The following is a 71,667-nucleotide window of genomic DNA, read 5'->3' as shown; positions in this document are numbered from 1 at the left end:
TTAGCTATCAATCAGGGTTTAAAAGTTAAAGTCGCGGTGGGGAATGGGGGGAAAACTCGCTGCTCCGACAATCATTTACCGAGCAGCTTTTGGCTTTCACTTTTCACACATCCCGCAATTAATTTCCGTTTGATTGTTTGTCTCTGTCCGGACTCCCCATTCAAAGCCCCAACCAGAATCCTATTTGCTTTCCACACTGCGAATGCGATTTAATTGCTTTGGGACCCCCGTTGCCGCGACTTGAACTCAGCACTGGCGCTTTTCCTCCGCTTTTCCTTCGCTCCTCCATCGCTTTCTCACACTTTTCCTGCACTTTTCCCGCATCGCACCTGCAATCGTAAATAAGAGCTAAGCGTGAACATGAAGGTGAGGAATTGCAGCTGGAAATTGGATAGAGAGGAGGCTGTCGTGTCAACAACTTTGCCGTGCAAGTTGTATTTGTTCAGTTCATTTGCTGCTGGCAGAAGCAAAACATAATGTGGCACATTCATAAGCACCACTGCCGCCAGGATATGTTATAAAAAAGGTGAATGGCATTGGGCTTTTATGAGGAATTTAGGAAAAAACCATAAAAACTTTGCTTGCCTCATTGTTCTGCCTTTGTTAGTTGCTTACTGCACAAACTTTAAAGTTTCACATCGAATGTGCGATGTCATACATCAATGAACTTGCCATAAGAATTAAGCCCGAAACTCAATAAAACTCTAAAATTCGTCAAAAGATTTATATTTATTTATATTTTACATTATTACAATGGGTGCACCAAATATAGAAAGTCCTACCTTATTGAACTCAGCATAAACTTTCCAATAAAGTTTCGTTTACAGATGAAAATTTTATATATTCTCGATTTTAAATCGTCACTTTTTTGATATCGAAAAGAAAGTGTGCCAGCTGGCTTTGGGCAAACTGCCATGTAAAAGTCAGGGCTCATTAGATATATTTAAATCATCTAGGTAGTCAACACACACAACCGACACATAATACACACACACCGTTTAAACAAAGAAAAAAAAAATAGAGGAAAATCGAAAAAAAAAGAAAAATAATAATCAAACGGCGAATAAAATCATAACCTGTTATTGTATCTAGCTAGACAGAATTGCACTAGAATCGCCTGCGACCTGTGCGCCCAGAAGTGTAGAATCTTAAGATATCTTTAGCGGCACACTGAAGCAGCTGCTCCAGAGACTCATTGGAACGCACCGAATAAGTACAAAATTCGTAGGATCAAAGTTCAAGGTGCTCACGGTAGCCGCTCTCTGTCCCCGAAGGACTGACCCAGAATCCAGCCCAGCCACGGACCATCCGGGCCAGCAGGCCAAAGGCCAAAGGCGGCAAACTGCAAGGAATCCCGTGTATTGAGCCACTTTGACAACTGGTTCCAATCCGATTTCTTTTCCACTTTTGATAGTTTTATATTCAGGTGAGTCTCACTTACTTATGGTTAGCACTTACAGGTTACTGAATGTGTATCGCAGACTTTCCTAAGCGCTGCCCCTCCAGGATGGTCATCAATCTGAATCCGGCCACCTCTTCGAACGCCAATGCCAGCGGTAGCAGCGTGGGCGGTGGCAGCGGTGGCAGCGGTGGCAGCATCATTGGCGGAAACGGAAACGGAGGCGGAAACGGTAACGGTAACGGCAGTGGCAACATTGCTGGTGGTGCAAGTGGTGGTACAAGTGGTGGTGCAAGTGGTGGTGGTGCAAGTGGTGGCGCCACCAGCAACCTGATGGGCATCATCAGCCATGGAGTATTCGAGGGCACCATCCATCTGCATGTGGTATGTGCGGGCGACTCGAACGCCAAGTGGATCACCCTGGAGGAGGCGATGGCCTTCTGTCCCAGCGGCGTTGTTGCCTACACCAAACTGCAGCTGGCCGAGATTTATGGCGTGCCAATGGACCTTCTGTTCGACTGATGACAAGGCACACAAAACCCGATTCCTTGGTGGGACTGCTGATTGGAGTGTACACTCCACCTGGACGATGGTTTGATGGATTCTTGATGAGCTCCGATTGGCTTGTACTTATATTATAAGCAGGACCGTGGCAGCTGGCATTTGAACTTTGGCACTGTTGTTGGCAAAATCTAGGAATTCAGTATTCGGCAAATACTGTCGATCGTTATTTCTTGATAGATTTCCTGCTCTACAAATGAGACAAAATTTTTAGTTCCTGGCGTTAAGCGATTTTTCCGTAGGCAGCAATTAAGCAATTATTAAAGATAGCATAGCGAATACCAACCAGGTGGACATTTCCGAAAGACATATATTTATGTTCGGTTCGATAAAAAAAAAACTGCTTGAGCTTTTTGACTAGAGGACGACATCTACTTTCTCATGGATTGAGAAAAACGTGTGGGTTTTGCTCATCCGAAATGTAAAAAAAAGAATACCTCGAAATATACCATTAAAATCTCAAATAATCACTATAATCATGCAAACGAAATAAGAACTGAGCTTTAACGAACGATTAGTGCTATTGAGAATTTATGAAGGTTATCTCCTAATTCTTCTTCATATGCCTAGTCAAATGACAAAAATGTGCGAAAAATGGCAAAATATTATGATTTCCTTTTTTAAACACATTTGGATAGGGAATTTTGTTACGAATTCAACGAGGTATGGCAATCCACTTTTGGACAACTATTTTTACTGCTATCGAAAAAAAACGGATTATTTTTTATCAAAAAAAAACGAAAAAAAAAAATGTTGTAAAAAAATCTGATATTTTTAATCGGCGTTTTCGCCATAACTTGGCCAAAAATATCCACACAGCTAAAACAAATACTGTTTTGTGCAGCTATTAAACATAGCTAACTATGTGTATCACTACTTTTTTGATTTTCGCAAAAAGAAAATTTAACAAATTTTTGCATTTTCGATAAGGGGTACCATCATCAAAATTTGCGAAAAATGGCAAAAAATTAGCATATCAATGTATGTACATGGATCGATAGGGAATTTTGTAACGAATTCAACGAGATATGGCATTCCACTTTTGGACAACTATTTTTGTTGCTATCGAAAAAAAACGTATTATTTTTTATCAAAAAATCGAAAACAAAATTTTGTAAAAAAATCTAATATTTTCAATCGGCGTTTTCGCCATAACTTGACCAAAAATGGGCGCACAGCTAAAATAAAGACTGTTTTGTGCAGCTATTAAACATAGCTAACTATGTGTATCACTACTTTTTTGATTTTCGCAAAAAGAAAATTTAACAAATTTTTGCATTTTCGATAAGGGGTACCATCATCAAAATTTGCGAAAAATGGCAAAAAATTAGCATATCAATGTATGTACATGGATCGATAGGGAATTTTGTAACGAATTCAACGAGATATGGCATTCCACTTTTGGACAACTATTTTTGTTGCTATCAAAAAAAAACGTATTATTTTTTGTCAAAAAATCGAAAACAAAATTTTGTAAAAAAATCTAATATTTTCAATCGGCGTTTTCGCCATAACTTGACCAAAAATGGGCGCACAGCTTAAATAAAGACAGTTTTGTGCAGCTATTAAACATAGCTAACTATGTGTATCACTACTTTTTTGATTTTCGCAAAAAGAAAATTTAACAAATTTTCGCATTTTCGATAAGGGGTACCATCATCAAAATTTGCGAAAAATGACAAAAAATTAGCATTTCAAAGTATGTACATGGATCGATAGGGAATTTTGTTACGAATTCAACGAGGTATGGCAATCCACTTTTGGACAACTATTTTTACTGCTATCGAAAAAAAACGGATTATTTTTTATCAAAAAAAAACGAAAAAAAAAAATGTTGTAAAAAAATCTGATATTTTTAATCGGCGTTTTCGCCATAACTTGGCCAAAAATATCCACACAGCTAAAACAAATACTGTTTTGTGCAGCTATTAAACATAGCTAACTATGTGTATCACTACTTTTTTGATTTTCGCAAAAAGAAAATTTAACAAATTTTTGCATTTTCGATAAGGGGTACCATCATCAAAATTTGCGAAAAATGGCAAAAAATTAGCATATCAATGTATGTACATGGATCGATAGGGAATTTTGTAACGAATTCAACGAGATATGGCATTCCACTTTTGGACAACTATTTTTGTTGCTATCGAAAAAAAACGTATTATTTTTTATCAAAAAATCGAAAACAAAATTTTGTAAAAAAATCTAATATTTTCAATCGGCGTTTTCGCCATAACTTGACCAAAAATGGGCGCACAGCTTAAATAAAGACAGTTTTGTGCAGCTATTAAACATAGCTAACTATGTGTATCACTACTTTTTTGATTTTCGCAAAAAGAAAATTTAACAAATTTTCGCATTTTCGATAAGGGGTACCATCATCAAAATTTGCGAAAAATGACAAAAAATTAGCATTTCAAAGTATGTACATGGATCGATAGGGAATTTTGTAACGAATTCAACGAGATATGGCATTCCACTTTTGGACAACTATTTTTGTTGCTATCGAAAAAAAACGTATTATTTTTTATCAAAAAATCGAAAACAAAATTTTGTAAAAAAATCTAATATTTTCAATCGGCGTTTTCGCCATAACTTGACCAAAAATGGGCGCACAGCTAAAATAAAGACTGTTTTGTGCAGCTATTAAACATAGCTAACTATGTGTATCACTACTTTTTTGATTTTCGCAAAAAGAAAATTTAACAAATTTTTGCATTTTCGATAAGGGGTACCATCATCAAAATTTGCGAAAAATGGCAAAAAATTAGCATATCAATGTATGTACATGGATCGATAGGGAATTTTGTAACGAATTCAACGAGATATGGCATTCCACTTTTGGACAACTATTTTTGTTGCTATCGAAAAAAAACGTATTATTTTTTATCAAAAAATCGAAAACAAAATTTTGTAAAAAAATCTAATATTTTCAATCGGCGTTTTCGCCATAACTTGACCAAAAATGGGCGCACAGCTAAAATAAAGACTGTTTTGTGCAGCTATTAAACATAGCTAACTATGTGTATCACTACTTTTTTGATTTTCGCAAAAAGAAAATTTAACAAATTTTTGCATTTTCGATAAGGGGTACCATCATCAAAATTTGCGAAAAATGGCAAAAAATTAGCATATCAATGTATGTACATGGATCGATAGGGAATTTTGTTACGAATTCAACGATATATAGCATTCCACATTTGGACAACTATTTTTGTTGCTATCGAAAAAAAACGGATTATTTTTTATAAAAAAATTGATTTCAAATTTTTTTTCAAATTTTTGCATTTTCGACAAGGCGGACCATCTTCAAAATTGGGCAGCCTGGGATTCATTTACCTTGGCCACTGACCGCTTCACGTGCCCCCGTGACATTTGTCAGCCGACCTGAAGTGCGGGGGTGGAAGATGAATGGGCTGAGCGGAAGTTTAAGGAGCCCTTGCCACGCAGACACCACACGGCGTATGCGTAATGCGGCCAGCCCACACAATTTGGGCATTTCAATTGCAAATTAGCCAAAAGCCAACGTCAACGGCCACCACGCCCTCGCCGACAGCCGCCCCCTTGTGAAGTGCGCCTCGACTTTTCCTTTCTTTTCCTTTATTTTTCCCTCTTCTGACTCTCTCTCTGTGTGTGTGTGTGTATGTGGCAATTTGAATGATTTATGTTGATTGCGTATAATTGCATGTTGTGTCCTTGTCCGCCCCTTTGTGCCCAGGTGCGTTTGCCGGCCACGTGACAAATTCAAATCCCCGTCACCGCTTTCCACTCCTTGTTAGCTTGGTTGCTTGGTCGGTGGGTCCTGTGTCGGCTTTCCCCATTTCCCATTACCCATTTCCGGCACACCACTTTGCCGCTGTTCCTAACCTCAGACATTCTGCGGCGCATTGTTGGTGCCGCTTTTATGACGCTCCATCTGTCAGCGGCTTGTTGGTTGTTCAGTTCAGTTCGTTGGCTGGTGACACCGGAACGCCAGGACACGAGCTAGGCAAAGTGCTGGGGGATAAACAGGACCCACATTCAGGCTGGCTGCTTATCTAATTACGCGCCCAAAAGCACGCAACACAAAAATGCCAAGCAAGTCGACGACGACCAACTTGTCTTTTGCGCCACGACGCTTCATTTTTCTAATGCCACTCGCTGGCGGCGGGAATCCGTGGAAAAGCGGAAAATGCGGTGGGTCAGGACCTGTGTGGAGCATGCCTGACTCTTGCCAAATGGCAGGCGCTCGCGCATTTATTTCGCTTGTAAACGAGCGCAATTTGCAATTTGAGCGCGTTCGCCTCGCGTGTACCTTCCACTTCCACTTCCCTACTTTCTCCTTTGCTTTTATGGAAAATGAAAGAGCAACCAAAAAAATAACAGCCTAAAGGGGGAGTGTACTGTACGCCCACTCAGCCATTTGCAATTGAATATTTATTCGCATTGCCAGTTGTGCTTAGGTTTGGTGTTGGGTGTGGCGCAACTAAAAAATTATTACGCATACGCAGCGTGGTCCGTGGTCCGCAGAGGAGCGAACTAGCGACTCAAATCGTATGGAAGGTATCTACTTAATCAGTAAAGTGTGACCGGAGTTTCGGCAGGCAATCTATTAAATTAACTAAATTAACGTTTTACATTGACTAATTAAATTCTGTCAATTAATTTTGAACGAAATTGTGAACAACTGTATTTGATCCTTTCAAGCGTTCGTAAGTTGCACTTTTTTGCAACATTTTAATGAAATGTATATGGTTTTTCCAGCTGTATGCCTATCATATGAAACAAAATTGATTCTCCTGCAACTTCCTGTGCCCTGGTCACACCAATTACGTGTCATCCGGCAGCTCGAAATTAGAGGTAGAGGATAGTGGGAAGTGGTGCAGCACCACTTAGCCAACCACCCACCCGATGGCCGATGCAAAAGGCAAGCTAATAAAATGTACTTTATGCCTGAACGTGCGTTGACTGTGAACTCGTTCTCGCAAAAGGGGGGAGAAAGTGGAGAAAGTGGAGAAAGGGGAGAAAGGGCCACATCTCCTGTTTCGCTCGCATCACGCGGCTGCCTAATTATAATTTTGCATTCTGCTGCCGCATGCAAAATTCATGGACGCGAAAAGTGCGGGGCACGGCTGTCATTCCAATGCTGCCCACCGAATGTTAGCATAAAACTTGACAACATTCGGGGTCAACTTGGGCCGGGGGTCAAAGGTTGATCAAGGCGAACACATCAACGTTAAGCGTTTTATGGCCAAAATGTGCGTTCCATTTGTGCAGACCACTCTCCGGGTTTTTCCTCGTTTCTTATTTTTTTTTTGTTTTTTTTTTTTGTTTTTGCGCTGATTTGCGCAACTTTCAGTGCCACATCCACTTCCGTTGGCTGGCTGCCGTTTCCCTTTTTTCTGCAAATGTTGCAAATCTTCGCGAAAAACTTGTCGTAAAAATATTTCCATCAGCCAAAATAAAGCAGGAGCAATGTGGATGTGGATGTGGATGCGGATGAAGATGGAGCTGCAAGGACCAAAAACGAGCAGAAGGCGGCACGGTTGTATGGGTGTATGGGTGTATGGGGGCATGGGGGCAGATAAGCAGAGTGTAGCTCGCCAGTTTTCGCAATGAAGCAATGAAACTGGCAATAAACAAATGGCACAAACGGCAACGGATGTGCAAAAAGGAAGCAGAGAGCAAAAAAAGAGCCGGCAAAAACACACACAAAATGAATTGCCAACGAAAAGGGAAGCAAAACGGCAGTTACCCTTATAAAATAGATATAGTATAATAGTATAATTTATTATAATTAAATACCTGCTTAAATATATATTTTTGTTTATTATTTAGTGGCCTTCAAAAGGCTTTGAAATATTAATAACAATATTTACAAAGCAAGCCAACAAAATTTAGCGACATGAACTTTCAAATTTTGGCCATCATAAGTTATGAATGCTGTGGATCTGATAAGTTTTACTGTATGCAGGGGCAAAATTGTGGCCAAATTGCCGAACAGCAAGGGCATAAAATGAAGATCCAGCTGCGATGGCGCAAAATGCCACCGGAAGACGACGTCGCGGCGCCAAAAGCAGCGCATTTCCAGTGGCATTGGTTGGTGGGGGGGAGGGGGGAGTGGAGGGGAGGTACTTTCACAGGGGGGGTGGCGAATTTATGAAGCATAAGCTGCATAAACATTAAGATTACATAAACGTCGACGGGAATCCTTTTCGCAGGACAACGAAACTCGGCAGCGATGAAGACGAAGATGAAGAGACCCCAGAGGAAGTACCGAAAAAAGGGGGTTAACGTGGCTTTAGCGGGGCGCCAAAGGGGGTTTAAAGGGTGGGTGGACAGGGGGTGTAGAGGGGTAGAGGGATTGGCAAACAGGCGACGCTTGCAACATTTTAAGTGTCGATAATTTGGTAGTGGGTAGTCGTTTCCAACTACCAAACTGCCAACTTCGAGGCGTGGCCGCGCTTAAGTCTCATGCATATGCATTAATGCAGACAAGCAGACAAAGAAGGCCGTATTCCAAGCGAAAGAGACGCCACTACTACGTGCAGAGAGAGACAGAGAGAGAGAGAGAGAGGTTGCATTTAAGCATTTTGATTGCAACGGCGGCATTTGCATTTCTCGGGACCGGGGCAAATTAAATAAATGTAAATTTTAGCCCCCACCCAAAGGCATTTGAATCGAAATGGAAATCGGCCAAAGCAAGGGAAAGTATACACAAAAGATATATGTATATTCAGAGATCTGATATGATGGCTCGACTTTAGAAATTGCATGATCACTGGCCGAAAAGAATCGAACTTGTACCTAGGAATCGAAATACTGAAAAACGGGTCTCGGTGAGCTCAGCAATATTGAAATACCGCCCCACTTTCGCCGGACACATCTGGTCCGTGCCCGGAAAACCTGGAGACCCAGTGAAAAGGCACTGACGTACATACATGGAGGTGAAGCCACCAGCGAAATCAGGGAATGCAATGCGATGTCGAAGGAGCCATGTGTAATGGCCTTGGGTGCTTTTTTCGGTGGAATGTGGATGTGGAATGGAGGATTGCAGATTGCGAAATGGGGCATGGTGAATGGGAGACGGGGGTGGATGGTGGTGGGCAGTGGGATGAGCAGCGTCAGTTGCTACGTGATTTGTTTGCCAAATTGTGGCAAATGTGCGAATGTATCTGCAACTCAATTAGTGCAGCAGTAGCGATGCGGTGATGTGAACACCACCCACAAGCCAACAAACCAGCCAACGAACCAACCAGCACCCACTGCCTTTGGTTTATTGAGTTTGCATGACCCTAATTTAAAGATGATTTAAAATTCCCGCAGCGAAATTAACCAAACATCGGGAAAAGAGGTTACAGGGGGGGGGGCGCTGAATTCGACGTGGGATTTATTGCCAGCCGGCATTGGACGCTAATGCGGCGCATTTATCACGGACATGGCTCCGACTCCGAGGACTCCGAGGATTCCGAGGACTCCGCGATGGCGACGCAGCGCTAATGGTCGCCACTTGGCCAACATAAATTATGCTTAATCAGGAGGCAACAACACCGCCACCACCAACGCCGCCAAGGGGATCAAGAGGAGCGGGCGGAAATCCTTTAATCGAAACAACAAGCAGATACATGGCCAACCGCCAGATACAGATACAGATCCACAGATCCTGGGGCAGAACGAAAGCCAGCATTCAAATTGAAAAGGAGGCGATGATGTATGCGGTGAGTGATCCCACGACATCTGAATAGGACAGGAAAAATGGGGTAGGGGGTTTCATCATTTGGATACTCAGTCAATTAGGTTTAAGTACGAGGCCATTGAGCAGGTTAATCAGAGTGCGACTTTAAAAGATACAAAAGAGATACATGAAACTTACCATCTGCTTCTTATCATTGTTTAATTCAAATGATGTAGAAAGCAACTCGGTAAATGCACATATATGTATATAATATAAATATATATAATAAGATGTAAATTCTTAAATATTATACATTGTAAATATGCATGCGCCATTTAGCATGAAAATGTATATTTCATTTGGGTTTTCCATTAATTGAATGAAATAAATTATATATTATATTTACATATATACCACGATAACTGTTACGAATTATTTGCGAAAATGCATACACATTTGAAGCGATTTCATTAGAGTAATCGCTGCCACCTCCTTAAAGTGGAAAATTCCGCACACGTTTCAATTACCGGTCGCCGGATTTATGCCGCGTTTGAGCCACCCAAATGGCCAACCAGCACCATCGAAATTGCCAACGCCCCTCGGCATTCTGGCATTCCGACCACATCAACAACTGGAGCCGGACCAGGAACAGGGGCAGGAGAAGGAGCAGGAGAAGGAGCAGGAACAGGAGCAGGAACAGGAGCAGAAGCCACATAATTTGCTGACAAGCCCGCAATATCCTTGTGTGTGGGTCAAGCAGCAATTTGACTTTGGGTAAACTCATTGATCGACCGAGCCAAACCGAGCCAAATCAAATCGAGGCCATTGAAAGACAGGATTTGCCCAGCTCCCCGTCCCCCGTCCCCCTGTCCCCTGTCCATCTGAAGTTTGCCATCTATAGATGTACATTCCAAACTTCACATCGAGCAATCGCACCGCCAAGAGCAGCCCCCGGCTGCCATCATATCATGTCAATCAGGAGCAGCAGCAGAAAACACTTTAGCCTCGTCTTTAGACAAGACGGCGACAGGCGATGCTGGAGGCGTTGGCATGGGTGTGGTTCCAAGGGGGGGTAAAGCAGGGAGGGGTCACGGTGGGGTAACGGAGGGGTAACGGAGGGGTAAAACATTAAACTAAGCTGGCAGCCAAATGGCAAACTAAGTGACGAAGCCTGCGCGAGCCATTAAGAGCATTCGTGCCCTTCCATTTCGCCACGACAAGTAACTACACAAGTAACATTGAGTTGGGCTAGGAAATACACTGATAACAAATTCCCTGGCAGTCTTGAATAATTTTGTACGCCTGAAGTCGTACTAAGAGTATTGATAAACACAAAGTCGCTTGTTTTATGTACATGTTTTTATTTAAAAAAATATGTAAGTATAGCTATACAAAGTCAATGCTTTTAGTGACTTTAAAAATATCATTTATAAATGTAACTATTTTTTTTAACAGATTTATGTGATGTGCCACGCCCATTGGCATCGCGAAGCGCCTTTGTTTGCTGGAAAGCATGGCTGGAAAGCAAAATAACAGACAACTGGGCGAAATTGCTCGCCGCCCGATGCGAGTACAAATGATATCATTTCCACTGGGCGTGGCCATCTGTCATGCATGCCGCCCATCAAGGACGTTGCAATGCAGTTAGTGGGTGGCGCCGAGTGGGTGGTGGTGGGTGGTTGATGGAAGTGGGTGGAAGGAAGTGTGAAAAAACTTCAACGAGAGACAGCCAACGGCGAATGGCAAAGGCAGCGACTTGAAAGGGATGCACACAAAGGGGAGAAAGCGGGGAAAAGGCAAAGAAAGGAAATGTTAACAGCGGAAAAGCTCAACTGGAAAGACTGAGCAGACTGAGAAGACTGAAAAGAATGGAATGGCATTGAGGAGCGTGTGGAGAAAGGGCACAAGTTTCGGAATGCAGTCAGCGCATTCCTTAAATGCCTGCACTGGCCACAAGTCAGCAGAAAAAAGCAGTTTTCCGCGGTTAAATGCCATCGCGAAATGTATTTACCAAAATTACCATTTAAAAGAAGGCTTCTAAGCTAATAACAGGTGCAGAGTGACAGCAAAGAGACACGAAGCTCATAAGTATATATTATCAATTAAGATAATTATATAGTAATGGCAGTTATAAATCTAATGTAGAGATGTAGTAGGTATGTGCTAGTCGAGCCTCTCGTCTATAGCCAATCTATAGCCTTCTACCGATATTGGCTCCATAGTTCAGGCCGTCTGAAAAAACAAATCCCCAAACGCACTTTGATATCCAGTCCTACTGATACTAGATGAAAAATGAATAAATATACCGAGGTCCACTTCAGTCCACACCGGACACCTTCGCTGCGGTGTCCTGGACCAGAACCTGTTCCCCGGATTCTATTCGATTCGATTGGATTCGAGAGGCGACTCGACCGGGGTCCTTTGAATGTGGTGGCCCCTCGGGTGCGCTTTCATTGGGCAATTTATGAACGCGTTTTGGCCTTTTGCCGGAGTTTGTTTTGGGTTTTGTTTGCGTTATCTTTGCGCAGCTTGCCAAGCGAGTTTGGGCAAAAAATGAAATAATGCCCGGACACACCCTCCCAGTTGCATATTTAGTCCAACAATATACAATATACTAGCACTTGAGTTCGAGTGACTTAAACAAAGTTGCTCATGTTCCAAAATCTCACACTTTAAATTAGTAATGCCATAAAACGAACTAAGCACATGAATTTGCTACAATCATCAGCAAACTTGTGATCAAATGTAAAGCCACTTAAATTATCCATATGGATTGAAGCAAAAGCCATTAAAAATGCATGGATTTATCAGCCTTAAAGATCCGATCTTCATGTGCCACTCCAGGGCATTTGTGCTTCGTTCATCGGGATTTGCTACGCACTCGAGTTATTTTCCTTTTTTTTGCCCTTTTGGCGAATTCCTGGAAACAAAGTAATTTATAGCTGGGAATTTTGTGCGCCGCTGCCAAGGCAACAAAATGGAATTGGCGATGGGTAACAGCACGAGAGAATGAACAGGAATCGGAGAAATGGAGACAAAGCGAAATGAGAAATGAGAAATGGAGAAATGGGGAGAATGAGGAGAACTGGAGAAAAGTGGGTGTGCAGATGGGGGGAAATAGAGAGAGAGCGCACGTAAATTGCGGATGACAGTTGAGGCGATGTCGCAGAGGGCGCGTTTTAATTACGACAGATTTATTTATTGCGCATACGACGCGTTGCCCGAGGGACTGCAGGACTGCAGGACTGCAGGATTGCAAAACGGCAAAACTGCAGGACTGCACCTCCGCATCTCGGCACTGAAAAGTGCAGCGGCTAATTTGCAATGAACGTCAACTGGCCTTCGGTACGCACAGCTCACCAGCTTACCAGGTCGCCAGCTCACCGGGAGAGTACAGGATGCACAGGACTCGCCCCACGACTCACCCGGCCATATCCAAGGCGATAAATTCTCATTAAAATGAGACTGGCAAAGGTGTCCTGCTCCTGCTGCTCTTGCTGCTCTTGCTGCTCCTGCGAAAAGCTGGAACCGAAGCTTGTTAGCGGGCCAAGCGCTAAAAGTGTAATTAAAATTTAATTCCTCGCTGGCAAAGCGAACAGAGACGCAGATAACTTTGCCTGGCATGTCGGATTAATCATCCTTCTTTCACGATTTTCCCCTCAATGCAGTAAGTGATAGGCATTTTGTTAACTACTTATATGGACTAATATTAGAGCTTAACTAAGCAAACCCACAATTTTGTACAAATATTAAATGATTTTTAATTGAGTTGTTGCCAAAATGTTTCGTTCATAGTTGCAATGATTTTTTACAGAAAATAAAATGAACACTTTTTCCACCACTTTCCAAGTGTGCAACTAAAACTTTGTAGCTTTTCAATTCACAAAAGAAAGCTTTTTGAAAACAACTTAGATGAGAAGAAGAAAATGTTGCCGAAAAATCTGTTGGCAGTGAAGAAATACCGAAGAGCAAGCACGTTAACAGGAAAAGGCAAGAGGCTATGTAAGCATGGCAATTAAAATTTAATAAAATTTAATGAAAGTTGATGAAACAAATCAAAAGCAAATTGTAAATAGCCCACGGCGCTCATTGGCCAGGCCAAAAACTTAGATAAAGTGGCCGAATGGCCATAGTCGAGGCGTTGGACACCCTTTAAATGGAAAACATTTGGCAGGACGACTGGCTGAGCTGGGAAAACTGGGAAAACTGAGCTGGGTGGAAAACTTTATCGATCGCCACCTAGTGGCCAATAACCAAATAAGAGCAGTTTGGTGTACCATACAACTTTGCCGGCCTGTTGTTCTGCTTCAAACAAGTCTCAATAATTGTGCCCTGGAGTTGTAAACGCCATTGCACCACCTACCACTATATATATACATATATATTTATATATATTTTGCGGATTTGTGCGGATACATGTATTCCATATAGAACACACATAGGTGGACACTGCTCACACTCCCAAATGGCCGATAAATTGATTTATGTGCTTGTTTGTCAGTTGAACTGCAACTTGTGCATAAATTTCAAATTGCCATTGCCACTGCCTACCGCATGCGGTGCACCGCCCCCAAATCACACACACACACACACACACCGGCACACGCACACACACACACACACGCACATGTGTGGAAAAGTTAGTTCACTCCAAATATGAGCAGGCCTTTCGACCACCATGCTGACCTCTATTTGCATGGGGCGAAAATTAAATACGATTGCCGCAAAGTTTTCCTCGCTCGCTTAGAACAAATATGCCCGGGCAAATGGTAAATGTAGTGGGTAACCAGCTTGCCGGGCAAATTGTTTCCACAAGTTTTCATGTTAGCTCCGTGCTCTGCAACTTTTGCCGAGCATCTTCATAAATATTTTGAGTTCCTGTCCCGGATACCGAACAAAGTCGCTGTCAAGAAAGTGGCAGGTGCAAGCTACACCCGAAACGCAAAATACTTCAACAACAGCGAACTACGGCTGATAAATACCCGAGGAACTAAACTTCAAAGCCCGGGTATTCCAATCATATTAATAGTAACAAATATTAATAGTAACAAGACAAAGTGTGCTGCCTTAAGATTATTTATTCTCAAGTCGAAAGAACTTTTCGTTCCCCTCAAACATTACTCTATAGTGATTAATAACTAATAGAGATTACATCTATAAGATCTACGAACTCATCGTTTTTAGATTACTAATCTATAGTATCTGCCAAAATAAACTAGGAAAGTACTTAAGTACTTAAGATAGTGTGATTTATACAAATTAAAGATTATCTAAGGTATGTATTATGTATTTTCCCCCTTCCGCTGACCAAAGGTGTTTGTTTTGCGATCAGCATATGCTTGATATATAATTATATATATGTATACATGGTGTTCCAGCTTCGCAGAAGGAGATTCGCCGATTGGGGGGCATTGGAATCCCGCAGAGATTGTCGTGTAACCCCAACAATGGGATTACATGCCGAAACCCGATTCCCAGACCACCTGTTTGTCGCTGTCCTTGTCTATCTCTATGGATCCCTTATTTCTTATCCCATTTCCCATTACCCATTACCCATTTTCCCGCCCACTTTCCCCGGCTTCGAGGGGTACTACAACAATTTCCATTTAAGCCATTTTCATGGTTGCTTCGGTGGGTGGCATGTGCCACGCCCCCTGCGGCTTGAAACGCTGTCAACGCTCCAAAAGCAATAATAATACCTGTAAGCTGGGAAAATTACTGGCAGGATGGTGTTGTGGTTTCACTATTTGTATGTGAGCTTAATCAAATGCTAGCTGGAAGCTACAGCTACAGATCTCTGAGTGCAGGAAATTCATCAAACTAATTTATCAAAATCGTTGGCATTCAAGGAAATTAATTTTCTTAGTGATTTTCTCCACAGGTAAGTTCTCATTTCAATACGCATGCATTTGTTCGTTTTGAAATAACATGTTGAAATTGTGTTGCAATAAAATAAACACTACAGCGCTTGCTAATCAACATTTAAATACGTTATTTATTGAAAAGAAATCAATTAAATTAATAGTTCACTTTGTCATGTCTTTGTAAACGCATTTTCGTAGCAATTTGAGTATACCCAAGGGGTATTCTATCTGCATAAAAATTAGCTCTCTATTGTCCCCCCCCCCCAGTTTTTTTGTTGTTGTATTATCCAAGTTAATCGATTAATTATCAATGCTGAAATTGTACGTTCACTTTGCTTATGTGGTTGCTAGCGACTACATGTGTTCAATGCCCCAGACACAAATCGTCTCCCGAAACAACAAAAACTTGTCGTGTTGAACAGGCAGGTGCTCATATGGTATCCTTTTTACGTCCTGCCGCCCCCTTTGCCGCCCCCTTGGCCGCCCGCATGGTTAAGTAACAAAAAGAAGATCCGAAGTGCAGCGCACCACATGCTAAAAAGTACATACACTTGGCCTGTGCACTCAAAAAAATGGGTCATAATTTTTAACTTTCAAAAGTAGCTTTTACACTAAAGCTGGTACTTTAAAGAATATTTTTTGATTAAAGTGTGGTATGCCTTTTCAATAAAGTTACATTTCTTTAAATTTTCTGTTAACTACGTTCAGTTTTTTCTAAGTGCACCAGCAGCTGCGTCAGTGCAAGGTAGATACTCTTACTTTGCAAAGACCCAGTAACAAAACGCATAAATGTGCACAAAGGCAGTTGGCGCACACGTACAGCTGCGGGCACAAAAATAGTTATTGAACCATAACAAAAAAAAGTTCTTATACATTATAAAACTGTTATTAAAAGCATTATTTATAAGAGTGATTTATCATGGCATTTGTTAATATAAACAAAAGGTAGAATGGTTATGTTGGCCATTTTCACAGTTTCGCAAGCTATAACCTTAGTATTTTGTAATTATGAAACTCGCTTTATCCTTTTGGCAGCGACTGTCTCGGTTACATGTGTGCACAGCAGCCATCTCGCTCGCACCAGCTAGCCATCTCTATCGCACTCCGGCTCTTAGCAACTTTTGGCCTTGTTTGGCCTCGTGGGACCAACTTCAATTCAAAGCGAACAAACTAATTTCCTATGCAAATTGAATGGCAGTCAAGTGTGCGAAGTTCGAGATACATTTGCAGCAAATGCTTTTAAAAACAACCCACAGACCACCACACACACATACAAATGCAAGCAGGCACACAGATACAGTTGGAGCAGCAAGTGTGTCGGGTTGTGCAATGGTCCTGGATTTGCGGAAGGATAGCTCCCGAACCAGGCTGCCTCCGCCGATCCTTGCCTTGGCTATGTAATTTACTTTTCATTTTAATTACCCAGTGGTTAGTGCAAATTAATTGCCACCCGGCACCACTACGCAGCACTAACACCACTAGCACCACTAGCACCACCAGCACCACCAGCACCGCCACCATCGCACACTCATCCAATCAACTGACGCCGAGGGTCCTGTGCGGCAAGCCAAATTGTTATTGTCCTGGCAAATATTTCGACTAGCGAATTACAATACAATAACAATTGACTCGCGGCAATTGGCAATCGGTGCTGTGTTAGTGGAACACTTGGAGAAAAGACCCACTTATCTGGAACTCTAAAAAATGCTTAACTGCTAATTAAAGGGCTTCCTCAATTCATATGGATTTTCCATATATATCTTCCAACCAAAAGTAAGTCCTTCTATATTATAAAAATAAGAATTGGTTACATTTATAGGCTTTTCAAATGCTTTTTCGTTTCGCACAGTGCACGATTTTGTCGACGCTAATTAAATGAGTGCCGAAATCCGATATGCGGTATAATCGATATGCAATTCAGAGTTTTGTTATTGAAATTTGCAGTGTTTTCAACGAAGAGTGCAAATAAGTGTGCAAGTTTCTTTGAACGTTGAATATTGGCCCAGTTTTGGCTTCAGATGGTAACAAAAACATTTACTGGCCATATTGTTGGGGTTTTGTACACCTTGTAATTGTATTTACTAGAAAACACAGCTTTTGTATAAGAAGCGGCTGATATTCAGGTGCTTAAAGTACGAGCAAATAGATGTTTCTATCTACTTCTATGTACTTTCTACCATAATAAAGGCAAAAGCACTCGCACAATGCCCTTAAAACGCACATTCGAATGTATGTCGCACTGTCATCCACCGTAATTGCAGGACAATCCGCGGAGCGGGATTCGCAGGATTAGGAGCAGGAGGAGCAAGAGGAGCAGGAGCAGGAGCATTCCGTTGGCACTTGGGAATTCCCGGCAGATAATCCGGCCCACGATGACAAGTGGCTGGGTGCGTGGCCCGCGTGGAAATGAAACTCATTCGTCATTCGTCATATCATTCCTCATACGCAACGTGGGCAGGCTAACTGAGCCAAATGGGGTTCTACACGTACATGGCGCCCCGACTTTTGTACTCCATATAACCCATATAGCCATATACACCATACTTCCATTCTGGCTTTATTGTTTTTGTGATTGTCGTTGTGTTGTTGGTGTTGTTGGTGGTGCAGCTATAGCAGCATTTATGATGCTTTGATATATCGAAATGGCAGGAAGCCAAATACAGGCGAACGAACATGGGACAAGTTTTTTCCTTTGTCGTTGCCATGACAAACATTCGCCGTCAGTTGACAGTCATAAAATCAAATGCACACACACACACACAATGCACACACACAGACACAGAACACATACACATATACTATAAAGGAGCTGGGCGTGACAGCTGCTGCCACGCCCCTCGGCCACCCACTATATTGCCGCCCCCCATCTGGGGCTTATGCAGCTCAAATATTTTTGCAACAATTTCGTTTCGTTTGCTGGGTAAATTTACTTTCAGTTATGCGGCCATTTTCAACAAGAAACTTTTTGATTTTATTTCATTTCATTTCGTTTCGTTTCGCTTAAACTGTAGCACTCTCCCATAGCCGCCGCTCGTTCTATCTCCCTTCTATTTACTCGCCGTCTCTTTCGCGTGGCCCCTCTACTTCTGCGATGGTGGCCAAAATGCTAAAGGACTGGGCAACTGGGCAACTGGGCAACTTGGTAACGGGCTGACAACCTCTAATTGATTGACGGAGATGTGGCTGTCACTAGAGGCATAATTAAAAGCACATTTATTTCAATTTCCACGCTCAAGTAGTTTGGTTTCGGTTTCAATCGCCTCCCGGCCTTCGGTATTACTTTATTGGCAGCCACTCTTGAGTCACAAGACACAAAACATTGACCCACGAAATGTACTTGAAAGAATAAATTGTATTATAAACTTTACAGTACAGAGATATAATCATAGAGCATGTAAATATATAAAATATATAAAGTAAATAAATTTTAAAGTAAATAATAATAAAGTAAATATGTAAAAATTAACTTCAATACTTATTTAACAGGTGACATTGAACATGAAACATTGAATTTGCAACATTAAACTTGCAACATTGAATTTGCAACATTAAACTTGCAACATTAAACTTACAACATTGAATTTGCAACATTGAATTTGCTACATTAAACTTGCAACATTAAATTTGCAACATTGAATTTGCAACATTGAATGTGTAACATTGAATGTGTAACAATGAATTTGCAACATTGAAACATGGGTTACATTCAACGCAAAACATTAAACATATCAAAAGTTATTTTTCATACATTGTAATATACTTAATTTACATAATTCATGTAATGTAAAATCAATTTCGTCCACCAACACTTACAATTCCCAATCAGTTCTGACTCAATCCTCATGGCATAGCCGCTCTGACAGCTCGCAAATCTGTTGACCGGAAGTTATGATGTGTTAGTAAAAGTGTGTCGGTGTGTGTGATAGTGGTTCCAGAGGCCATGTGGGCACCTCGTCGTCATTCTGGATGCAGTGCATCATGGACCTGACCAGGTATGTTCCACACTTTATTTATTTATTAAATTATATATTTATGTTCACGTGCCATTGACTAAACCCAATTCCATCGGGTAACCACCCCTTTTTCGGCCACTAATTGTAATTGGAAAATGTATTTTAAGCCTCTGCGAATAATTGCGCATTAATCAATTGCGGGCTGAGACAAAACCAGGCAACTGACAGCATTACTTCGGCTTTGACGTCATAACCAGGCATCATAATTAGTCGCAGAAGCGCTGAAAATGAGGGGTGCAAAAAGGGGTGCCTAATTAGTTTGATTAAACAGCGCAAGGCTTCGTGACTTAAATTGGTGACTGGCTCCTTGACCAGGGGAATAAATGTTGTCATTCAATTGCCGCTGCATCGCTGCCGGATTATCAAATCAGAATTGCTAGCCATTATCAAACGACCAATGGAGCAATGGACCAATGAAGCAATGGACAAAAGGACGAGGTGGCGGGCGAAACCTAATTAGAGCGCTTAAAACGTTAGCTTTATTGCTGCCGATGTCATAATGAGCCGGAAATGAGTTCGTGTCCCCATGTACTTACTGTACCTACAGTACCCATTCCACACACCACCTTTTCCATTTTGGGCTGACAAAGAGTTTGCCGCTTGTCTTTTATGATTAATAATTGGCTCGGCACCAGGACTTAATGGAAGGGGTTCGATGCACTCACAGAAATTAGGGTACTCGTAATTTAATTTTCAATATTTATTGCTTTCGCCATTATTGCACTTAAATTACACCTTTCGGATATTAAGGATTACGGTTATATATTTCTAAAACAAAAAACGCTATTCACATTCGTAATATTGTGCTGAGTGCACCCAAAATTTCGCACAGTGCAGTCTAATGTGTCGCCAAGTCAATTGGGGCAGGAAAAGCGGGAAAGCGGAAGAGCAACTCCAGCCAGCGAGTGAAATTTCTATTCTCCGCTCTCTATTCTCTTCTCGTCGCTGCCTTTTCTTTTGGAAATTTCCTTTATTATTGCATTAGTTGCCTGCTATTGTTGTTGTTGTTGTTATTCCTGTTGTTGTTGTTTGTGTTGCTGCAGTGCCAGTTAATAGAAAAATCTGCAGCCCAGCAAAGACTTTCAAAGTTTTCCCCAGAATCACCAACCCGCCCATCGCTTTTCCCTTGCAATTGCGCTTTTCTTTGCCAGCGAGTGTATTTCATAATTTAGACCAGCTTGTCGCTGCCGCTTTTCCCTGTTTTCCCTGTCTCCCCGTTTTCCCATTTCTCCCCCCGCCTTTCTTCTCGGCAATTTTGATTGTACGAGTACATGGCCCACCGCCTTTTCCCCCACCCTCTTTTTCGAGTTGAGTTAAGTTGATTTTCCTTTTCTCTCCGCCGGCTTTTCTTTTCTTTTCGTTTCGTTTCATTTCTTTTCTTCTAGTGCCTTTTATTCGCCTAACTATTATTTTGCTCTATTTTTCACTACCCTGATCCCTGTGTTTTGTGTGTGGCGCAGCGTGAAATTGAATTAGGTCAATGCGTCAGGCAAAAGTGCCAAAATATATATAAATCGAGAAACTACAAAGTGCAAAGCGGGAAAATTCCATGAGGGGAAATTCGCCAAGTACCAGCGAGCAGTAAATGAAATATGCTTCGACCCCAAACAACCAAAATAATAAACGTATAATAAAAGTATGCAATAAGAAAGTTTTAAGTGAAAGTGAGACGGCCACAGCTGATGAAAAGCGCAACAAAGTGCAGTGGAAAACTTGCATTTCCAGAACCGGGAAATCGGGCAACTTTGTTTTCGGCTGGGGAAAATGTAAGGTCCCCAAAGAATCTTATTGGCAATCGTGGGAGAATTCAGTTGGATACTTTGCTCGTCCCAAGCTGTTAAACCTTCAAATACTAAATATTTTATTAGTTGTTTCCTTTCGATTTGCATTATAAACTTAACTTTATACATTATTCAATTAATCTTTTAATGGGCTAAGTATAAATACTGCCAAGTGCCGGTAAAGTATTGCGATGCATAATATTTGGCGAGTAAATTGAATGTTGTACAAATTTCTAGGCCAACAAAGTGCTATTCTCCAGCTTAATTAAATCCACAAATCATAGCCCAAAGCTGCTGTTTTGGGGTCTTTTTCAATTATCCTTCATGATTGATTTTCCCAGCATATTTATGCGATCAACGCCGCTGGGGACTCGCCTAGTTTTTTGCCGGGTAATTAACTTTGCGCTGAAATCCCGAAAACAAATTGAATTCCGAGACAATTCCCCGGCCGGCGCAGCCATAAGCATCCACAACAGGCGATCCCATCCGATGGGCCACTACTATATGTACTACTATACTACAGTGTATATGGCGGAGGTGCTAGGTGTGCCACTAGCCAAATGGCAACTAAATCATAATGGCGACAGCAACTGCTGTGAGTGTGCAGCGGCTCAGCTCAGCTCGTTTCAGCTTGTTTCAGTTCTGTTCAGTTCAGTTCGGTTCAGTTCTGTTCAGTTCGGTTCAGTTGGCTTCAGAGCAACGACAACGCAGGCCATTAACAACTTCAAATTATTTCGCATAATTTATTGGCCGACATGAGCCCGAAAGTATGCCAAGCGGCAGCGCAACGGGAATCCAGGACATGGCAAAAAAAAAAAAAACTCCAACAAAACATCAATTACACAATTACACCGGACGAAAATGCAGCCAGTGCTATATATACGTATTTGTAATACAACATAAATATTAGGCACTAAACGTGTTTAAAAGTGTGCAATAATAAGTTTGCACAGTGAAATGTCTTTTATTTCTTAGAGCTTACCTTTGGCCATATTTGCCATAGGCCAATTTATTTTGTATTTTTGCATTTGTATTTCTCTCTGTGCAGAAGCAACATCGTTTGTATTTCAATGCAAAAAGCGCCCTAATAAGTACGTTGGGAGAACCGCCTTTGTGGCAAAACTGGGCGTGGTATGCATAAAATGCATAATTAACACGACAAGTGGAATTTATTGGCATACATTCATAGCCATAACCATATACATATATATATATGTATATACAACCATAGCCAAACATGTTTGTAAAATCGTATCCATAAAGGCAGACAAGCTGCGTTCTTTGCATCCTTTGCCAAAGATGAATTTCGATTTGGCGATATTTTTCCAACAATTTGAATTTAATTTGAGCCAATATTTTGATTACTGAAATGGATTTCTGGCACTTTGCGGTTGCCGTTGCACAATCAATATTTTTTTGTTGTTTTGTTGTTGTATCCGTTGCAATTGCAATTGCATTTGCACCGCCTGCCTGGCGAAATGCCGCCAGTTGCACTTTAATTAAAATTAAACCTTCGGAGACCATCATCACGTAGTTTTCCCAGCTCAAAAGGAGCATTCACATCATTATCGTCGTCGTTGGAAACTCATTTCCATCATCATAGCCGGGCAATCGAGAAGGAAAACCTTCAGATGGTTTTATTTAATTTTCTCACATTTTTACTTACTACCTGAAGTACATTTAAGTAAATTTTTACTTACTACCTGAAGTACATTTAAGTTTTATAATTGTAAAATAAAATTAAAACAAACTATACTTTTTATTTATATATATTTACAATTAATGGTAGATTCTTAATCGCCACTGCATACGCAATTTATACTCGTGGGTGGATAATTAAAGTGAAATTGCACATTATGTATAGATTATCTAAATTGAATAATCTGAAATATGTTTAAATCGATTGGCGATGCATTTAAAGCATTTAACCTATGCAAATTTAATGTTTTACTCAATATTAAGTGAGTTATTCATTAGGTGTATGCTTTTAGATAATATTTCTATAGCATGAAATCAATATTTTATTAATACTTAACCTTATTTACTAGCCCTGGGTAGTTGGCTATATATTACACGGGTAAACCTATCGATATAAAAACGAGCTGGCTATATAAGATAATGATAACTTTTTTCAGCGCCGCCCATGTGCCACGCCCACCGCTCTGACGCCCAGGCTTCGGCAAATTTGCATTAAACCCGCCAAGTGAGCTGAGTGGATGAGTTGGACTGGCATGTGGCTGTGGAGGCGGATGAGGTTGGGGATGAGGATGAGGATGCGGATGCGGATGAGGATGCGGATGCCATCAGTTTTCCACAGAACGGGATGAAGGGGACGGGCAGGTGGAGATTGGAATAAAGGTGAGGCTGTGGCTGCGGCTGTGTACCCGCGCCATAAACAAAAACTCATTAACCCAATTTCAATATTAACGCAATGAAAGTGCAGCGATGCCAGAGGCAAACAGCGCGGAACCGAGCGCCCATAAAGGGAGCTGGATCTGGAGAGGATTCCGCACATATGCACATATAGGGGCTGGGACTGGAGTGATGTGGAGTGGAGTGGAGTGGAGGGGACGACGAGGAGCAGGAGAGGCCCGGTGACAAGGCGACAGTCCGATCCCAAACGTAAGCTACCCACAATAATCACTCAAAAGTACAAGTCATTAATTTTCATTAAATTGCGTGAGAATTATTTGTCAACAAAGCATTTTCGTCACACATACAATATGTATGCATGGCAAATGACTGATGGCAAAAAATGCGGGGTCTTTAAATCAATCAACGAAATTTTGTCAAGAGCATAAATTACAAAAAGAAAATAACAAAAAAAAAATAAAAACCAAAATACGGCAATTGCGGAAAAGTATGTCATGCCAAAATAACGTAAATTTATAATGGCACTGCGAACATAAATCATCTGACAAACATATATAATCATACAATGTACTGGCTTAAAGTATTAGTATTTTGTATAAAAATATATATAAATGGCTTTACATTTACCCATTAATTTGGATTTGCTTTTTTTAATGTAAGTAAATTACATTAAATGTATGAATTCGTGGCTACAAGCGTTGATTTCCGTTGATTGATTATCAAAAACGAAAAATACAAATTGCAGAAAGAAATTAGGACATCCTCTTTTACGATTCCGTTTTGGCCGCAAAAGGATGCTCCATAATTAATCAGCCGCAAGGCCAGTGCCAATCAAATGTGACCCAAAAAGAGGATGAAAATGGATCTCTATTCCACACCAGCGACGCCGCCGATTCCCCAGATTTCCCCAGATTCCCGACAGCCAGATGCATCTATATATGTATGTTCGAGTATGTACGAGTATTCCACCTGCCCGCTCATCTGACCACAGCAAAGTTTGCCAATAACTGCAAATGCAATGCATTAAGCCCGCTTCGCAGAGGGGAAAAGAGTTGAAAAGAGGGGATGGAAAGAGTTGAGAGCTTTTCAGAAAAGGACCCCCCATTTTCCTGCCACTCAACGCACCTGTCGCAAAACTGACATTAAATTCACATTACAAAATTGGTTGCCTGCACTCGGCGTATCAGTTTTTGGTTACCTTGTTGCAGTCAACTTGGGGGCTTCACATTTTTCGGGAATGGTTTTGCAGCTGAAGCTGGCGATGGAGTTGGTACAAGGAGGTGGAATCCATCGATGCGCTCCACCTGCCTGAAAAAGTTTGTTTTAATGGACAAAGTTGGCTGTTGAGCGCTGAACGCTGGCCGGGATTCTGGGCAACTGGCAACTGGCAACTGGAAAACCGGAGAGCCTGCAAAACTGGAAGCTTCGCCTTGCTCTATTTGAGTTTCAAGTTGTGAGCCGCAGAGCCGAGAGGGTTTCACCAACTTTTTCCGCCAACACACAAATTAAATTATAAATCAGCGGGCGTGGCGTGGCGTGGGCGATGGTTGGGGGCGTGGCCGAGCCCCTTGCCCCATCACCTGAGCCATCTGAGTTTGGTTCGGTTTTTGGCTTAAGCTCCGGTTTACTGATCCTGGGAGGCTGGAGACTCTCGGTCTCGCATTGAGTGTTTTTCTTGCTCGTTAAATTTTACCAGGCAGCGACAACGTGGCGTATGCGTAATCTATCAGATTGAGCCACAATGGAAAGTTTGCCCCAACTGAAGAGGCAGAACTTTTGGACTGCGAACATTTCCATTTAATTTGATGGCGAAAAACTTCTGGCGGCTGCAAATAAATGTTTGGCCCACACATGAATCATCATTGAAATAATAAATTCAGCGTATAAGAGATTGCTTATATACACATCTAGATGTATTTGAATTAAATTATTGTCGCACTGCAAACTAATACGGAAATTATTCAGCGCAATTATCTAGTAATATTATTGCATACTTATGCAGTCACAAATTAATGACTAAAAGTGGAGGTGCATTCAAAAAGCCAGCAATTAAAGAGGCAAAGTAATGAACTGCGGGGTGAAAAGTTTTTTTGGTAAAAAATAATACGTTTTTTTTCGATAGCAACAAAAATAGTTGTCCAAAAGTAGAATGCCATATCTCGTTGAATTCGTTACAAAATTCCCTATCGATCCATGTACATACATTGATATGCTAATTTTTGGCCATTTTTCGCAAATTTTGATGATGGTGCCCCTTATCATAAATGCGAAAATTTGTTAAATTTTCTTTTTGCGAAAATCAAAAAAGTAGTGATACACATAGTTAGCTATGTTTAATAGCAGCACAAAACTGTCTTTATTTTAGCTGTGCGCCCATTTTTGGTCAAGTTATGGCGAAAACGCCGATTGAAAATATTCGATTTTTTTACAAAATGTTGTTTTTCGATTTTTTGATAAAAAATAATACTTTTTTTTCGATAGCAACAAAAATAGTTGTCCAAAAGTGGAATGCCATATCTCGTTGAATTCGTTACAAAATTCCCTATCGATCTTTATTTTAGCTGTGCGCCCATTTTTGGTCAAGTTATGGCGAAAACGCCCATTGAAAATATTCGATTTTTTTACAAAATGTTGTTTTTCGATTTTTTGATAAAAAATAATACGTTTTTTTTCGATAGCAACAAAAATAGTTGTCCAAAAGTGGAATGCCATATCTCGTTGAATTCGTTACAAAATTCCCTATCGATCCATGTACATACATTGATATGCTAATTTTTGAACATTTTTCGCAAATTTCGAAGTTATGTAACGCCGATTGAAAATACATATCTGATTTGTTAGATCAATTTATTTTGTTAAAATTTTTGAGAAAAAAGAATCCAGTTGTTATTCGACCCCCGTTGATGGGGTTACGTTAGGAACGGTACTTGCAGATCCCAGCGTTCGATGTTATGCAACTGCCACTTATTGGTGGTACTTTTCGTCTGGGGTTCTTTATTGTCCGCCATAGTTGTTGTTCTAGTTAGTCTGTCGATATTGTTGTTGGTGCGGCCTGTCGCTGTTGCCATGCTACCTCGAGCAACAATTTAGTCCTCTGTTGCCATTAAATGCTTGAGCTGCTTAATGAAGGAAATTAGCAACCCAGCAGGAAGAGGAGGATGCAAGTTGGTGGCGGGGAGGGGGGGGGCGTTTAAACGGAAGTCGCAATGAGCAACATCTCTAAGCCGGGCACATTGTGCTGCACTGTGCGGCAAAAAGTTGCAAGGCCTTTGCTCACTGCCACCACCCGCTACCACCTAGCCCTCTGGCATCCAACACCGGCTGCAATGTGCCACCTCGCACCACCACACCACCACACCACCACACCACCACACCACCGCACCACCGCACCACTGCAACTCCGCCGACCGAAGGCAACATCCAACTGGCGAGCCAGTGGAGCGTGCAAGTTATGTTTTCTTTGAAGTTCATGAAGCAAAATGTCTTAATTACTGAAATGAGATGACGACGAGACAGAAGAAAATAAAAAGGTGGCAATAACAGAGAAGTACACACAGAAAAATTTGCCGTGATAAAAAAAGCAAAACTTTATTCATTTTTATTGGCTAAAAGTTTTGTTAGCATGTGGGAAATATAAAAATAAAAAGGATATGTCAAAATTGGTAATGAAAATTCGTTTGTTTCGTATGTTTTTCTTCTTGTTTCTTTTTAAGTGAATCAATGCAGTCTTGTATTGTTTTGTTACTATTAATTTCTATAATTTTTTTTAACAAATACGTGAGTATGATAACTGTGCAGTAGGAACAGCCAGGCTAGCGACCACAAGGACTTAGCTTGTTCTAATTAATTTGAACGTTCAGGCAAAAGTACAAACCAAAAAAATGTGGCAGCCAGGAAGAACAGGACTAAGTGAATCGAAGGAATCGAAGGGACGAGAAGCGCAGGAGCACATATGCTGGATGTCCTGGTGCACATCCTGCGGCAATAACTCACGACCACTTTATGCGCTTAAGTGATTTCTAATGCAAACCAATTTCCGAAATCAGGCACAAGCACTTGAAGCCAAGGACATTTCCCCTTCACCAAAGGACCCATTCTCCATCCTCCCGCCTCAAGCCACCCAAAACAACAGCCCCCAAAAACGTTATCCCTACGAGGAAAATCTGAAGTCAGAAGGGATATGCTCGTACCGTTGATGTTGCAAGCAGATGCGGAGGGAGAGAGGAAAGAGGAATGGATCGCCTGCCAAAGGACGCGGCCTCCACTTTCGTCTATCAGGCAAATGACAGTCGCGTCCTGCCTCGTCCTTGTCCGCCCAATCACCACCCACCCACCCAACTCCTCCTGTTCCCTGTGTTTCCCGTGTCCCGTAGCCAGACGCTGTTTGTCTTCGACTTGGTCCCGGCTTAATATCACATGCAGAACCTACAACTCTGCACATGAAACGATGGCGCAATCTAAAAGCTGGCAGCAAAGAATTCAGATTCTGGCTCAAACGGAGCGGATGGAGTGGGTGTAAGCGGAAAGGAAATATGGCCAAAAGATGATGATGATGATGGGGATGCTTCGTTCCGCAAAAACAGTCAGCGGGAATGCGGGAAAACGACAGCAGCAGCAGGCAGCGGTGGAAAATCATAAAGGAAAATATTGAATTTACTGCAAAAAATGCAAATTTTATCCTTTGAGCCAAGCCTGAAAACTTCACTGGCTGCCAAAAGCAGAGGGTACCAATGGGGGTGGTCGACTTTATCTTGAATATGTAACTCTTTCAGACTATTTAACTTTTATATTTTATAATATAAAATAATTAAAATTATTGAGTAACTAACTATACATAACTTGTACAGCCTTAAAAATAAGTTGAATGATTTTCTTAGCTAGTTAAAAAACATTTCATACATAGTAGTATATATGCCATTCAATTTATTGCTTAAAATAGGATTCCAAGATTTATTAGCATAATAGATAGTTTACTGAGCTGTAGGGTATATTTTGGGAGTACCGGTGCAGCTTCTTCGCCGCCTCGAAGAGGACAGTGTCGTCCGTGGTCAGGATGACTGGCCGGCAGCCCACTTTGTGTCCTGCCAATCGCAGCACACTTGTGTGTAATATCGCCGCAAATTGCTGGCCAGTTCGATGCCAGCAGCCCGAGCAATAAGCCCAAAACCAGACCATGCCAATATACAAGTAAGCCGTGTGAAGGTAGCTCCTTCTCGTCCTTCCGCAAACATTACGCGCTCACCTCGCCGCCATTTGATTAAACTCGTGCTTGCGAGGGTGGATGGAAGACAAAATGTTTATGAGGGAATACCGCGAGCAATAAAATTTAATATGAGCAAATGATACGGAGATGCGGGTATGGAATGATTTGAGTCGTGGAGGCAAAGGGCCTCAACTGACTGTGCAATAACCACAAATACAAGCCACTGGCAGAGGGGCAATCACAATAAAGAACGAGGAGGAAAATCAAAGTTATGCAATGCCAGTGTGTGTGTGTGTGTGTGTGTGTATGTTCTCCAGTGAGCGATAAAATTAACAATTCAATGAAGTGAATTCGAAATGGCAAATCGAAAAGCAAAGTAGAAGAAAAAGGCGAAATTTGGCTTTGGACCTAGCAGGGCATAAATGAAAGCCACTCAGCTCAGGACAAAAAAAGGAACAACATATACACACTCATACACACACCCACTCACACACACACCCACTCACACACACACCCACTCACCCACACACACACACACGCACAGCCGGAATGGCTCATAAAAGAAAGTGCGTATACGTTTAGGAGTACGAAGCCAGACGCTCAATAAAAATTAAAATAAAATAGCAAAATAGAAGCCCACAAAAAGTTGCCCGAGCAGCTGTAACAATTACGATTGTTACTTGCCTGTGCTTTAATTTTTATCGCTTGCAGAATAAGAATAAACTTGCTACACCATCACTTTCAACTTTTTCTTTCAACAAAAAGTTGCCTTCATATGCGGAAAATAACTGGCAGAAAAGTAATATCGTTCTGTATTACAAGTTGTATTACTCAATACATGGGTATATCAAGTATATATGTTTATGTATTCTAAAAATTAAATAATCCGTACACCAACTTTTGAATGGAATGAACAAACAAATAATAAATAGTACAAAATAGTAAATTAGGCAACACGGAGCATTTAATTTCAAAACTTTTAATTATGTCTGAAATAAACAAAAAAGTTTGCACAAATTTCAGTTATTCTCCGCCGTTTTCATTTTCCATTAAAAACAAAATGCACGCAAAATATTAAAACAGTTATGGCGTTTTCATTTATTTGTTAATGTTTTGCATTTACGTTCAAAGTTTGTGCCAAAAGCATATGCAAAATAAGTGTGTATGGATAAGTGAAAACCAAAACCCGTTTCACCGCTCGAATTTCAAATTGCGGCTTAATTTTTAATTAAAACAAAATGCACACTAGATGCCAAAATACTTAAAAATGTCGTGTCCTGTTGATTTTAGCTGCTGATTTTGTTTTTCGAGCGACTAGTGAGTGTTGTTGAGTGGCTTTCATTAGAGGCAATCGATTGAATGGAAAGGCGTCTTTTGTTTGCTCGCCGTTTGCTAAAATGTTTGCACTTGGCTTAAACGCAAAATTTGCTGATATTTGGCAAACAGGCGAAAGGATGGCCTGGAATGCGAAATGCAAAATGCGAGTTGCGAAATGCAAAATGCAAAATGCAAAATGCAGTGATGCGTTGTCAATGGCAGCATCTGCGGTTTTCCACTGCCGTGGTGTTGGTATTTTTCGGGGTGTTGGGGGGTAGTGGTTTTTCAGGGGAGTGGCTTGAATTGTTCATATTTTGATTAATTTCTCTCCTTGCTGTTGTTGTTGTTGTTGTTTGTCAAGCGGAGTAATTGCAAAATCCAGGGCGTGTGTATGTGTGCGAGTGTGTGTGTGCGAGTGTGTGCTGCAATTACGCAGTCGGAATGGGAGATACTCCCGACCACATTCCATCATTCTTCTTTTATTCTTAAAGAAAGTGTTCCCAAAGAATTATTCACATTTTAATACGAGGACATTCTAAATAAATATATAATTAAAAATGCTAATATTTCATAAAAGTAGAGTTCTATACAAAGACTTCTATTCTTCTAATTGTGAAAAAGAGTAGTTTACATGCTGTTCTGTGGAAAAAGAAGCACTCTGTAACACTTCTTTTCCGACTGGGTATACCCATACCTACATATATGCTCACGCACACACACGCACACTTAAGCACACATGCAAACTGCAAACTGCAGTTAAGCAAATAATGCGCTAAAAGCATAAACTAAATGAATTAAACGACACACAGAGAGGCTTACAGCCGCTGCATTTTATATATGTACACCCCAGTATATGTCTATATATGTACATATATATGGCTGATATACACCCACCCATATTTTCCTGGAACTTTCTATAAAATATGAGATAATAAAAAGTGAATTATGTTTTTGCACAGCAGCGGCAGAGGCGAATATAATAAAAAAAAAATGAAAAAGAAGAGAAAAAGCAAAAATGGGAGGGTAGAATAACACGAATCTCGCAAATAAATGCGAATAACTACATCAACAGGGGGCGGGGGCGGGGGAGGTGTGCCAGCAACAACAAGAGTTAATTGCAATTGTTTGTTCGCCAGTTTAGTTTTTTATTTGCACTTTAATTATGAAAAATAGTAGCGGAGTAGCAGAAACTAATTTTCATAAGTACACAACTTTGTGCTGCAAAAGTGGAAACAAGCACAACACGGACGAGCAGACACATGACTTATGACAAAACACAGAACTTGATGGCCAAGACCATGGACCACTGGAACACTGGACCACTGGACCACCACTGGACTTTTGGCCCCTCCACAGCTCCACAGCTGCAGACAGAGACACAAGGGAGCCACAGGAACGGGAGGCCAAATGAAATGAACAAATGAACAAAGTGGGTAAAACGAAGCACTCGCAGAGCGAATCAACTTATAAATAATAATGCCCGAAAACTGAACGCTTAAGTGAATATCCTAGCAACCCGAGTCCATGGCAATCTTATATGGCTTTTCGAAATAAATGAGGGGGGTTGCGGGCACGAGACACATAATTTAATGTTATGAAAAAGACAAATATTTTATTACGAAACAGCTTGATTAACTTTTTATGGGAATGAATAAAAATGCTGATGTACTTGTACATAAAATCACTCAGTAATTATTTGCCAATAAACAAAAACAGGATATTATTTAGATATTATTTTCAACCATAATTCTGTAATATAGTTTTAAAATGCACATACAATTTGTAATGCCATCGTAATTTCTGTACAAATAGCAAATTCAATATTAAACATATTTTGAGAAAACTTAGTTGCCCGGGTGTTTGGCTGTCCCACTTACTACTGATTGTCATTCAGTTCAGCCCGATTCTCGTTCGCCCGCAGAGCTCCGATTTTATTCTATATTATATATCTGATATTTACTCAAATTTGTATCAAATATGAATACGTGCCACGACAATCGTTGCACCTTCGACGAGGGTATGAACGCGTCCGTAAGCCACACCAAGGATCGCAAGATGAAGGAGTCGGCAAAGAAGCCACCAATGGTGGCCGTTCTCAGGAAGATGCCGCCAAAGCCGCAGAAGGCAACACGTCTATTCCAGCCGAAGGTGGAGAACAAGTTCAGTTCGACCATTGCATTGGCTGCTCCCAAAAAGGACCGAGTGAAGGACATCAAGGTAGCCGAACGGTCAGAATTCGAACCGATACAAAAGAACATACTTCGCAAAACCGGACGCAATCGTCCTGGTGACCGACTCTTTGATCGCCGATCAGGATCGAATCGCACTGGCGTCAAGGCGGTGGACAAACGCAATGGAGCCGGTGCCCACAACTGGGGATCCCTGCAGCAGGAGATTGACTTGCGCCAGAAAACCAATTCGCACGCCTTTGCCTTCGAGATGAAGTTACCAAAGGTATCGAGTTGCGCTGATAACAACGATCCAGTGGAGGAGCCGGAACAATACACTCTTGACGAGTGGCGTGCCATGCAGGCCCAGAAAAAGCGGGTATTGCAGAAGTTTATAATGGCTGATTCCGGTGGAAAGGATGTGGCAAAGGGGGATTCCGGAGAAACTGGAGAAGCCGATGGACCAGGCGAAACTTCCACCAAAGCCGCTGAGGAAACAGGAGGAACTGAACGTTCAGGAGATACTGAAACAGCGGGCGGGTCTGAAGGATCCGGAGAAACCGAAACAGCTGAGGCAACTGGAGAACCTGACGGATCCGGAGGATGTGGAGAATCTGGAGGATCTGGAGGATCTGGCGAATCGGAAGAGCTTGAAGATGAAGGCGAAGGCGATGGAATATCCGCTGATCGCCAGCTGTACGTGGTTGATATCCTGTTAAATTTCCACACTGATCAAGGCATTATTCCTTATCGCTTGAAATTTATCTAACTTGCTTGTCTTTGAGTAATATATTAATAAAAAATTACTTTATTAAATATAAAAAAATAAAATAATATTAGTTTACCAAGCTTTTAGCTTTTAGTGATCCAATGCAATCAAAGCAAATTTTTCTTACATTTTCATGAGCTTCCAAATAATTGGGAAGCCCTTAAAGTCACTTTAAGGCCGTTCCCCACAGTTTTGATGGAATTTTCCGGCGTCACCGCAAACTTTTCAGTTTTCCATGTTGTGCTTCCGCCTGTTTCCCACGCCCACCCCCCTTTTCGCCCCCCAGTTCGCCTTCCAGTTTCTGGTTTTTGTGCCTTTTCCTTCATGTTACATTAAATTGAACAAATTCTAGCGAAACAAAAACAAAAGTATAAGGAACTGTGCGCTGCAAAAAATGGGGCAAAAAATAAGTGTCCCTCTCTCTCGAACTCTGTCGCCCTCTCGCTTGCACTAATTACACGACTCACACGGCACAGAAAGAGCCGGCGATAGTGAGCGAAAGATAAACTATCTGCGGAACTGCAAATTAAATGAAATTCTAAAAAGGTTTTTTTTTGTACCACTCTGCGTTTGCCACTAATGAAAATCTCTGCCGTATTTTCATCTTCTTTCGTTAATTTCTGAAAAGGTAGAATTCCCGTAGAGTTCCATTGACTTGAATTGTGTCGCATGTTTTACGTATTCTATAACTGCCAACCAATTAGGAGCAAGATGCCCAGTAAGCCGAGCAGCAGAGCAGATCTCGGAAAACTGGGTGCTTGTTAAAATTGATTGCCAGCAAAAAGAGGACAAAAGCAGAAGCAACAACTGCTTAGGCATGTTACCTTTTTCCCAGCTTCTCTGCTTTTCCTGCCTGCTTTTCCAAGCTTCTCATGCCTTTCCCGAACATTGATTTATATTTGTATTGACACTTCGAGCCCCTTTCCCAAAAAATAAAGAAAACCCCGTGCCAACACAGTGCCTTCCATACTGTTTGCCTATCGCACGAATTTGTCCTTGTCATTGTTTTACAAGCTGCCCCTTATCACGCCCCCTTTTCCGCCCCCAACCCCCCCAAAAATGGGAGTCAAAGTGCAGGAAAATCAGGCAGAAGCGGGGGGAAAATCGATTAGGCAACAAGAAGTTGAGTTCGGTTTGGTCACTACAAATACTCATGAATATTTATGTTCTAGAGGGGTTATTCAACATTATTGTTTAAATATAAATAATGCCTTGATTAGCTCAATTTATTTATAACGCTTTTTAAGTTCGCCTGAACTTCATAAAATATCAACTATATTTTGTATAAATTAGTATCATAATTCTGAAGCTGATTAAAAATCTGGTCACAAAGAACGCTTTGCGTTGCACAAACTATTTTGACATTTATTACCTTTTTAAACTATCCCCGAATATGCTATAAATATAGAAAAAATGTATTGCTGAGCACATGTGTAGATCAATTTAATTGAATATTGACCAAGGGAAACCGCAAACTTATCAGCAGAATTTATAAACATACACAATGGCTTTCTATAGAACCGAATGGTAATTGTGGCATAATTTTTGTGTGCATTTGATCACACTTGAATAGTCTCGTTTCCGTCAACTGAAATTATTTCAAAGCTGACACGAGAAATTACCATTGATAAATGCCGGAAATGTGCTGCCCACGCTGGCCGCCCACTTCTGACCCACTTCTGACCCACTGCCCCACCCACCCACTTGCCCCATGAAGTGCAGGGCATGACTGGGAATTCCGGAGAAGGCGCCGGATTCCCTCCCCCCACTTCCTGTCCAGCTCACAATGGCCATGCAAATTGGACACGGCTGCAGCAGCCATTCCCATGGCCATGCCCACTACCGCACTCCTAGTCCGAGTCCCAATCCCAGTTTGAATCCCATTCCGATTGCCGAAGCGCCGGGTCATGTTTGTGTGGCGTGTGTTTGTTTAACTTGGTCATCAAGTCAAAACAAGAGGCGGAAAAGAATGGGCAATGAATCGGGATGGAGATGGGAATGGGAATGGGATTGGAGCGGGTGGATTGGAGTGGTCATGGTGTGGTGTGGCAAAAAGAGAGGACAACTTGTGCTGTTGAATGCAACATGATTGGAGGTTTCTTTAAAAGGCCAAAGCTGCACAGAGCACTTCCTGCAATTAATGTCCAAGTCAGCATCGATTGACAATTTGGTTTCGTCTCGAATGACCAGCAATAACAATAGGTTTCAACTAACTATATGTTTTTACAATTGCTATCTGCCATAAACGAACGAAAGAGGAGCTTTGTGGGCAATAAATGTGGGCAAAACTCAAAGATATTTATATGGCTTCTATGCAAACCTTACATGCTTTGGCATAACAATAATTGTATTTAAGTTTAAATTCGTGATCTATAAATATATATAATATTTCCATTACCTTCAAGTTCCGTTATTGGTAATATTTGGGCTTTTTGTTGCGGCTTCTCAACATTTTCCATTTTCCATTTTCCATTTCCCCGCTGTCTTATTGCGTTCTCGGCCATAAGATGGAGTGGTTTATATTTGGAGCGCCTTCGGCGATCGATGGCACCGAGTTATTTTTGACATGTCGCCCTGTCAACGTCAACACAAGGCTGACATCCAAGTGGCAGGCCAACACCTGAGACTTGGCTTCCAGCCGAATTTCCCAAGCGCCACCCACTTTCTTCCACCGAGGATTTTCCCATTTCCCAATGCCACTTGCCAATTCGTGCGCTCCGAGTGCCTAATGATGCGACAGAGCGGCGCAGAGCGGGTGCCCCAGTCCTGTGTTTGTTTATCTAACGAGTAAATACGATTTTAATTAAATGTAAATCACATTGTCAAGCCACACTCGCACACAAATACACAAATACACAAATACACAAATGCACAGACACCAACACCAACATCCGCACACAGGCCATAAAAGTTACTCCGGAAAAGCGAGAAAGGCGGTGAAAATGCCGGGGAGGAAAGGCGCGGGGAGTGAAGCGGAGGCGGGGGCATCAACACCATCTACAATTTGAGTTACACCAGCTGCCAGCCTGCTGCCTGCTGAGTCGACGCCCAGACCAACATATATTGCTTTCACATGTTACTCATACGCCCCGTTGCTCCGGCACTCACATTGCCCCAAACCCGTCGCATTGCGAAACCCGTCGCAAATCCAACAAAACTCCGTCGTCTTCAGACATAAGCCATGGCCAGAACAGGCCAACACACCCTTGAGATTATTAATTAAAAGACAAGAAAACATAATTTCTAAATTTCCATACAAAAACCAACGAACTCATTCCGAGCAGAGACAGCAATCGAAAACAAAGGCAGAAGGAGAAATGTGAATGGAGAAAGGACTGAAGGCACATGGAGAAAGTAACGAGGGATAAAGAGAATTGGTTATTGTGCAACTCTGGCAGATAGAGACTCACGTGACATGATATACGTGTTTTAGTTATTGGATTTCAGTCGGTTCTATTTAGTATTTAAATGCTAATTAGAGAGGGGAAAAAGTGTTTTTAGGTGTGTTTTTAAAATTATTGTGTTACACAGGTAGCTACTAGGTATACCTATCGATTTGCAGCACTGAAGTTAGCCACAAGCCAACAATACTTATCGTTTCACAACACTGATGTTAGCCACTACCCAACAATACTTATCGTTTACAACACCTAAGTTAGCCACGACCCAACAAATACCTATCGCTGAACAACACTGAAGTTAGCCTGAAGTTAACCAATAAAGCGATAGAATATATACAGCTTTGAAGTCTCATCTTCTGAGGAGGAAAACGAATTGACCAAGAGAAGCACTAAACAAACGACTAAGGAGATAATTAAGCAAAAGTTCGAGAAAACTAAGAAGGCTTAGGTAGAGAAGGAGAAAAGGTATTTGAAAAGTGACTTTTATAAAGAGCCTGAAGAGCCTTGGAAAGTGCATGTGGATAAGCAAGAAGAGCTCATCTAGATAACGATTTACAATAAAAAGTTTATAATGATCCACTAGAGATGTCCGCTAAAGATATGGAGGAACAATAGCAATAATTGTTACAACATTACGCATTTAAAATAAATGAAAGATTCTTAAGCTAATGAAATGTTTGGTAGCCTTTAGCCCGAGGTTTGTGATTACTTTCCACAAACATCATACAATAGAGGGTTCTCGACAGACCACTTTGCCCCAAGTAAGTGCAACACAAGTGCATTTGGGCAGAGAAATGAGAAGAAATGAGGGCTTGCAGTGCTAGTCGCTGAATAACCCATCACTGGCCCACTTATCCCTATCCATTCCACGTCCTGCTGCACAGATTGCCACCTGGCTGGCTGCCCATCAATTCGAATGCCATCCACCGTTTGAAATGATGATGTCGATGATGGTATCGCTCCTGAGGCGTTTTGCCAGCAAAATCTTACGACATCTTCGCTCCCCAACACCGGCAAGTTTTTAGGCCGGATCCGGGATCTGGATCTGGAACTCGATACGTACATTCGAGTATCCGAGCCTGTCTCCTCTTCCATTTCGCCATGGGGTTCGCACAGCAAAAGGCATGTGCCATTGTCGTCGTTTATGCCGTCAAAGTGAAAATCCATGCGAGAAATTATATGTCAAAGTTTCACTTTTGATATGCCAAAGCATTTGCGTTCCACACACATAGATGTGGAGATGGTGATGGTGACTTCTGGCCTGGGTTTGGTGGGTGCAGGGGTGGTGACCTCCTCTTTCTGGTGACCTCCTGGCGCACTGCAACGCGGCACGCTCCACTGACGCACTGACAAAGACACATTTGCGGGCCACACAGCGCTGAAGATGAGCAATGGCAATGACGACGAGCTGTCAGGGGGTGTGGCACGGGGGGGTGGGGAAGGATGGAGCGGGGGTGCGGGGGTACGGGGGCGGTTGTGCTACCAATTACTCGAGTTACTGGGCCAGTGCAAAACGTATCCTGTCCAAAGACTACTCCATACCCCAATGACCTACAAATTTGGAAAATTTATAAAAAAAATTAAATTAGATCGATTAACACTTTAAAAATATAAAATATAAAGAAGATAAAACCCAATTCGCTTACGATATGATTTAAATTTTGCTGGCAAGAGTATTAAAGAATTCGATTCGATTCGATTCAAAAATTCAGACACCAATTCATTCTACTTCTTTTTTGTTGCAGCTAGTTGTGCGTTGTCCTTTGGTTTTGTCTATGGAAAAGGAAAGGACGATGTCTTGCCATTCTTGCGCCGCCTTCCCCTTTGCACTTTCCGCTCAGCCATCCCATTCGAGTGTTTCCGTTTTCTGTTGGTTTTCCTTGGTGCACCTATATGAAATTTCCATCGGGTATACCAGAATTTCAATGATTTATTAGAATATTTGCAATTATCTCGATATACTTAGACTTTCAAGAAAGTAATGTGAGATCAAGTAATGTGTTATATCATTTGACACTACTCTACACCTACAAAGGGTATCTAATGGGCATCACCAGGGTCGAGTCATGTCCGCCTTTTTCGCCTCATTCCGGTTGTCATTTTCCGGAATCTTCGCTCCTTGGCTGGTGGCATCATTCAAAGCAGTGTAATCTACCCTACTTTACAGTTGACAACCCAAAGAACCCGTTCGCCTCGCCACTTTCCCTTTGTCGGTTGCGGTTGTGGCACTGCCACTCCCTCTTCCCTTTTGCCACGCCCCGCCCCCCCCCGCTGCACCCCACTGCGCCCACCTAGTCCTGACTTTTCTTCGTCCTGCAAGTTGGCCGTCTGCACTCGGATCGAAATGTGGCGGCTGCTGTTGGAGGCCACAAGGATCCAAGTCCAAGTCCAAGTCCTCAATCTGCCCGGGCTGCCTTATCAATGTTTGCGCACTTTGCTTAATTTGATTTCGCATTTGGCGCTTGGGATCTGATTGTGTTTGCAGCCACAGCCACAGCCACAGCTGGCCACGCTGGCTGCTGCATTGAGTGGCCTGGTCACACTGGGCTCAGCGTCAGTCAATTTCCGCAAATTGATTGACTACTTCCCGTATTGCCCTGGGCTGCTTAGCTGTTGGCTTATTCTAAGCACAATAAGCATATCTAATTCACTTGAGCTCATCGATTGCAGGGCATTGTCCTTTGGAAATTAAAGCTGATAAGATGCCTTAATAATAATAACAATGAGGATCATGGGATCGTTAGTTTAGTTAACTTGCTTCTCTTCATCATCTTTTCTGGCCTGAGATTCGGTTGGGTTTTAGGCTCCAACCCAACCCAACTCCATGTCCATGTCCATGTCCTCCCTCCTCCATTCACAGCCCAATACCAAATCCAATCCCCTTGGCCCCCTGACAGCCTGTGGAATTTATCGGGCCCATTAAACGCAGCGCACTCCCTTCGATTCCGGTAAGCAATTGGTAAGGGAATGGGTTTGGATGCCATGGAAGTTGGGCTCTGAGCAACTGACATGCAATTTATAGCCCCGACTGGTAATTGACAGTCGTCCCGTCCCCGCACACTCCTGCTTCCTTAGTCCTTCGTCGTTCTCAGTCCTTCGACGTTCTCGTTCATGTTTCTGCTGTTTATTAATAAATTGTCACTTGCAACGGACTGGCATTATGGTTGATTGCCACCCCTTTGGTGGAGAGACTCGATGGTGAATGGTGACTGGGATACGAGAGCCAGATGAACGAGCCCATGGCCAATTAGTTGCCATCATCGTAGTCGCATCCCGTTCCGTTGCCTAATCCCCCTGTTAAGCCTCATCGAAATTGTATCATTATCATATCGAGTGCTGCCATTTTTGGCTTACACAATGGCAGAGCCAACTCCCATCTCCCAACTGCCAACTGCCATCTGCCATTTTCCATTTTCCACCTTCCATCTATACAACTATACAAGATGGAACTATATGCTCCTGGATACCTGGGGGAAATCTCCATCGCCCAACGTCTCAATTCAATCTGTATAATGCTCGCTGCTCAGTCGCTCCTTCTCTTGGTTTTTACCAGCTTTCCCAGCTTTTCCAGCTTCGATTTTGGCGTTAACAAGTTTTCCCATCCCTACATTTCTTATATCCGGCATACGAACTAAGGACTCCGCAGCTCACAGCTCGCAGCCGGACTGCGGCAACTTAAGCTGCTTATTATCCCGCGGGGCGGAGGTCTATGATGGTGGTGGTGTACTATGCACATAAGTACATATAGATAGTCGGATATATCTTCGGTCATCCTTGGCAGCCGGCACTAATTGGATTTCTCTGGAACAATGGCCAACTATCGGGCATTTTGTTCGGCTCGAATTATTCAATTGTCGTTCTGATTAATCTATGGAAAAATGGCAGCGTACAAAAAAGTGCGCAAGGTTGAGCCAAGAAACACATAATGATATCATACTGTTTTGAGCTGATAACCTCGTTGAATAGCACCACTTGAACTTAACTTGGCTAGCGACTTAAACTGGCAACAGAGTAAGTTCCGTAAAAGACTTATTCGTATGAAGTGCAGCTACTTCTGTGATTATTGTAATTGGCACTTTTTGTTACAGTGCAGCCAAGAGCAGGCATACATAGTTGCCTAAGTGCATTTAATCTAGCGTAGGATAACAATGCGATAATTGCCGGCTGAAGGCTTAGTATTACACATCTTACATCGACATGGCAAAAGCCCTTCCATCACTTGTTTGCCAAAGTCCTGGCGCATTTCAAAGTCAACTGACAGCAGCCGGGCACTTGAACAATGCAAGATTATTACTGCTACGAAATGGCATTATCCCGTCGCCAAAGTTGGAGGACTCATGTCCTGCGGACCTCCGATCCCAACCAGTGCTCCGCCTCATCACTTACGGTTAATTGTGATGGCAGCGGGCGCAAAAAGAGCACATAATTCATGCCACTCGGACGGCGGAGCAGTTACAGCAGCCAATGCTAACAAGCACATTAATAATATCTTAACTTGAGCGTCTGAAGTGGCGCCCACAGACCATTGGCAGTTATGTGTGTAGTTGTGCGACACAGTGGGACCTCGCCAGTGAGCGACTCTCTGCCAAAAACCACTAAAAGGTATCGATAATATAGCCTAGCATTCAGATGAATTATTAGTACCCCGATTTCGCTTGGCAAACAAGAAATAGCTAGCGTTAGATAGCGAAGTTCCACTGTGGTCAAGGGCTGGGGTTACAGGGGCTGCGGGGGGAATGGATTGGGGCCAACGGACGTGGTCGAGCACAAAATGCAGTTAATTAATCATTCCGGGCCAAAGTAGTTTGGTGCTTGATTTATTTTTGGCCATAAGCAGCCAGCGAGCTGGTCGCAAAGTTCAAGTTTTTTATCTACCCCGTTTCAGACGCATGAAGAACAGAAGAACATGCCTTGGCCAAGTTATTAAAAAGCCTCAACAGACAGACGCAAAACGGGCGGGCTGTGTTTCCGCCGTATTTTTCTTGTTTTCTTATTTTTCGTTTTTTTTTTCTTTTTTTTTTTTTCTTTTTTTTCCTTTTTTTTTTGTGCAAAAACCGCAGTGACAGGAAGTCACTCGAAAAGGGCGTGGCAGTTTGGGGCTGTACATGCAGCTATGAGTCGATTAATTAAACCACAAGCGTTTAAGCGGCAAACCGCAGCGGTGGGTGGCTGGTTGCCAAGTCGAGTTTACTTTAATTTGACTTTCACTTATACACGTACACACATCGTCGCCTGTCCCGCCCACACACAAAAGCACACACACACACACACACACACACAGAAACACAAATGGGGCGAAAGAGAAAGAGAGAGCGGGACAGAGTTTACCCGCATCCGGTGCTGCTGGCCCTTCTTCGTCTACTTCCGGTCCCAACGCGGCTGAGGCAATCAAATTTCGTATTAATTATGTGCCTAACCAAACACCTCACACACACGTACACACACACACACACACTTGCACACACATATATGAAAGGAAGAACAACATCATCAACAGCAAACAATAATGAGAAAAGAGCGGGGAGAGCGGCGTAAAGGGGCGGAAATCGTTAAATCGTCTGGGAGGATAATATATTTAATATTCAACTTATAAGCCAGAAACCCTCACAGTTTCAGTTTCGCACCTTTACATAATTCAAATGATCACTACAACTGCATATTATAAAGTTTATAGAACTTATATCAATAATCATAATAATTATTTGCGAAAATATATTTGTTCGCAATAAACTTAGTAATTTTATTAAAATACTCATATCTGTGCTAAAAAGACGTTCATTTTCAGATAAAAATGCCAAATATATCCAAAATAAAATTTGTTCGGTTGGCTTGGAAAAATCCAGGCTGCCTTCACTCGATGTGGGCTGCTAAAATTTTAAACTGGCAGCCTGGGGATACGATGACGCCACAAAGATTACGCCAAGCTGGCCATGCGGAGATGTGGCGATGTGGAGATGTAGCGATGTGGCGATGTGGAGCGGTAGAGGGTCAGGTCAGGGACAGGCGACAAGGCAATAATTCTTTGGTTTTCACATTTTGCCCGTCGCCCGTTGTCGAAAATCTTTTTGCGGCTTATGTTACACCAGGACAGCCCACCAACCCAGCAACCCAGCAACCAACCAGCACACACATCCCATCCAGATGGGCTTGGAAGGGCGTGGGCAAGTGGGCGTGTCCTTTGGGACGGGCGACACATGTTACGGGTCAGTGGAGCCGCTGCCGACGGCTTACACTTTTGGGCTTAGATATTATTCATTTGCATATGCATGCTTATGATGAGATTTATTTATTTGACTTTCTCCCCCTTTTACTCGCCACTTTTGCTGATTTCTTTTCATGGCCCAGTTAAGTGGGCTATGTGGAAATTACGCAAAGTGTTTACCTGCCTTAAGAAATATTATTAGTACAATTAATATAAATTACCACATATCTCATTTCTCCATTAATCACAAAAATTGACTTTGGTACAGTCCCGCATCACGTTCTTGACCAGGTGGCAACGCTGCACGTTAGGTGGCGCAACGGAAACGGAAAAGCCTTGCCTCGCCAGCAACCTTTAACTCGCCACGCACGCAACACACGCGCGATTAGCAGCAATTTGTACAGCAATTAAGCTCAAGTGCAATAAAAGTTATTTGCACCGCAAAGTGCAGCGGGGAAAAAAGAGGAAAGGGGTGTAATGTAATGGCAGTAGTAATGTTGGCGAATGCTGTTGCAGCGAGTACAACGGCGATGACAACAGTAAGTCGGGCAGTAAACGGCAGGAGCTAAAAGTTATGCACTTTTTTAAGTGAATATGATTGCATTCTAATGTCAGGCCATAAATTAGCGACTTGGACTCCAGACTACGGACTCCGGACTCCGGACTCCATGGCATGACCTGAGCTCAGCACGCGACCCACGCCGCTGACAGCCTCGCTATCCACACAATTCACCCACTGAGCACCACTGAGCACCACCCAGCACCACCAGCCCGTGTCCTTCCCCCCTCCCCTCCCCCCGAGGACCGCCGAACCCCACTGCGCGTTACGTGACAGGAGTATGCGAAACTTTTCAGCTTGAACGAAAATTTATATGCTGAAAAATATAGCGAGCGAAGCCAGTGCACACACCGCAGAAAAAAAAAAAAAGAAATCAAGAAAATAAAATGGTGAGAGGCGTAAAAGAGTTTGCCACACATAAAATACCCAGCACTGCGATTCCTTTTTTGTTTACGATCTGCCATTAAACTATGGAATGGCTTCATTTGATTTTGAAACAGATATTGCTGCAGAAAATCGTCAAAAGATTGCACAAAATGACAATAGTAACGAAATGCACTGCAATTGAAAGGGTGTGTATTTTATAGCTATATTCTCTAAATAAAAATTTAGGTTTTGGATAAAACAACTTTGCACTGGCATATATTCAAATAAATAAGGTGTCAAGTTCTGTTTCGTCACAGACCAAGAGTCAATTTGTTTATGAAAGCCAATAGAATTACCATCCCAAAAGTTAAGAACATAGCTGCTGCAGATCCGAAGATCACATAGACTAGATACTGCTGCATATGCCCCAGCACACCCTATGGTATCATATGAAAAAGAAAGGGGTAGAAATGTGCGAAAAATTCGCAGAGCATGACTGGGCTGAAAAGTGGGTGGTGCAAGTGGTGCGAGGTGGTGCTTACCCCGCGAGTGCGACTGGGTGTGATGAAGTAAGAGGTTCGCAAGTGGGGAGGCGACATTTTGTGCGGTTTCGCGTGCCACTGGAAAGTTGAACGTGCTGGGCTAATGCTGCTGCTGCTGCTGATGCCATGATGCCATGATGCCATAGCTCCGGCTGTAGCTTCTGTTCCGACTCCTGCTCCTCCAGCGCATCTGGCACTGCCAAGGCCAAGGGGGCGATGTGTGATGTGGGCGTGGCACATGCACTCGCATGCCGCCGCTGAAGATGAAAAACTGCTGCGGATTACGTGGTGGTAAGAACTTTTTGACGCTTGATTTTCATGCTGATTGTAATCCCTGTGTACGAGTATCTTTGCAGCCCCAATATCATGGAACGGGCCAAATATGTCGGTGGGCGTGGCAATTAAAATCGCCCTGCAAGCTATTCACAAACTGAACCGGAATATAATGCCAGCGAGTTGATATGCCACGCAGTTGGACCGCATGAACATCGGTTTTGGATTGGGGCCCCTGGGGGGCCACGCCCTCTGGACTTTTGCAACTGCAAATGAACCTTTCAACTCACTGCCAACAGTGTTGCCAACTATGGGCTAAGCCCAAAAAAAAAGAAAAAATGAAGGATGAAAACAACGAGGTCCTGGCTTAAAAATATCCGCAATTGCTGGGGATTATTTTTAAGTAGGCCTCGATTACAACAGTAGTTGTCGCACCTATGTGAACTTTCAATTCAAATCGTCCTGTAAATTTCAATGGATTAAGACTTTAAGTAATTTACATACAAGTAGTTGTGCTAGTGAAAATGCGTTTATGTTCAGAAATAATTAGGCTGTTATTATTTATAAAGTAAGAAAGTAGTTTATAAATGCAGACAAAAATAGCTTTTCCTCGTTTAAATTAGATTGTTATTCATATTTTTGTTGATTTCAATACAAGGGTAGTATATTCATAAATATTAAATATTCGCACTATATTTTTAAAATAGCCAAGTTGCATGTTCTGTTCGGCGACAACATGGTGCATTTGGACAGTAGTGAATTGTGGCAGCATCGGAAATATCGCATTTAACGAATGGCTGTGGGTGCCGTCCACCAATTTTGCCCACGGCGCCGATTTTCCCGACTATATGCAGTACGTATGTATGTATTTCCATTCGGACATGATATTTTCACCCGGCGACCCCACCCAGTATGCGTACTTAACATTTTCGATGCGGACCGGACCCTTTGGGTTGCCGAACAAAAGCAGAGCGCGAAACTAATTTATTTCCATTAGTCGGCGACGTCGGCCACGTGAAATATTTCCACTAATTGGCATTTGGCAGGCCGCGCAGCAAGTAGGAAGTAGATCCTGGGGGTCCTCGGATCCCGGGAGCCTGGACTCCGACCCTCACAAAACATTCCGTAATTAATCATCTCTGATTTGGCATCGAAGCCTGCACGGCGGCACTGGCATTTTTCCGGCCATTTGGCGACGCCGGCATCGTCGGCATTTTACGCGCCGTTAAAGTTTAATCGAAAAAGTATTTTTGTGGCCAATGAAAATTCCAATAACGAAATGCCAGCCGCAACAAACTTCTTGACTTTTTTATGCCCAGCCGGCAAGCCGGAGAAGTTTTTCCACCCACTGGCACCTGTCGCCCTTACTTTTGCATTGGCTTGATTAGTCCGGGGGTCTTGGTAGAGTGCCGGATCCGGACATTGATGCACCCGGATGAGCCGGATTCTAATGCGAAGCTGGAGCCGGAGACGGAGACGAAAAGCTGGAAAGCCGGGAGAATGCCTGCATTTGATGGACATCGTGGGCATGGCCCATCGTCAAATTGTCTGGCTGAACTTTCGCAATGTGTTGCGCTGTGGCCATTCGCAGGAAACAGGAAAACTTTTGCCCTCTAATGCGCAATTAAGCTTAAATTCCGGTGGATTGGTGGCCATTCGGGCAGAGGTGGTACATTGTGGATCATCACCTAAACGACAAACCGCCGGATGGATGCCCGGTCAAAATACTTAAAAATGGACAGCTGCCGAGTTCAGATGTTGATCCCATCTGAAGCAGTGGAATTTTAGTTGAATGTTTCAGTTCAACAAGTTGTGGGGTAATCAAATATATACATCAGTAGTTCGAATTTTTCAAGTAGTGTAATGAAATTGTGCCAACATACTGCAGGATTAAAATGTTCATTCCCAAATGTAAAATACGCAAAGCAAGTTAAATTGGTATTCTATTCCCCAGCTACAGAACTATGTAAAACTTAAGCTTATATCTGAAATAGTCAAATGCTGCTGACATTTTGGTTCTATACCAAGAACTTTAGATGGAACATATTAAGCTTGCCATTTATTTTGTACACAGGAGTGCTAAGTCACAAATTTCATTTGAACAAACATAGAACAATTTCACTTTTCCCCCCTTCAGTTAGTTTAGCAACTCCAAATCTCTAGCCATGAAAATTGTATCTGTTTGACAAAAAAATAAAAATAAAAATAAAAACACCAGCATAAGAACACCAGTTCACAGGTTTAACCCAGACCCAACCACAGAAATACACACAGAGCAAATCCAGCTCTAGATAATCCCAGCACACACTCCAAATGGGCGCCCAGTTGGCCGGCGAATCGCGTGCCGAGGGGTCCGGGATCAAGGAGGAGCGGGCGGAGGGCGGCGCAGGACCAGAAACAGGACGACAGCCACCGCAAGTGCAGGAAACAACGACCACGAGGGCGAAAAGGTCGGAGAAGACGGGGCAGCCGAGGCAGGACCAGGATGGACCACCTAACCACAAAGAGGAGTATCCACAGTCGAAACGGGAGTATCCACAGCCGGAACAGGAGTATCCACAACCAAAGCAGGTGTATCCACAGCCGGAACAGGAGTATCCACAGCCGGAACAGGAGTATCCACAGCCGATGCCCGTTTCCAGACGCCACCTGAGATCGCGCAGCATCATCACAGATATACAAAGGATGTGAGTATACTGGTTCTAGGCAATCAAAAATTATAATTTGTAATCATCTCGATATGCAGGCCAACGGAGGCCATCTACGCAGAGTTCGATCGCCTCATCCAGCAGGTGGAGGGCCACTTGGGTCAGGTGGCGGTGGATCCGCCGTGCATGGATGTGGCTGCCCGGCTGCAGAGCTGCCTCCAAGCGCACCGCCAGCGTACGTGCAACTGCTTTGCGGCCATGGAGGAGTACCGCCACTGTGTGGTGCGTGCCACCCAGAATCGCGTGGACGACATGGCGGACATGGAGCCGCCAATGTTGCCGGTGGTGCCGCCCCAGGTGATGCCACCACCCGCTGTGCCGCCGCCAAATGCGCGTGGTAACCGCAGGTGGTGGAAGTTTTGGACCTGGTTCCGCTAACCGGATGGATGCAGTGCTCTCGAGTCGCCAATAACACAATGCTAGAGAAATGGCTTTATTAATTAAAAGCATATGACTTGAATCCATTTAGCTGGTTGCTCCGGCTGCAGATGTGGCCAAAAGTATATCTACTTCCAGTGGTTCAAACGCAGTCACAGTGGCTGCTCGCATCACGGCATCAGCTTATAGTTCAAGTTGTTAGGTATTTTGTATGTTCTGTGTAAAATATATTATTTACATAAACATAAGCTCTATTGGTTGGTTGGTATGTCTGCTGTTAATGTTAACACTTAATTGTATTTATGTCATGATGAAAATATGTCGGTTTTGGCAAAAGTTTCTTTTGGCCTACAACTGCTTTTAGTTGCTATATTATTTGTTGTTAATTAATGGGAATTCCAAATGGGCCACATGATGAACAATTACCTAAACTATACGGACTGCACAATTTCTGTAAAATTCAGCTGAAAATTGCATTGTGCGGTTGACAACAAATGCCGTAATAAATGTTACCCAAGCTGCCAGCCAGCCACCTATGTTCAAAACCCAAAAACCCAGACTTTGAGTCAAATTGTAGAGCCAAGCGGAAGGCAGTTGCAAAATGTAACATTTACCACAAACTGCACGCGTGTAATTCTATGCTTTCAATTTGTGCCGAGTCAGTGGCTGCTTTATGTCCATCATAGCGGGCTGTCACTGTGGCGGACAGGAGAGGTGCTTCTGGTGCTTCTGTACTTTTGTATTTCTGCGCTTATGAAATGCAGATGGAGAAGCCGAGCTCCCGTTGCACATTAGCCTTCAGGGCGGAGGAAGGACTCCCTCTCCCCACTCCCTGTATCTCTGTATCTGTCTATTCATTCATTTGTATGTCCATATACATATAGGGTGTGGCGAGCGGGGGGGTGTTGCATATGCATCGGTGGAGGGTGTGGTGGGGGGGGGGCAGGGGGAGCGGGGCCAGACGAGAATGCAGAATTGCAATTTGCAATAAAAGTAAATCTGCTATGGCGCCGAGCTCCGGTTCCAGCTGGCTAGCTCCTTACATTGTTATCCACCCCTTTCCTGATCCCGATCCCCAATTCCCCCAATCCCCCCCAATCCCCGATCCCCTTATCTAAAACCATCTGCCGCCATATGTGTGCCCATGTGTGTGGTGGCTTTAGGTTGAAAGCCTTTCGGGCAAGGTAAGCAAACATTAGAATTTATTAAATCCAGCTCATGCAGAGCAGCCCCGCCCACTTCTTCGCTTTAGCCGAGCGCAGAAAAAACCATGGGGAGCGGGAGGGGGGGAGGGGGGGTAAAAAAAAATTATACCATATAAAACTCACCTTGCCACGTCTACGGCAGCACATTCAACTTTTGGGCCAGGCCAAAACACATACATACATACTCGTACACCAACGTGTATGCATATATACACTCCAGCGGACAGCGGACAGCGGATTCGCCTGTATTATCTTTCAAACACACACACACACCCACACACACACTCACACCCGCTTATAGCCCGGTACATATTTGCCCTTACATAATCCAACTTTGCTTTTAGCATTTGGCAAAGCAAACAAAATGACAGCGCCAAAAAGGAGTTCGCCCCAACTACACTTACCCAATGGTGGCTCAGCGATTATAAATAAATAAATATATACAATTTCATATACTCCATTACAACAAATTACTTAATAAATAACCCATAAATACTATTTAAAGTTGTGCGCGATTTTTGTAATATTTTACTGAACAAGTAGGTATTATTATTTTATATTATTTTATTTTATTTATATTATTATATAAATAAAATAATATATATGACCATGAAAATTGCATTCACACATTGTTTTTCTTTCGGTGTACGGTAAAGGGCTTCTGCGAAAATAGCATAAAAATAGCATACAAATATTAAGTAGAACCATCGCAGTATGCATTGTATTTTGCCACACCAAAATCAAAGGAGCGAATCTAGCCGCATAACTAACATAGTGGCCAAAAGGAAAATGCAGCTGCAAAATTGGCGGTTAGGAAATGCATTTCCCTATTACTTTCAAATATTTCATTGTCACGGAAAGTTAAATATTATGACTTAAGCAATAGAAACTTAAGAAACTGCAGTAAAGTGGCTTGATTAATACTGCTGTAACATTGCATTTAGAGAAGGGAACCTTTTAACAAAACATAACAAAAATGCCACACATATTTTCTAAGCATTTTCCCGATTATTTGTTTAAGCAGGATGTAGGGGGAAAATGCAAAAGAAATGCAAACTGTCGTATTTGAGTTATTCGTAGGATTTTCCGGGTAAGTTGTTACTTCCCCAGGAAGCAGGCGATTTATTATCGCAACTTAATCTCACAAAAACACGTCAAACCTGAAAATCCTGCTGCTCGGCAGCCCGGTAACTTGGCCCGCCCCCTTTCGCCGCACGCCCATGAAAAAAAGTGCGGGGGTGGGGTGGGGGCAGGGGTTTGCGAGATTGGGGTGTAGTATACATTTGCTCGCCGCCGTTGGCTTCATAAAAAACCAACTACATGGAGTGCGCATAGCAACAAAAACATGCAGGCAAATCACAGTGTACAGCGCACTTCACCCCCCGCTCTCATTCTATATATTTTCTCCTTTTTTTTTGTGCTAAGGAACCCCCTTGAAAACCCCACCACTGGCAATTTCCATTCGGTTGCCCTTCTGCGGGATTCGGGCAGAGAAAAAAATGCTACAACTTTTATCATATTACCCGAATTTAATATGTGAAGATTTCCTTTCTTCTGCTCAAGATATTTAAATTTAGAAAGAATAATAATGTTGTTTGGTACTTAGAATAATTTAATATTATATTATTGTGAACTAATTTCATTCCAAATCGAATACTCTCTATTTATACTGATTTTTCTTTCTCAAAAAATATATTTTGCCTTTCAATTTCGTCCTGTGCAATTCGCTTAGCCGTGTGTTTTCCGTTTGGCTCTTTTTTTTTTTTTTTTTTTTTTGGTAACAGTTTTGCCCACTGCTTTTTTCTATTTTCCTCGTTGTGCCATAAAGATTATTATGAAAGTATTTTGCTAAGCTTTCTGAGTTGAGTTGAGTTGAGTTGAGATGAGAAATGCCGGGCTGGGTTGGGTTTTGGAGTTTAGGTTAGGGTCTTGGTCTTGGTCCTGGTACTTGTTCTGGTTCTGGTTTCAGTTATGGTTATGGTATGGCTATGGCTATGGCTAAGGCTATAGTTCTGGTTCTGGTTCTGGTTGTGGTCTCTGCCATCTCTGTTGCCCGCGCTATCTGGCTGCGCATCCGTCTCTGCCATGCCATTTGGCTGGCACTCTCGAGGCCTTAAGTGTGCATGCATTATGCCATGTGCAGTTTTAGTTGTAGTTGCTGGGGCAGGCGTCCCTCCGCGAGTAATATGCATGCATGGATAATTTATCAGGACACAGCAGAGCTTTAAATTTGATTTAAGCCCCGTCGCCGCTGATTGCCATGTTCCTGCCCATGTCAATGTCCACGTCCGTACAGCCACATAGCCATGTAGCCATGTAGCCATATAGCCATCTGCCAACGTTATAGCCAACGTTTTAGTTGTGCTGGCCAACTGGCCAACTGACGGCAGCTCAAATGCAATTAAATGGCCCGACCGCAAAGCAAATCATGCACAAATCTCAACTGGACATTTCATCGAGCAGCTGGCCAATGTAAATGTTTATTTGCAAGAGCAAAGTTATATGGATTAGGATTGACAACCCTCTATAGTTATTTATTCAAATCCCATTCATTTGGTTACACATAAAACATTTCACATTGTAATAAATGATTTTGAAGGCTTATTCTTCGTCACATAAATGCCAGATTTAATATTATTGTTTCAGTGTAATTATAAGACGACTACTTCAAACCTTTTGACTCACTAAGCTTCTTTAATATAAGCAATATAAACGTTTTCATTTCAAATCATACGAGATAACTGTCAAAAATGTAAGAAAATTGCATTTCTATCAATTAAAAATAAAACTGTCTGTGGTCGAGGGCATTTATAATCGCAAAATAAATGCAGTAGTGCAGTAAATCCAGGCCATGAATCATATGGCCTGCTAAGCCGATAAGGCCCCCAAAAAAAAAAAACCCCTTATCAGGCACACAGAGCAGCAACCCCACAAAACTTTCGACCCCAATTTCAGCGACCTTAATCCATCTGTCAGGGGAGCGAACGAGCAATTCCGTGTAGCAGAGTGTAACAGCCTGGCTTTTTGTCCACGCCCCACACCGTGCAGCATTTGTGATCTGCTTGTAGTTTTCGGTGTTCTTACAATGGGCAGGCATGGATCCACTCCTTCCAAGTGGAAGGACTTAGGGGTAGGGGTACAGGATGAAGACGCCTTGAAGGCGGCATGGGCATATGGAAATCGGATAGAGCAGACATGGGCCAAGTTGTTTGTTTTTATGTTGTGTCTTTAGCCGCGTTGCATAAGTGCATTTGTCTGCCATCCCGACGAGCTCTTGTTTCGCCCGTAGTCCTGTAGAGTATATCCTCCTGCTGCAGATTCGCCAAAAACCGATGCAAAACCGAACTTGAGTTCAAACCCATTCACATACCCTTTTCCGTTTTCTCACACTAGTCCGGGCACTTGTTTTCAACGGAACCAATTTAGCGTAAGAAGTTTCAGCTCCAAGCTCGAAGTTCTTGTCATGTGCAGGCCAAGGGAGCTGGGGCGGCGGTCAGGGGTCAGGAGGTGTGTGTGGGTGTGTGTATGTGTGTGTGGTGCAATTATGCCAACGACAGCTGCCTGGCAGCCTCGTCGTCGCTCTATTAATCAAAAGTTATACAAAAAGCCAGCGAACTTCGCCACACAACTTGCCCCCCAGCCAGCACTTCCCGCCCAGTTTTCCAACGCTTTTCCTGGCTGATCCACAGCTCCCTATTCCCAGCTCGATTTTCTCAACTCCAGCTCCTGCTCCTGCTCCTGCTGGTGCTGCTCCTGGCGCCGGCTTCACTTCCTCATCTCATCCTGTTCTCCTTGTTGTTTGCAATTTAACTTTGCTGTGAGCGAAGGCTCTTCATGAGTTGGACCGAGCTTATGTGCGCAAACACATAGATACACTTCAGGAAAATCTTGCAAACGGTTTTTTTAAATAATAATAAAAACATGGTATGACAAATGTATATACGCTTTTCTCGAATGTAATATTATGCAATTCATCTATTTCAATTAAATCTATTATCTATATAAATATCAAAATAATTTAATACACACGCCAATGTTTTTTTCCAGCGCAGGATATCAATGTGTCTGTGCGTCTTGGTGAGCAAAAACAAGATATAATATTTTATGAAAGCTTTGGCAACCACTGCCCCCCTTCCGCTGCTGCTGGCCCACAATGGACTGGGACTCATTGGCCATAAATAAATAAGGCAGCCAAACACAATCAAAAACCAATGAAGCAGACCAGCAGCCACAAATGACAGGAGGAGCTGCGAGTGGAGCTCCTGGAGGCCGACCATCATCATCATCACCGTCGTCGTCCTTCTCGTCGTGTCATCTTTTTGTCCCTGTATTTGGAAAGCCAGCGGGAGTAGTTGGCCATGATTTAATGCCCTAATCTTTACAGTTTCTCATTCCTTGTCTCTCAGTCAGTCAGTGCCCTTTGGTTTGATCGAAACACTCACTTACAAACAATTATTTCCAAGATCTTTTATTAGTTTTGTAAATCTCTTTGTAGCAACTTTAACTCACTTCGCCATGAATTGCATCGGGCAAATCAATGATCTGTTTTGCCACGTGGTGCGCACCTACCTGGGCATAAGCATATCCAGTTGCGAAACCTACTCCATCTGGAAGTTCCCGGCTGATTTCAATTCGAAACTGTTCTACTATGTTCTCGGCATCAGTGTCCTTGGAGCGGTAAGCAAATGGAAATTCCTTTACCTAGCGAAGGACCTTTTACACCTTCCTCAAACTCGCAGCTCTACAATGTTCTGAAAATCATTGACCTTTCCTTTCGGAAATACGGCACTCCTCTGGTGAGGATGGGGCGGCCAAGGAAAGTCATGAATTTGAGTGGCAATCAAATGCGCCGCTTTCGAATCGCCGAATGCTTTTTATTGACCAAGGCGTGGACACTAATGATATACGCCTTGGTATTCGTAAGTACTAAGACTAAATATATTTATATATATTGAAATACATATGCAAAGCGAAAATCATATTTAATCCAGATGAAGCCGCATTACATTAATCCCTGGGTGCTGCTTTGTGGCACCACCTTGACCATCGATGTGTTCATCCTGGCATTCGATGTCATGCGTCAACTCGAGATAGGCCTGATCCCCTTGATGGTCCTCTGGTTCAAGTTGTCCAGCATGTGCTGTGTCCTCTGCGTGCAGCGGCTCCTCCAGCGACTGATCGGTATGCAATAAGGGACGCAGGATTTTCTTTGTTTGATGAACATGATGGGAGCCGTCTAAGGATGTTCAAAATTCTCAGTGACATGTAGCTGTTCCAGAAATAGCTATCCAGAAATATAGCGAATACAGTCGCTCCCCTGATTCTTTTTGTTTCCATTCCAAAGGAAAGTCTTTGGACTTCTCGCGACGACTGTATATTCTCGTTGCGACAAAAGTTTCGTGCTTAATTTAATTTGCTGCAGCATTCTAACTCGATTTCGCGCGTTTATCGTTAGGCGACAACTTTTTAATTGCCAGGCGGCAAAAAGGACACACACTCCCGCGATGTGTTACTCTTTTGTTGGCGAGTATAGGAGTAGTGCTGGAAATGAATACAGTATTAAATTATGGAGTATATGCGGTTTTTCAAACTGCTTTTTGAACATAGCAGTCAGTTTGTAACTTTTTTTCGCTAATTAAGAAGACAGATTATTTTCTTAAGGTAACTGCCAAAGTCTGGGCTATTGGAAGCGCTTTAATTTCGGCGCTGCGTGATGTGCTTTTCATTTGGGCTAAACGATAGCGCCATTTGACTTAATGAAGCTTAAAGACAATAAAACGCTTAAGCACACAACTTGGCCACGCCCCAGCGGCCCCTCGATTACACACACACACACACACACACACAGGCACACACATAGGCACACAGACGCACAAACTCACACAGAGAAACAACATTGTGTCAACGTCAAACGTCTTTTTCTTGCAACTTTCTGCGCTCGCGTCATAATTTCTATGAATTTTATATACTTTGATAAGCATTCCATTGGCATGCGAGGCACGTTCGAGTTGACAAACCCCAACCCCCCCCGGCCACCTCCGCCCATTCTGCTTGAAGCAAGCAAAGGAACCCCACTGGCCCCAAAAGCATTACCCCCCCTCCACCGTTCCAGATGTTGGACTTGCGAACTTTTGTCGCCGTCCATGTAAATCAGGCCAAGCGACAATTAAACGCGCCAAGCACGACAATACTTAGACCTAATGGCCACGGACCTGAACCTCGGACAATCAGAAAAAAAAGGGGGAGGTAATGTCGGATGGGGCGGAGACCACAGGAATACAAGGAAAAAAAAATACAAAAAAATTAAAAATCTGTATCTTTGAGAACAAGGTAATCATATTGCCAAGCCAAATCGCATAAAATAAATGTAAAAAATATGTACTTAGGTTTTTAAGCATTTTAGTAATTCGAAAATTCAATTCTTATTCAATTAATCGTACCGCTATATATATTACCTTTCACCACTCTTATATATTTTCTCAAGATTTCGGTTCTGATTTGGCTTAAATTTTCTCACAGTGCAGGCCAAGCCTTTGGCACTTCCGCTCCCATTTCCGCTCGTTGGCCGAAAAGTGTAAACAATTAAATTTTAATTAGAATTCGCATCGCTTGACATGCGACATGGAAATGGACGAAGGCGGGCAAATGTCAGTTGCCAGTTGTGCGGAGGGAAAGTGGGCGGGGGGCATGGATGGCTGTCCTTAACGGGGGCAACTTAAACCACCTTACCCACCTACGGCATCACGGCACCACCCACTCAACCCACTCACCCACCAAAACCGCACTTCCGATCCCCGCCACCGACACACAGACATTTCATTTCCGTTCTCGTCTGCTTCTTAATTTATTGGTCACCTCCAGAGCTGCACGCCTCCCCCCCCTCAAAAAGGCCCTTCGAATACCGAATACCGAGTACCGAGCACCAAGTACTGAGTACTGAACTTGCCCCCCTTTTTCGACACCCCTGCTGCGACTGAGATGCTCAAAAAGTGCTTGTAAATTAAACGGCTGACAGTTAATAGAAAACCGAAAGCCTCTCATTTGGCACATTTGCGGTCTGTGCTTTATATACCCCACATAAATATATATATGTATACTACTCTATATATGTGTGTATATAGCTACTTGCCAGTTTGATGGATTGCCGGCTTAGTTTTAGCCAGTTGACTGCCGCACTCGACAATTTATGCTCCCAATTTCGAGGAAGGTGTCGAGCCCCATAAAATATACGAGGTGGCAAGAGCGGGCCAACTGAAATTTTAATGCCCAAATTGCGGCTAATGAAAATGTCTAAGAGTGCTCGGATGATTTGTTGATTTCCTTCGGTGGCCTAACAAGGCCATAAAGATTGCGGGTCAACAAAAAGCAAATAATACGCAATACAAAGCCAATAAAGGCCATACATTATTTGTTGGCCATTAGGTTGATCCCAACTCGAGTGCTCAACTTAAGGTGTTTGGGGAATGGATTCAAGGAAAGCTCATAGGATATTCAAATTATTTCACACGGTTATTATTTCAAACAATTGTGCCTCTAAACTTGGTAAGAATATGTGGAATTAGCTTACTATTCACTACATTACTAATACGCAGTGTTGACCCTTGTCAAATGTTATTTCGTAGGGTGAAGCTTCTGACATCTGCTAACATAATTCAAGAGCTAAGAAAGCTGCTTATAACTATCTATTTTCGTAAGGCTTATATACCCTTTAAGGAAAGCTTTAAATTTCTTAGCTCCTTTAAATTTGTATCTTTATTGCTTCGTTGGTCATTGTTGTTCACACTCGGTTAATATTTGATTCGGTTTATATCGAATAATAATTTATATCGAATAACAGCTGTGCATTCATCATATGCAAGCATTATCGCAACCATTTCGGTGCACTTTTCTATCTGCTGCAATTTATTGGCAGCTCTATATCGTTTAACCTGCTGCCCGTAACTCTGTGTTTGCCGCACTTTCAGATCGGATCTGGGGAGTTCCGGTGCTAAACCGACTATGCCCGGTGAGACTTCGGTGCTGTCCCAGCTAATTTTGCACGGCCCGCGGTTCCGGATGACACTGCAAATCGAGGCCATGTTCCAGCAGCCGGGTTAATCCAAACTGTCGCCGGTGCTGGCAGGCTGACGGCTCCGGAAAACGGAGAATGGAGTCAGGAGTTAGGAGTTAGGAGTTAGGAGTTAGGAGTTAGGAGCGGGGAGTTGACCCAGTTTACGGCGGAGTTATGGATCACAATTCCTGTTTTCGCTGGATGGATGGGTGGGCTGCAAGGGGTTTAAAGCCAAATCCCTAAGCCCGAAACCCGAACCCAAACCCCAGACCCAAGCCCAAACCCAAACCCCAAAACGAAAGAAGGAAAAAAGCATCGATGTTTATGGGGACGCCACTAAATTTCGATAACAATAAAATATGATTTTCGCCTGGCGGGGAAATCAAAGAGCGGGTGTGCATACATACATATATAAAAAGAAAACACGAAAAGAAATTAAGGAACCGGCCGGAACCCGGAAAAGGACACCAAGTCACTGGGAATCTGGGTTGGCGTAAAATAAACAACAACAAATACGTATGTCTGTGTGTATAAAAAAAAAAGAAAATCAACTCAACTTGTTGTTTGGCAAAAAGCGAATTTCCAATGCCCTGATGCAAAGGTTTTTTTTGCTGTCAAGTGGGCGAAAGTGAAATGTTAGGAGCATGGAGATGTTCCAAGTTGGCCAAAAGTGTATATACCCATGCCGATCAAGGATGCGCCTGAGATCCAACAAAGCGCAGAGTAAATATTACAAAAATGTATTACACAAGGCTTTTGGATAGGCGCGGGTGGGCCGGAAAATGGGGAAAAGGAAAAATGGCAGACGTGACAAAAATGCTTAAGTGAAAAGTTACGAGCGAGCGGCGGAAATCGCTTTCCCCACTCACTCACTCCCCTCCCCCAGCAACTTTTGCTTCCCTTTTCCTTTCCTTTCCTTTCTTTTCATTTCGTTTCTTTACTTTATTTCGCTTGTTTTTCCCCACCCGGAAAACTTGCTTCGCGCACTTCGTTTTCCCTACTCCAAGTTTTTTTCTTTTTCGGCAGCGTTACGTTTTTGTTTTGCTCTCGCAGCTGCTTAATATTTTCTTGTTTACGCTTTTCGGGAAAAGGAGCAAAAAGGGGTGCACTGGAAAAAGTGCCATTTAATTAAATCATATTATGTTTGTGTACAGATAACCAGGAACATTGCATTTCTAGCAACCCCAGAAAAGCAAAGAGAAATAGTTTGCTTATTAAATATTATTTTGGCGATGTTTTTAAACAAATATATTTTCGTTGCCTGTGGTTTTTGATGGCGGTGCGGGTGGTGCTGCCTGGGTGGTTGGGTGGCTGCTGGTAGCCTGCTCCTGGCTGCTGTCAAACTTTTCACGCACGCCCGCTGCCGACGAGCGATTTCCCGGGTTGCACGGGTTGAAGACGCGAGCGCGCTCGCAAATCGATTTCCGCTTCATTACGCCGCCGTTTATGCGGCGCCCCAGAGCGGCAAATTCAGGAGCGGATCGAGGGATGAAACGGATGTCGGCGGCCCTGGGACTGGCACTCCAAATCGTATCAATCATCTTTCAGAAACACTTTGCACACCCACTCGCACGCCACTCAGCAGCTCGAGGAGACATCGAGTAAGATGTGAGATCCCCGTGACCCGGAGACCTCGGTCACAGCTCCCCTTTTGCGCCCCTCCAGAAATATTCGAGCTCATATGTCAGAGACAAGACCCGCAAATTGTTTGTTTACTTTTGCATGCCATTCTGCCATCCATCCGCTCGAATAAAAAATAAACAACCAACTCCCCCCACTCCCCCCACGACATTTGGCCTGTTATTTCAGGCCGCTTTCATGTCATTTTTCAAGTTTACACAAAATATTTCAAGTGTTTGATGTCTTTTGCACCCGAAGCGCATCAATTTCCTCCTTCACGCCAACCCACACATTTCATTTGGCCACATTTTATATGGTTCAGGCTTCGTAGATTCCGATTCAGATTCAGATACGGATACGGATACAGATACAACTAATGTTTTTCTGTTTGGCCTGCCAGCTGCACAAGCAACTCAATTAAAATTTAAGGCAACCACAAGCGGCAGCGTAAAAAACATATAAATATTGCGCATACGCCGCGTAAATCCATAATTGCATTTGTTTGTTATCGCCGACGCCACGTGACCAGGTGGTTCTGGGTGGTTCTGGGTGGTTTGGGGTGGCTTGGGGTGGCTTGGCTGGCTAAAGGTAGTTGGAATGACTGCCTGGGTGGTCGAGAGGTGGATCCAATAACAACAAGCCGGTCGGCGAGCAAAGCCAATGTATAAACCCCAATGTATCCGTGCTTTCGCCACGTACCGATAAACGATTTCCCCGTCTAAATTGCCTAACAAAAAATCAAAACAGTATTTATCTAATCTCATAAATAAGCGATGTTTAAGGATTTAGACGCAAATCACTGGGGCTCTCCAATTATCGGGGTTTGGTTGCCCCATTCATTAGGAATTTGATCCTGATAAAGAATACAACTGCAAAATGGTAGCTGTTCGTTCATAGAAGATTTTATAAGAATTTACAAAATTTCTGAGACTGGAAGGTGTTTGCCTATATGTGTTTTTTAAATTTAAGATTAAGTATTTATTATTGTAATGTCTATGATTATAAATACCAAGCTTATATTTGTTGTTAAATAATATCTTTTAAGAGTTTTCCAGGAGATATCTTTTTTTAGAAGGACTTCTGGGCTTTTATATGCATTTCGTTGCATTTCCACTTCAATTTGAACGTGCAATGTGTTTTTAAGCACTCAACAGGACGATGATGGAAGCAGGGGGTTGGGGATTTATGGGGGGTTTGGACCCCACCTTTCTTTCTTTTTTTTTTTTTTGGTGGCAACAATTGCCAAGTGCAGCCCGCAATGATGATCATCAGCAGCGGCGGCGGCAACATCATGATGATTGCCACTTGAGCGGGTTTTTCCGCTGAGTTTTCTCTGCTCGCAGTTTTTCCTTTTCTGTTTGGTTCTGTTTGGTTATATTTTGTTTTTTTTTTTTAACCACTGAAAGCGGCAACAATTTTCCCCGCCCCCCGCATGTGTGGGTGGTCAATTATTTGTTGCTACTTTATAAACTGCGACCGCTTTTGTTGTAGCTGCATAAATTGAGACCCAGTTTTTGTTTGCTTTCTCAGCCGAAAATCATGGCTACAACCATGGGTATAAAAATCGGAAAATCACAAGCTAAGAAGAATACGAGACGCAAACTTTTCATATAAATTACACGCAATAATATTTATTTAAAACTCTCTGCCAAAATTCCCGCCCATTGTTGTCGCTTGTGGGAAAAGAGCAAAGAGCACACAAGCACCTGCTCAAAAAGAGGAAGGCAGCCAGTCGATCCCAACATTTTCGGTAATTTGAAAGTAATTCGTTTAAAGGAATTTACGTGATTTGCCTAACAACCGAATCCAAGTCGTGGAGCCCGCGGTCCAACGAGTAAGTAAGTGAGTGGGTGAGTTGGGTGGCTGGGAGTCCTGCGATATTGAGTTGTTCAATGACACGCCATATTTCCTGGGGCGGGTTAATATGTGCGCCGTTTGCGTGCCACAGAATTATTGCCTAATCACTGCACTGGGTCCTTTCTGGCCAGCAAAGGAGGCGCAGAAAGAGGCGAATGAAGCTGGCAAAGGAGATAAAGATGTGGATATAGATGGACTAGGCCATCTTGCTGCGACATCGGTGACCGAGCAGCGGCGAAAGTAGCCGCAAGTAAAACTTTCTTCCCTCAGCCAATTTGGAGCCAAAAGAAAATTTGTAGGCTATAGAAAGTTTTGGCCCAAAAGCCCCCCCACTTTTGACCAGGCCATGGCGTAGAACTTTTCCATGTATAAATGCTGCGCACTGAAAAAAAAAGAAGACATATGTCCAAGTATGTCAAGTATTTCATTAATGAAACATTAAAGAAAGAACAACTTGAATAACTTAATAAACGCAACTCCCATTACCCTTTATTGCTACTATAAATTCTATTGATATACTAACTCATTACAATGATTGCAAATATTTTTTTAAAGTGCACATCTGTGTGTATATATATATATATATAGCTTAATGCATACCCGCCGTGTTTTTTGTCCCGTTTAGTCTATCTGTTGTTTAGTCGCCCTACGGCAGTCAGACGGGCGGCAGGGGGCGTGGTTGTGGGCGTTTGGGGCTTCTGGGCGTGGCATGTGCAAAAGTTTTCGCAACAAGCCCGACTACCAAAATAAACAGCCAACAATGGCAAGTGGCAGCGGTTAAGCTGACAGAATGCTGAATTCGGGATGCTACAAGGATCTGCAGGATATGGCGCTGAAAACTTTAGGCCAGCGGCAGGGAAAGTCGCTAAAATTTGTGGGTGGCCTGGGTTGGATGAATCGAGAAAAGCCGGAGAAAGTCGGAATAGTCGCTCAGCGACTCTGTGGGTGAACAAAATGAAAACAAATTGTGTTTTATATACTTTCCATTAGGGTTACTCGGGCGAGCGGAAGATGCGAGCGGCAAATGCAAGCTGAAGGTCGCTGATGATGACGGGAACTCCACGGATCCGGATGATGGATAATCGGGCGTCTCAGCTCGGAATAAAGCGATGAAGCACAACGTGACGTAAAAGTTCAGGTTGAGATGGCTCGAGGCCTCGAGTACCATGGTCATTTGAAGACAAAAGCGATTGTCTGAGGGTTATATTGAGTGTGATCTCGGAAAACAAAGTGGCTGAATCCTATTCAGTTATAAATATCGAGTGAATAATGTCCGGTGATTAGAATGAAATCATTAAGAACTTATGTACACTGAAAAGTTAATAAGAGAACACGCTGTAGTCGAGTTCTCTACTATCAGATACCAGTTACTCAGTAAGAAATTTTGAAATTCTTAATTCTTCGTTTCAACTTTCTAGCTTTTATAGTTCCGGAGATCACACCGTTTATACGGACAGCTTGACGCACGGACGGACACACATGGCCAAATCGACTCGGCTAGTGATTAGTACATTAGTACAAAAAGTCCTGTTCACTAAAAATAAATCATTATGCAAATCAACATAAGAGAAGGGGACGTAGCTCAGCGGTAGAGCGCTCGCTTCGCATGTGAGAGGTCTCGGGTTCAATTCCCGGCGTTTCCATTCTAAATTTTTTGAAACCAACATTTTTTGTTAGCTAAGTTCCGTAAATTATATAAAATCTTCATCAGGATCTGTCCGTTTGTCTTCCCGGACGTATGAAAGCTTTTTATTTGTTAAAAGAGAGAGACTCGACTCTTAACACAATTTGTTTTATTTATTTTATTTTCTAGTATATTAATATTAGCTTAGGTGAAGTCATTAATTAGTCCAATGACGTAAGAGGGGACGTAGCTCAGCGGTAGAGCGCTCGCTTCGCATGTGAGAGGTCTCGGGTTCAATTCCCGGCGTCTCCAGTTTTGAAAAATTACTTATTTTATTTATTAGTCGAAGTCTTTTTTGTAATATACATATATATAAACAAATGATAAAGTGATGTTCACCAGCGCGCACGTGTCGAAATTGAAATATTAATCCACACAAATCAGGTTGGCATTCGACAGGGGTCACGTTTATCGGTTTTCTGGCAGCTAAGTGTGCAGCCCACACGCACTAACACTAACACTAACACTAACACTCCAAACCGGAAGTCGGGCGGAAGCGGAAACAGACGAAAGGGCTGAAAATGGCCGGCAGCAACGATAATGACGATGCCGTCTGATGTCTGATGTCTGATGCTTCCCATTCCGATGGCGGCAGGACGAAAACGAGTTTCAAAATGAAGGAGTTGGGGATTGAGATGGAGCTCACGCGCTCATTGACGTTGAGCAACGCTTATTGGCGTACTTAATCCTTTTGGCAAATTCCAATAAATTACCAAGTCCAGGGACAGCTATCAAGGCCAGCGAAGATTATCCTCTGGGAGTCGTAGAAAAGGCCAAAACACAAAAACACAAACAAAAAAGAAGAACGGAAAAAATCATCAATAGGCCATGATGAGTTTCTGATTGCAAAGCACAAATGGGGGGAGCGGCAAAATGGTAGGAAAACTTGGGAAGCTGGCTGACAGCGGACCCGTCCATGTCCATGTCGATGTCGATGTCGATGATGGTTCCCTGATTGTCCGAACGATGCGGCCATGTCACACGGGTTAGCCGGAGTACTGGAGTCCCGTACCCGCAGACCCGTTAACTCTACGCCCAGGGAACTCTGCATTGAGATTGGTGACTTTGGGCCAGTCATAAAATCGAACCTACAAGTCGAGGGCGAACTTAAATTGAATGCCAGCCCGCGCCGAATCTACTGCCTACTACACTTAAAAAATAAAATTATTAATACAAGATGTAATTTTTCTCTGACTTGTTAGTATGGATTTTACATTTACATTATTTTCAAGTTATGCAAGAAACATTTAGTTATGCAATTTCGAAATTCAACTGTTACATCAACAATTTTGTATTAGGATTTTTCACTTTATTTGATTGTCTCGATTTGAGGTGGAAATTTCTTTAGTGTTCGCCTTGTCTGTTGCTGTATTTTATGGCATTGTGCGCTGGCTTAACTCTGCCTCCAGTTTCCCCGTGCCACTTCCCATACCAAACCCACTCCTCCGACTTGTCTGCCGTTTTTATTGTAAATGCTTTGCATATTTTTGATTGCCATCCCGACCCTGGCCAAATAAAAAAACAATAAGAATCCTTTGTTCCGGGGCAGAGGGATTCCGAGTCCTGTCCTTTCGCTTCCTTTCCTTTCCTTTCCTTTATTTTATTTTTGCTACTCCGACTCCTCCTTCTGCTCCTCCAGCACGCTGGTCAGGAGTTTGCCATCGAAAAGGCTCTCATCGATGCGGCGACAGTGGGCCAAGAGACGTGGATAGGTGGCCAGTACCTCGGCCAGTTCCATGTTGGGAAGTTTGGTGCTCATTATGGCTGCCACATGGCCAAAGACCAGGGCGTCCAGTTCGCATGGCCGTGATCCGCCGAGATAGCCCTTCTCATGGTGCTCGTCCAGTTCAGCGATCAATGCATCGGCACAGATGCCCACCTCCTGGATCACCTGATCGTTATCCAGATCCTGCCACTGGTACACCTTCAGAATCCTCTGTGCATCCTTCCGCTTGGCAAACCGACGAATCGCACTCAATGGCCACGGATGAGCCGCTGCACTGCGGGCGGCCGTGTACAGTTGGTAGTTTCCCTCGTCCACATAGCTCATGTGGATCTCCGCCAGGGTGAAGACATTTTCCACATAGTTCACCAGACAGCGGATGTCATCGCGCTGATCCTCGGACATCCAACTGCCCAGCGCATTGCTGCCTTGCATGACCTCCACCTGGGCCACAATTGGCTCGAATTCGGCAAAAGTCTTGACCGGACCCAAACGGAGCAGCGGCAGGTGGGTCAACCGACCACCAGGTGACATAAACTCCGCATTGTCGCTGATCTGCTCCGTGAATGGCAGATTGCACATGCGCAGATAGGTCTTCACCGCCAGGCAGCTGGAGTGTTCCGGCAACAGGAGCTGATTGTCCTCCGCCGGATGATGCAGGTGGGCGTCCGCCGGCCACGCCTCCTCCGACTTGCCCGCCTCCGTGGACGACTGCATCATGGCGGCGGTCAGGTTTTGCTCCAAATCCATGATCAATGTGCCGAAAATTTTGACAACGAGTTTCTGCTTTTAGAGTAGTTGGGTGGCAAATGTGGCAGTGGTGGATTTTTAAATAAATAAATATATTCAACTCTTGACAACTATTGATTACATTACTGCTATGTATATGTATATTATCTAAAATGTGTGATAACTAAAAGCCCTCCACCATTCAAATAAAAAAATAGCATTGCATGTTCAACTTAAATATTTAACATGTAACCTAATTATAATTAAAAGCACAAAAAAAAGATGCAGTTGACCTCAGATTTTACCCGCTGATTTATTCACAAGTTTGTCATTTTGCGCAATAATAAGTGTCTGAAGTGAGCAATTCCGGAATAACCCCTTTAACTTGTTTTCTTTGAGATTTGTTCGTTTGCGTACAGGCAAGTTGTTAAGTGAAACCAAATATATGGCAATTAAGTATTTAATTAGTCTGCAATCAAAGGAATTGAAATTTGAATTTGAAATTTGAAATTTGAAATGTGCAATTAGCAACGAATGTATTTGAAGGCAAATAAACTATGTCCGCAATTAGCCAAATAACTTGAAATCAAACCGAGACAGCGAGCAATATTCCTGCATTGGACTTGAAGAGCTGTCTGAGTCTGGCTTCGTTTCATCGTTGACAGGATTCACTTTTCCACAGAAAAATCAGTTGTGCTTTGATGATGGAAATGTTTTGTGAATTTTCTGCTCGACTGGACATTCAAGCAATTAATCATCGGCCACCGCCCAACATTCCATTTGCCCCCCCAAAAAGGTTTTTGGCCCACTCGCCCTACCCAACAATTTTTTCTACTACCACCCGCTGGTTTTGGCCGACAGCCTCGCGGGAACTGGAACTGGAACTGGAACTGAGGATGATAAATTACTCGGGCGGAGCATTATGCACAGTTTTGTGGCTTCTCTGATCCAGGACTCGAGTGCTTCCGGAAATGAGGCAAAAGTTTTTGGGCGCTCTATTTGAACGTTTCATGGATCATCAGGTACGAGAAGCTGACGGGCTCTCCATGATTGCTAATTGAATGGCCTTGATGATACGCTGCTACACGGAGAGAAACAGGAAATTGCGTGCTAAATCAAAGGTTACACTCGAACAATAAGAACTGTATACAAATTTAGAAATAAACATTTTTTTAAAATAATAATTTGAATAGTAGATATACATTTCCAAAGTACACATAATGTTCTATTTTAAAGAACTATATTTTTCTTAACCCTAGAATTGATTTGCTTTATAGTTTATACAGTTTGTTATAAAGTATTACGTTGTGCTTCTCTGGGCAATGTTAATTATCATAAAACCTATCTGGCTTGCCTTGACAGCTGTGAAAATGCGAGTTTCGATTGACGGATTAGACCATTTGGAGCGGACGCCTTGGAGCTGATTAGTATGCCCGCGGAGTTCGAAAGCCGAGGCTAATTTAACGCCAAATTTGGATGAGAGTTTTTGATTTACCAGCCAGCCAGGCAACCAGCGTTGTTGGGAAATATACGAGGGACGAGGCAATGTCGTTGATTGATTCGGTCGAGGGCTTCTGGGAATTCCATCCAATCCATTGACAACCAAGTCTCAAAACGCAGCCAAATTAATTAAGCCACACAGAGCAGCCACTTCGGTATCGAACAAGTAGCATCTAGCCATTCTGGGTTAGGGATTCAGGACTCAGTATTCAGGATGCTCGAGATGCTCAGGATGCTCGGGATGGCAAGGATGGCAAGGATGTTGGCCTGGTTGAGACATCGTTTCGGCAACAAAAGCCAACAAAAGGCAACAATTCTTACCCACTAATAAAGAATAATATGACTGCCATAAAACTCAATTTATTACCAAAATGTCGACAAGCAGCAGACTTTTGTGCGTATATGTGCCACTGTGTCTTATTCGCTTTCTCCTTTCTTATTTTGTGTGTCTGTGCGTTTGTGTGAGAGTTACGACCTACGGAGAAAGGAGGTGAAAGGAGAACGAATGACGTACGGAAGTGGCAAACAGCAAAAGTTTATGCTGCCATTTTTGTTTGGCAATTTTCTATTTCTATTTCAATTCCAAGGCGTCGTTTTATTTGCATTTGGTGTGAGATATGTGTGCGCGACTTGCGATCCTAGCTTGGCCTCTTACTTTATCAGCGATACCCTGTAAACTGTTTGAACCTTAGCTTAATCATTTATAAGGTAGCAATACAAATTAGCAACACAATTAAAATTTCAATTAAGAACAAGGGGTTTAAGATTTAGTGATTGTATTAGGAAAACAAGAGAGAACGGTGTAGTCGAGTTTCTCGACTATCTGATACCCGTTACTCAGCGTTACTTAGAGTGGGCGTGGCAACATGAATCGACAAACATGCGCTGCTTCTATGTCTCTGGAGTCTGTATGCTTAATCTCAACTTTCTAGCTTTTGTAGTTCCTGAGATCTCGACGTTCATACGGACAGGCAGACGGACGGACAGACGGACGGACAGACGGACAGACGGACAGACGGACAGACGGACGGACAGACGGACAGACGGACGGACAGACGGACATGGCCAGATCGACTCGGCTATTGATCCTGATCAAGAATATATATACTTTATATGGTCGGAAACGCTTCCTTCTGCCTGTTACATACTTTTCAACGAATCTGGTATACCCTTTTACTCTACGAGTAACGGGTATAACTAAAGCAATTCAAAATCATTAGATTCACTAGAAGTAATAGTGATTTAAAGAAAGATATAAGTTCTGATATATTACCTCTGATACTTCTAAAAAAAGACTACTGCAAGTAAATAATTATAAAAATAAATATGTTAACCAACTTTTTAGCTATTATATTTGTTTTTCCTTTAGGGTAAATCTCGTGTTGTTCCCCTTGAAATATTTGTTGTATCATCGTTATTCTTGGCTTTTAACGTAATTCTTTCGCAGGACTCCATGACTCCGTCCTTGTCTTCTTCTTCGACTCTTGCACTCGTTTCATTTTTATCCTTGCTGTGCAATTTTATTTGCTATTTCGGTATTGTGCTCCTCCATTCCACGTTGCTGCTTGTCTTTATTATTATTTTGTTTCTACAGTTGGCGATTTGTTGCTTTTTGTGTTGGTCTTTGGAGGTTGGACGTTGGCATTGTTGGAGATTGCTGGATGTATTGTTGGCCATTGCGAAATTTTGTTGGCCAGCTGTTGGGCGCACTTCACCGGCCGCTTTGTGGCCACAATTCGGCGGAGTTCTTGAAAGAAGGCGATGGTTGGGGAAGACAATCCTCGCTCTGGATGCCGCTAAATAACCGTTTGGCTGAGCTAATCCACGGCCACATTGTCCATTGTCTGGGACAGATAAGCGGCCATTGGACATTTGGACATTTGGACACTGAAACACCAAGAGCAGATGGTGTGGCACCGGAACAACGAAGTATGAAACAGAGGTACCCAGCTTGCTTCAATAATAAATTGGCAAAAATATCTATAGGCAACGCCAAATATAACATAATATTCAAGTTTAGTTCGCTTACTTATCTTGGACATGGTATACACTGCGTATGCGTAATGCCGCTTCACGCCGCTTTGAACATTAATTATACGCCACGTAGTCCAAACAATATATCTCCCAACTGAGTTCTTTCCTTCAGATATCTGCTTATTGAACGATTTCTTTTTCCCAAGACCTACAGACAAATGTCAACTGCAATGTCCTGGAACGTTTGCGGTTGTCCTAATGGAACCATTACGTCCCAGATATACATTAAGTAGGATGGTGAATGAAATGGAAAACCTTTTATGTTACATTAAATTTGACTGCGTGCCGAGTGGCAGTGTGGTAAATGGGGTAAAGGGTCGGGCGCTGTGTCTCCGTGTCTCGGTGTCTCCAGGACATCGTTTCTGTGTCCTGGCTGGCGGGCTTGTCAAAGTTGTCGCAACATTGTGGCGCTGTCAGTGTCATTGTCGCTGCAAATTATGGCGACCTGAATGCGTAAATGATGCTTAATTAACATTTACCCGGATTCCAGCCAGGCGAAAGCCATGAAATGTCTACGTTGCGGTGTGTGTTCTGTGTGTGTGGTATGGTGTGTGGCAGACCCCGGCCAGAAATTGCAAGTTATTCGCGTTTCCAAGCAAAAATAAGCACAAACTGGAGGATGGAGGATGGAGGAGCGGTCGGGAAGAAGCTGGCAAAGTGGGCCAAAAAGTGAGTCGAAGCGCATTTCGAATGGAAAGGTTGTAACAAAGCCACAAACGGAGGGTTCACGGCGAGAAAAGTCGTCGATTTTGGTCAGCGATTTCAGCAGGAAAGTTAAAAATTAAAGAGTAGCATTACGGGTAATTGTCAATAACGAATTATGTACCTATTGCAATAATATATGTATGTAAGACTCTATCACTGTTTTCTGTGCATCACTGCAAACGCATGCAGCTCCACAAATAAGTTTTCGCCATGTTCGGGTTAATCGGAACTAATTGCAATGCCGGAGAGGCATAGAGAACCCCCTTCGTATGACCCTAATTAATCCCTAAGTCAGATAATACGGGCCTTGTAGCCCTGGCACGCACTCATGAAAATCACTTAGCCGAATTAGCCGGGCCAAAACGAGATGCTGCCCAGGCCAAAAACGAAAAGCGAAACGAAACGAATCGAGACGAGACGAGACGAGACGAGACATTACGTCAACGTTAACTATGTGGCGTTGCTCTGTCCGCTCAGAAGGAAAAACGGTTAAGGATATGGCGGGATATAGAGATATATATAGGGGGGAGGGTAAGGGTCAGCCGTAGGCGGGAAAGGACACGCTTTTAATACAATTAGAGCGCTTAAGTTAAGTGCTCCCAGACTACGCAGATGGCCAGATGTTCTGATGCTCTGATGCTTCTCCAGCTGCTCCTTGTTTCTCCTTCTCCACCAGCGATCTCGGGGCAATGGCACTTTAAGTTAATGGCGTAAGCACAAACGACAGGTGGGGGGGTGTGGGTTAACAACAAAGGATTGAACTTTGTTAGGAACAAGCGGTAAATGAAATGAACTACAGGTGGACAAGGGAGTTGGGGCTGGTTATGGTTTCGGCTTAGTTGGGGATTGGGGATTGGGGGAGGACCACTTGGGTTGGCCCAGGTTAAGTTGGGTGCCAATGAGAGCACGAACGAGGCAATAAATAAGAAATAACGTGAGTTTGAAAAGGGCATGGAACACGCAGATACATAAATTGGTTTTTAAAATAGTTTATTTAGTAAAGGTATCAAAATGTATAGGTTTTATTCTGCAATCCTGCAAGTCAATAAAATATTTAATTATGAAATATTATAATATAATACTACTTCCATCTGGCAAAAACCATATTCCCATATCTTTTAATAACTGAAATGAAGTTCAACTTATTTCCAATTCAAGAAGGTATCCTTCACGGTACTTCATTTTCCAGGCTATCATTTTGACACGCCGTCCTCGGCAGCTTGGCACTTGGACCCATATTTACGCCCTGATTGGGGGGCATTGTGGCATTGACTAACGGTGACCCAGACGGTGCCGCCTCCACTTCCAAAGGAGCACCACTTGCCCACCACCACTCTTAATCCGCCAGCCATTTGCCATAATCATTGTCGTTGTCCGCGCCGTCTGCTTCTGGCATAGTGTTAATTGAAAATTAATGGCGCGATGGCAAAAAACTAAACATGCACATTTTCGCTGACTCGCCGCCAGGTGGAGCCAGTTAAGCGCTTCAGCAGTGAAGAGCGGGGAAAATGCGTTGGAAAAACTGTGTGAAAAGTGTGGAAATGCGGGAAAAAATGGGGAAAAATGGGTAACTTGGAGTCGCTGGTCTGAAGTGCTAAGCAAATTAACATTCCATAATTAAATACGGATGACGTGGACAAAGGGTGCAAAAGAGTGTAATACATATATAAAATAGCCATGTATATATGTATGTACATGAGTTAAAGGTATACATGGCGGTATAAAAAAAAAGAAGAAACTTCAGGCCGTTTTTAATTGTGATTAATTGCGAATTTCTGTGCCCTCGTCGTCATCTGGGCTTTTCCCTACATTTTCCCCCCACCTTTTACATACATACATATATACATACATATATAGTATAGTATATTTCCATTGTGCAGAGGCGCAAAAGTTGCGTGGGCACGAGTCGTGGCACATGGAACAGATGCCAACAACGGCGACAATGGCTTAACACTTTGACCGTATTCCGATTTCCCACACCACCCAACCCACCCGCATTTCCCGAGCCCATGGCGAAAAGTAAAGGTTAAATTAAAATAAGTAGGCAGGTCCAAAAATGAAATCGGGAAAAAAGGGTTAAAGCGACGAAGATGGGCCAGGAAAATAAGATGGAGTGGAGGAAATTAAGCAGCCTGACTAGAGAATAATAAGCGAGTAAAAGGATACAAAGCTAACAAAGGATAGGAAAAACAATAATATGGACAAAGAAGTGCAAGTGGAACTTCTCAAATAGTAGAGTTTTGTTTAAGCTTAAATTGGGCGATATATTCCCTTTGAAGTGCCCTAATATTTCTGGTGGATGGTTTTTTCGAGGCTTTTTTTGATAGCTGTAAAAATAGTTGTCCAAAAGTAGAATGAATTCGTAACGAAATTCCCTATCCACCTGTGTTCACATTATGGCGAAAACGCCGATTGAAAATATTCGATTTTTTTACAACATTTTTTTTTTTGATTTTTTGATAAAAAATAATACGTTTTTTTTCGATAGCAACAAAAATAGTTGTCCAAAAGTGGAATGCCATATCTCGTTGAATTCGTTACAAAATTCCCTATCGATCCATGTACATACATTGATATGCTAAATTTTGGCCATTTTTCGCAAATTTTGATGATGGTACCCCTTATCCAAAATGAGAAAATTTGTTAAATTTTTTTTTTGCGAAAATCAAAAAAGTAGTGATACACATAGTTAGCTATGTTTAATAGCTGCACAAAACTGTCTTTATTTTAGCTGTGCGCTAAAAAATAATACGTTTTTTTTCGATAGCAACAAAAATAGTTGTCCAAAAGTGGAATGCCATAGCTCGTTGAATTCGTTACAGAATTCCCTATCGATCCATGTACATACATTGATATGCTAATTTTTGGCCATTTTTCGCAAATTTTGATGAATTTGTTAAATTTTTTTTTTGCGAAAATCAAAAAAGTAGTGATACACATAGTTAGCTATGTTTAATAGCAGCACAAAACTGTCTTTATTTTAGCTGTGCGCCCATTTTTGGTCAAGTTATGGCGAAAACGCCGATTGA

General features: G+C 42.7%; 5 protein-coding genes, 1 long non-coding RNA gene and 2 other non-coding genes across 10 annotated transcripts; 7 read left to right on the top strand and 1 right to left on the bottom strand.

The window, feature by feature from the left end:
* Window positions 1-932: 932 nt before the first annotated feature.
* Window positions 933-2,436, top strand: LOC120457076 (glycine-rich protein 5). The gene is made up of 2 exons (XM_039644255.2): window positions 933-1,426; window positions 1,482-2,436. The coding sequence occupies exon 2, from the start codon at window positions 1,508-1,510 to the stop codon at window positions 1,919-1,921; it is 414 nt and encodes a 137-aa protein (XP_039500189.1). The 5' UTR covers window positions 933-1,426; window positions 1,482-1,507; the 3' UTR covers window positions 1,922-2,436.
* Window positions 2,437-19,359: 16,923 nt separating this feature from the next.
* Window positions 19,360-44,965, top strand: LOC120456625. Of its 3 annotated transcripts, XR_005616851.2 has the most exons (5): window positions 19,360-19,470; window positions 23,408-23,630; window positions 23,711-23,894; window positions 42,974-44,463; window positions 44,529-44,965. It is a non-coding gene; the product is annotated as an uncharacterized LOC120456625 (long non-coding RNA). The 3 variants fall into 3 exon arrangements; XR_005616852.1 differs by lacking the exons at window positions 42,974-44,463; window positions 44,529-44,965 and adding an exon at window positions 27,444-28,396; XR_005616853.2 differs by lacking the exons at window positions 42,974-44,463; window positions 44,529-44,965 and adding an exon at window positions 24,391-25,541.
* On the top strand, window positions 32,044-33,117 carry LOC120456623 (protein SPT2 homolog). Its single transcript, XM_039643546.2, has one exon. It carries the CDS (start codon window positions 32,143-32,145, stop codon window positions 33,100-33,102), a length of 960 nt encoding a protein of 319 aa, XP_039499480.1. The 5' UTR covers window positions 32,044-32,142; the 3' UTR covers window positions 33,103-33,117.
* Window positions 44,966-46,544: 1,579 nt separating the features above from the next.
* On the top strand, window positions 46,545-47,779 carry LOC120456624 (alpha/beta-gliadin A-IV). The gene is made up of 2 exons (XM_039643547.2): window positions 46,545-47,132; window positions 47,192-47,779. Exons 1-2 carry the CDS (start codon window positions 46,759-46,761, stop codon window positions 47,529-47,531), a joined length of 714 nt encoding a protein of 237 aa, XP_039499481.1. The 5' UTR covers window positions 46,545-46,758; the 3' UTR covers window positions 47,532-47,779.
* Window positions 47,780-53,136: 5,357 nt separating this feature from the next.
* Window positions 53,137-54,057, top strand: LOC120455958. Its single transcript, XM_039642500.2, has 3 exons — window positions 53,137-53,413; window positions 53,476-53,655; window positions 53,728-54,057. Exons 1-3 carry the CDS (start codon window positions 53,252-53,254, stop codon window positions 53,926-53,928), a joined length of 543 nt encoding a protein of 180 aa, XP_039498434.1. The 5' UTR covers window positions 53,137-53,251; the 3' UTR covers window positions 53,929-54,057.
* A 7,777-nt stretch (window positions 54,058-61,834) lies between these two features.
* Trnaa-cgc lies at window positions 61,835-61,906 on the top strand. The gene has a single exon. It is a non-coding gene; the product is annotated as a tRNA-Ala (tRNA).
* Window positions 61,907-62,127: 221 nt separating this feature from the next.
* Window positions 62,128-62,199, top strand: Trnaa-cgc. The gene has a single exon. It is a non-coding gene; the product is annotated as a tRNA-Ala (tRNA).
* Window positions 62,200-63,394: 1,195 nt separating this feature from the next.
* On the bottom strand, window positions 63,395-64,534 carry LOC120457097 (metaxin-2). Its single transcript, XM_039644286.2, has one exon. It carries the CDS (start codon window positions 64,418-64,420, stop codon window positions 63,557-63,559), a length of 864 nt encoding a protein of 287 aa, XP_039500220.1. The 5' UTR covers window positions 64,421-64,534; the 3' UTR covers window positions 63,395-63,556.
* Window positions 64,535-71,667: the final 7,133 nt, after the last annotated feature.

Source organism: Drosophila santomea, chromosome X, assembly GCF_016746245.2.
Source record: "Drosophila santomea strain STO CAGO 1482 chromosome X, Prin_Dsan_1.1, whole genome shotgun sequence".
In the NCBI taxonomy this organism is placed as follows: domain Eukaryota; kingdom Metazoa; phylum Arthropoda; class Insecta; order Diptera; family Drosophilidae; genus Drosophila; species Drosophila santomea.
The sequence above is the reverse complement of the archived record's forward strand: the minus strand, read 5'-3'. Positions and strand labels throughout refer to the sequence as shown.

Coding starts and splice junctions, on each gene's coding strand:
- LOC120457076 (XM_039644255.2), top strand. CDS start 1,508: ATGGTCATCAATCTGAATCCGGCCACCTCTTCGAACGCCAATGCCAGC.
- LOC120456623 (XM_039643546.2), top strand. CDS start 32,143: ATGAATACGTGCCACGACAATCGTTGCACCTTCGACGAGGGTATGAAC.
- LOC120456624 (XM_039643547.2), top strand. CDS start 46,759: ATGGGCGCCCAGTTGGCCGGCGAATCGCGTGCCGAGGGGTCCGGGATC. Junction 47,133..47,191: donor ATCACAGATATACAAAGGAT/GTGAGTATACTG, acceptor CTCGATATGCAG/GCCAACGGAGGCCATCTACG.
- LOC120455958 (XM_039642500.2), top strand. CDS start 53,252: ATGAATTGCATCGGGCAAATCAATGATCTGTTTTGCCACGTGGTGCGC. Junction 53,414..53,475: donor GCATCAGTGTCCTTGGAGCG/GTAAGCAAATGG, acceptor TCAAACTCGCAG/CTCTACAATGTTCTGAAAAT. Junction 53,656..53,727: donor TGATATACGCCTTGGTATTC/GTAAGTACTAAG, acceptor TATTTAATCCAG/ATGAAGCCGCATTACATTAA.
- LOC120457097 (XM_039644286.2), bottom strand. CDS start 64,420: ATGGATTTGGAGCAAAACCTGACCGCCGCCATGATGCAGTCGTCCACG.